The 72,089-nt window shown below is 36.9% G+C and overlaps 1 long non-coding RNA gene across 1 annotated transcript; it reads right to left on the reverse strand.

Moving 5' to 3' along the window:
* Positions 1-53,174: 53,174 nt before the first annotated feature.
* LOC139590019 (uncharacterized) lies at positions 53,175-55,945 on the reverse strand. Its single transcript, XR_011679202.1, has 2 exons — positions 54,557-55,945; positions 53,175-54,246 (listed from the first exon to the last, which is right to left on the reverse strand). It is a non-coding gene; the product is annotated as an uncharacterized lncRNA (long non-coding RNA).
* Between the last annotated feature and the right edge of the window lie 16,144 nt (positions 55,946-72,089).

Below are 72,089 nucleotides of genomic sequence, written 5' to 3' on the forward strand. Positions count from 1 at the left end.
TTCTAGGGATGCACTGGTCAAATCATCATATCTCCATGTTTAGTCTTAACATCTGTAACACAAAAGTGGTTTCAGTAACAACCCTGATAAAATGCTGTGGATCAAAATGCTTTGAGATAATTTTTTTTCCCAATGAAAGCAGTATGCAAGACCTATGTTTTCATCTTGGTTTTCATGCAAACAATTCAGTGCATCTTATGATAAAATTGTTCTTACAATCGTTCTCTGGTGAGGTTGCAATCTGCTTTTCCCACCAATCGTTTATCACAACTCTAGCAATTAATCCTGTGGACAGGTTTTATTAAGAAAGCACTAAACTTAGTTTTAGGTATTTTAAATCTAAAGATTTTAAATGAGAAACAAAAATAAAGAGCCATCGCTGTGTAACAGTGTCTCCCAGGCCATATAAACCAGTCATCTGGAAAAAATATTTCTTTTTTAAATTCTTGCTCTAGGTTTTGTCATGGCAGAAGATTCGGAAGCTCCACTATCACCGTGCAGTAACTGAAGGCTGCCTTGCTGATAGTGAGATCAGATAAGTCATTCTGATGCAAAGAACTCATTTGAAAATTATTATTTAAAGTGAAGGCCTGCAAAGGAAGCCAGTGTAGAGCCACTGCTTTGCATTGTTCCCTTTTATTTTCTGGAGTTATCCTCCACAGAGAGAGAAGGAATGGATGCATCAGAGGAAATAAATAATAATGATGGAGTAAAAAACCAATTTCTGTAAGTGAAATGACTTATTTGTAAAGAACAGTAGTAGTCTGCCCTTCCACAGGGGTTGAACTGAGGTCTTTGCCTCATCTGGTTATTTCATCATGAAGATGCCACCAACTGCATTTTCTTTGGTTCCTGCACACTTTATGCTATATATTGGACCTATATACTGCCACTGCTTCTGGAACCATCTTGTATAAGTGTCCAACTTAATTTACCCACAGTACCTCAGGTATCAGCAGTTGTGCAGCTGCAGCAGCACAGAAACCATTGTGACCTGCAAAAGTACAGAAACAAACCAGATAGATAAATACACAGAATTTTTTCCTTCAGAAGATGTGCATACTACTCAGCTTTCTCAGAATCAAGATAGGCAGCTTGAGTTTATATATGTTCTCAAATACAATGTTTAAATGGCCATAATATATCCTCAGTAGGAGTTGATGTGTTATATTCTTTTTGTCCACGAGATGTCGATGTACCCTAAGAATTCTAGGGTACATAGCTTTGTGTCTTTATAACATGAAGCCTGCCTGTGCCACAGCCAAGATTCTTATTGGGTCTAGCAATTCTCACTGCAAAACTAACAACAACAACAATAATAACAACTATGACAGAGATCGTTCTGTCCAACAGAAAGAATCCTTGGTAAGGGTGAATAACTTCATTAATTTCTTACACCACATAATCTCCTTCTTGTTCTGGGCAAACACCTGAGGAGGGTGGGCAAAATATATCAGGATGTAGTGGTGAGGAGAGCATACATGCCAGAGGGAGAAGCAAAGTCTGTTAACTTAGGCATTGTGCCTATTAGCTTCAACTCCCAAATGGGAGCTGCTCAACATCTGACTTGCTCAGAGTGTGGGTGGAATGAGTCTATATGTATCAACAGCTGCCCGTGTTTACTGATACATTAGAGTACTAAAAAGGATTAGAATTATGTTTATGGAAATTCACATTATTGCCTGTCTTTACTAAAGCTTTAAATTTTCTGTAATTTACATGAGCATATCATTGGAATAACATGAACTAACTCATTGAAGAAAATTAACTAGTTAAGGAATAGAAGCTGTTCCTCCTGGTTATAAAGAAATAATGAGCACTTCAGGTGACAGGCATTTGACACATGCTAGTTTTTAATGTGTTTTACTGCCTTGCACTTTTTAAATATGGGCTGCAAACATAGATGAAGAACAAAATGTACCTACCTGATACCTGAAGCCACAACCTAGATGAGCTAGTGTGGTCCTTACTTGCCCTGTTTCAGAGTAAGTTGGGGTGGCACAAAAGGCCTACTTTAGAATGAATTTTGAGGTATGTCAGCAAGACCTAAGAGTGGGGATTGATGTATCTGGGAAGGGAGACGCCAGGGTGGGTACTTCCCTGGCATTCTCCCAGGGAAGAGGCAGCCAGCATTTATGAATAGGTTTCAGTAATGCAACAACTGCTGCCAGTTTGCTAGAAGCCAGGTTTTGCCAAATGCCTGTTCATTTTTTCCATAGACCTATAATATTTTCTTTCAAAAGAGTAGGATGGAAAATTATTGACTGTCTTTTTTTTTTACAACAGAGAAGCTAAACTTGTTTTTTTCTTGCATATTTTAGAAAAGTGTATAGTTGTTTATGGTAAATTTTAAGTAGTGCAAATAACAATTCATGCACTGTTATTTTCTCATATTTTAAGAAGAAGACTGATTCCTTCTACCTGTATAAATATTTTCTGAAATAAAAAAAATTAAAACAACATAAAATAAGTTCATATCAGTTTTATGTAATCTTTTTAGATTTTAGGTGTCTAATACATGATGTCTTGATTCTGCTTTCACTGGCATAAATATGGCTTAAAATTCATTAATATTTCATTTTCTGCTAACCAGCAAAGAAAGATGGGGAGGGCCTTTTTTAGTCTGAAGTAAATTTAACCAACTGAATGGAAATACCAACAAAAGCTTAAAAATTATCTGTATTTTATTGTATAATTGCATTGTCAATTAAGGAGGAAGAGTTAATATTCTTTCCTACGAACATAAGTGAGAGAACTACAGCTGGATCTGATATGTGGTAAAATGCATCTCCTTTTCCTGATTTCAAAAAAATGGCATCTTCTAGGAAGAGTTCAACAAAAGGTATGTTCATGGGACCCAGTGTTCTTAATGCCAGGTTCCCACCTGTGGGACCTCAGACCCCTTCAGGGGTTTGAGTCAAACATTTAACTGTTCTCTAAAAGCTGGTAGCTGCAATCTGCAAGGTGTTATAAAGGATGAAAGCCCAAGTTGTATAAAGAATGATAATATTATCTTCCAACACTGCAATGTGTTATTATTGCTTTTATTTTCTCTCTGGTGCTTTTACCCATATGTGTAACAGATACAGCACTGCCTATGAACTCATGCCCAACTGCACCTTCCTGGCACTTCGTGGTTGTGCCAAAACCAAAAGGGCCTAAAAGTCCAGATGAGTTTCTTTGCTTTTGAGCTGAAATGGCAGAAGATCTGTCTAACAAAACATAACAGACAATGAGCAGAGTGAGAATTAGAAACCACGAAATAGGAATCAAAATTATTTTCTTTTGACTGTTTCATAGTCTTTAAATCAGCAGAACATTGACCTTTCCTAACTCAGATCCAGCTCTGGCAATCTCTCTGCTCTGTGTCATTCTCATCTCTTCCTCCTTCCCACTCTTGGTGTCCAGGAATATTTCTGACAAGTCACCACATTTTTAGAATATCACTTTTCTTTTTCTTCCTTTCATGGTTGATGTTATTCTTGCTTTTGTTACTTTGATAAGTAATGAAATAAAAATGTGCTGTCCTTCAAAAAACTTTTTTTTTCAGTATGAGGTAAGAGCAAATTAAAAAAGTTAACCTCTCAGAGCTGGGGTTCCAGGCTTTAAGCAAATACAAGCACTTCTGCATCTCTAATACTCCCTTCACAATTTGATGATCTTCATAAAGATCACAACTTTGGAGGATTATTTTCTTCTTTAAGTGAAAGCTGAATGTCTAAATAGCAGTTTTAAAAATGGTCTTTTTTCCTAATATCATAAAATTATTTTGTTCCTTGTGTCTCAGGTATGTTCCTTCCTCACACTTTTGCAAATAAAAAGGGAGGTGAGGTAGTAGTTTATGAGCTTCAAGTGGAAAAATTCTGTATTCTATGGGGAAGACATCTGAAAAGTCAGATGTCAGAAATAGCAACCCAATTAAATCCCTATTTCAAACAAAGTATAATACACCAAAATGAAAAGCATAGTAAACTTGCATTTGTGCACCCACTAGCCTACATATGGCCTCCTCTCAGTAGGAGAGTAATCTTTAAGGAAGTTTTAAAGGTGTTGTTTTAATAGGACAGTGAACAACAAGGATAGCTTCAAACTCTTTTTAGACTGCTCCATAGGGTAGAGGTATGCATGATTTCACTTCCTTCCTGCAATTAATCAGTAAGACATTTTTTATTTAACAAAAAGACCTTCTATATGCAACTTCTGAATTTGTGGCAATGATAATGGTTATTCATTTCCACCGGACTGGTAAGACAGATCAATAGAAAACATTTTGACCTGAGGCTTGTGAGAGGCAGACTTTCTGTCTGTTCTGTGTGAGACCTCAAACAAATCACTTTGACACAGATATCTTCAAAAATACCTAGGCATACCTACTGACTGTAGTTTATTTCAGGTGACTGACAACATCAGTGGATGTTGAAATAGCAGTTTTTATGATCAGATTAGGGCATGAGAATGTCTAAACAAATGTAGAGTTCTCTATCCCAAGAATTGTCTGGATTTTCTATGGCAAATGAAGAGAAATGGGCACTGAAGAGTGTGATACATCTGTTCTTCAAGCAAAATTGTCTATTACTCTTCATTGACTAGTAAGGAACTTCAGTCTTCAGTATGTAAAAAAGTACTTCTGTACTTTGATAAGAGGCTGTGGGCAGCCCATCTGAAAGTGTGGCTCCTAGAACACCTGGATAGTCACCTTAAAGTACACAGTGTGTCACATAACTGCTTTAATTCTTGGCTTGTAACAGTCAGCAAGGCTGTCAGCAGCTGCCTGAAGCTTCATAGCTTTACAAGTTAGCTCTGAAGATGTGAGAAAAGGGTGATTGTCATGTTCATAGCCATGCTTGAGACCATTCTTACAGAAGGTGGAGAATATAGCACTTCTGTATTTCATTAAAACATTGAGGAGAAATACCCAAAAGATTGTGAGAAGCTTAGCTACTATAAGGCCATATAAGGGTCAGCTGAGATAGATAAAGCCTCCTCTTTGGAATTAATGTGGTTTTGTACATCATGATCTTCTCATAGTATTGCCTGCCAATTGTACTACAAAAGCATTTGAAGTACTGGGGCATTAAGAAAGTCACTCTGGAAGCAGCTAAATTGTTGCTGATCAGATATAAATCCTGAGAATTAAATATTTTTATATTTTAGGGGTTTCTCTTGTTGGTTTTGTTGCATTGTTTTCCAACCTCCTCCCTAACATAGTCTTTTTCCACTAAAAATTTTTCAGATTAACAGAAAACTGTTCAGCATATAAATAGTGATCCAGAACCATTAGTAAACATCTGTTAAATCAGGCAAGAGCCAGGAAAAACTTCAGCTGGATTACAATTGTTCTTGAGAGAGTTTGCAAGGGAGTGAGAAAGCACACAGAGCCCAGGAGCCAGCCAGAGTCTGTTCACATTTGGTTTCTTTCTCCTCCCCCACTCCTGGAACATTGCTGATAGAAGGAAGCAAATGGCTGAGGCTCTCATATCCCAAAGGATGTAATGCCCTACGGCTTGGCTAAGACAACTAACTCACGTTCTATATAAAGTTCTTCCATACTTTCTGTTTTGTGTAGTGCACAGATATGAAGAGTGTTGTGGAGAACACCCCATAGTAGCTGATGTTTCTGCATGTTTTGACAAAGTGCCCCATTAGCATACTTCCTGCTCCAAAGGGGCAGCACTACATCGGCTATCCACTGACCTAGAAACTGCTCTTATCTCTATAGAAGGAAGCTATTAACATTTAGAATTTTGAGAATCAAGTTCTGGCAAATCCTTCCTCTGAAATTAAAGATGTTTCTACCTCCAGCTGTCCATCCCATTTCTCTGCCAGGAATTACCACAGAGTCAGTAGAGGGGAACATGTGTCGCACTTCCGCTGAAAACGCCCAGTGTCCTTGGATAAACCATCGTGGAGGACAGATGTCAGCTGGCACCATCTCGATGGAGTAGTTAACATTTAGATGTGTTATTTCTGCTAACTTTGATCCAGGAACAGTAACCTTTGGCTGGGGGGAGACAGATAGCAGTAATGTCTTAACTGTAATGCAGCTCAACTATTACAGCTCCAACCAACTTGAAATTTCAGTAACGGAAACTACCATGAAATCTCCATACACTCATGCACAGAGCTTTAAATGGTATTTGCTTTCATAATGGCACAGTGTCTATCCAAGTGTGAAATCTGAATGAAGCTATTGCAATATGAACTGGAAGCGCATAGCTGTTCATTCAGAGGAGCTGGGGCAGAATGCTATCAGTCTGCCTGAATCTGTTCACATGGAGTTGCCATCTGTTATCACAATGCCATGTTGCCCAATTAAAACAATATGACTGGATTACAGTATTTTGAGTAGTATTATTTGCTAGATTGTCTCTGATTCTAAAAAATCTATCATTCCATCTGACTGCCTCTGCACCTGCTAATTCAGACAGTGTAAAGAAATTGCAAGCTTCTCATTTATTAACTGCATGGTGGCTGTAAGCTACTTCTGAGCCTGAAAATATTTCTGCATTTTAAACTTCTTCTGACTTCGTCCAATAGTAATTTCTCCATTTTCTGAGGAAGTGTGTATATTTGGTATGGGGAAAACTACTGCATAGCTATGTGGCCAGTGGTTACTAAGGATGTAAGTTAATCAGGGTAGATGAAAATCTCGTTTTAAAAATGAATTATTTTTCCTTTTAAATAAGAGTTTTAGACATAATGTTCTTCAATTCTTTCCTGGTTTGGACTCCTAAACTGATAATAACGAATGTCTTTTCTTAATACTTTAAGTGATTATGGCAGAATTTCTGACTTTACAGAGCTCCACGTATATAACTTTCCTGTAGCATGCAGATGAACATGCATTTTGGGGTTAGTTGAGCTTCCATTTTTATGTTTTATTCTGTAAAAGACAAGTAATATCAAATGCAAAATGGATACTATTAACTGAAATCACTGTTTTTAGGAATAAAAACAACTATTGACAGGAGAATTAACATGATGAGTAAGAGAGTCAGGGAAGCCTATTAATCAAATACACTGTTATTTTAGATCTCTGAAGCACATTTGTTTTACTTAAATAAAATGTCCCGTTTGACCAAAACTTAAACCAGTGCTGGACAAAAAGCCTTTCAAAATGTGCTTTATAACTTTACATTTTTCCTTAAAAAACTTTTAATTTAAGGAAATTAGAACACTTAACAAGTTGGATTTCTAAGTGCTATCTAGTCCTGTATGGCACCATGAACAACATAAACTGACTTGAATTCTTACCCAGTTTAAGCACAATTGCTCATTTTAGTGTAGTCTGTGGTTACTGATGGGTCCCTAAAGTACTGCAATAGTCACTCTTGGGCAAAGCACAGGGATGGATTGCATACCCATAAAACACCCTCTTCTGTGATTCTGAAAATATATACCATGTCATACATAATGTGTCGATACTCCTAACATTGTAATTAATGGAGTTAGCCATGGCATTCACTTTCACAGAAATAAAGTATCATTGAATATCCTGAGTTGGAAGGGACCCTCAAGGATCATCAAGTTCAACCCTGCACAGTATCATCCCCAAGAGTCACACCATGTGTCTGAGAAAATTGTCCAAAAGCTTCTTGAGCTCTGTCAGGTTTGGGGCTGTGACCACTTACCTGGGGAGCCTGTTCCTGCACCCAAACACCCTCTGGGTGAAGAATGTTTTTCTAATATCCAAACAAAACCTCCCTTGACACAACTTCAGATCATTCCCTCAAATCCTGTCATTCATCACCACAGCGAAGAGATCAGTGCCTGCCCCTCTGCTTTCCCTCACAGGAAGTTGTAGACTGCAATGAGGTCTCCTCTTCTGTGGGCTATACAGACCAACTGACCTCAGCTTCTCCTCATACAGCTGCCCCTCAAGGCCCTTCACTATCTTTGTTTCTCTCCTTTGGGTACTATCTAACAGTTTAATATCTTTCTTATACTGTTGTGCCCAAAATTGCTCCCAGCACTGGAGGTGAGGCCGCCCCAGCTCAGAGCAGAGAGGACAGTCCCCTCCCTTGCCTGGCTGCGATGCTGTGCCTGATGCACCCCAGGACAAGGTTGGCCCTCCTGGCTGCCAGGGCACTGCTGACTCAAATTCAGCTTTCCATCAGCCAGGACCCTCAGCTTCCTTTCCATGTCAGTGTTTCCCAGCCTCTCATTCCCCAGTCTGTCCATACATACATTGCCCATCCCAGGTTCAGAATCCAGCAATTTCCCTTGTTGTATTTCATACCATTAGTGATTGCTGACTCACCTAATTTGTTGAGGTCTCTCTGTAGGGCCTCCAGGCCTTTGAGGGAGTCAACAGCTTCTCCCAGTTTTGTATTATCTGTGAATTTGCTTAGTATCACGTCTACACCTTCATCCAGGTCGTTAATGAAGATGTTGAAGAGCACAGGCCTAGGGTAGAACCCCACTAGTGACAGGTCACCAGTCTATTGTCACCCCCTTCACAATAACCCTTTGCACTTAGCATGTGAGCTAGTTGATCACCCATCACACCATGTGTTTATCTGGCTGTGGGCTGGACATTTTACCCAAAAGAATACACTGAGAGACAGTATCAAAAGCTTTACTTAAATCAAAAAAGATTACATCAGCTGCCTTCCCTTGATCAGTGAGGTGGGTTACCTTGTCATAAAAGGAAATGATAAGCAGGACTTTCTTCTCATGAAGCCATGCTGGCTGTGACTGATAACTGCTTTCAGGTGTTTTTCAGTACCTCCCAGAATAACCTTCTTCATAACCTCTTCAGGCACTGAAGTGAGACTGACAGGTCTGCAGTCTCTGGGCTTCTCATTCTTGCCCTTCTTGAAAATTAGGATGTTTGCCAGCTCCCAGTTAGCTGGGACCGCTCTGAATTCCCAAGGCTGCTGAAAAATCATTGAGAAAGGTTTTGCAATTACATCAGCTAGCTCTTTGAGTACTCTTGGATGAACCCCCTTAGGCCTCATTGATTTTTAGGGATCTAGTTGGAGCAGCAGATCTCACACAATTTCAGGGTTGACTGGGAGCTAATGATTCTTGCAGTCATGATCTTCCAGCTCTGAGAGCCCCTCGGTCCATCATTCATGTTGAAGACAAAGGCAAAGAATGTGTTAAACGCCTCTACCTTGTCCTAGTCCCTGTTTATGAGGTGACCATCCTCATCCTGTAAAGGGACAATGCTATTTTTACACTGCCTATTGCCATTAAAATACTTGAAAAAGTTATTCTTATTGTTCCCCACAGTTCTGACCAGCTTCAACATCAGTTAAGCTCTGGCCACATGAATTTTCTCCCCACAGTGTCAAGCAGTGAATCTACTCTGCATCCTGCTATACTTCTGGTTTTATCACATCCAGAGATTCCCAGTGTTACTCATGTGGTTTTATTATTATAGCACTGAGAGGGAAAGGAACCAAAGGTTTGTCATGCTCTATTTCACTTTCTCTGTCAATCACCACTCCTTTAGTGCTGCCACATATATGGGATATGTGAGTCTCAGATAAGGACTGAACAAGGAAGAGGGACTGGATAAAGTATTCCTCTGCTTACAGTGCCATGTAGCAGGCACTTTGCTCTGAAATCATCCCCAGACAGTTTTGAGCTCCAGCAAAGTACTAATATGCTCAGATTAGTAAGGCATGAGAAATATCCCCACTCATGGGTTTTTTTCTAAATCCTACTGACCTTTTACTCAAAACATTTAGGATTAAAATACTCAATGGCAATAAGAACTTTGTATTCTGAAAGGATTCGCATGGTGTCACCAACCACCAGTCCATGACAGTATTTAAGCCTTGTTTACCTATGCTCTATTTTTAGGATGCAACCTTTTTGTGGTTTCTTTCCACTAGTATTTTCCCAGTATCCCATCAGCACAGACCTGCAATTTGGTTTTGAGGATTCTAAACAAAAAATAAGTAATGAGTCTCTGAATGACAGGTCTGGAGTGAAAGCTGTGTCCTGAACTTCATGCCCACTTATAGATGCTTTGGTTAACTTTTGCCTCATGATTTTTTTTAAAGTTTTTTTTTGTATCCTAGCTTACAACTAGACCATTGCATCCTAGTGAAAACCAAAGGCCCACAGGGGCTTTTAAACCTGTGTGAAAAATAATTTAATATTTTGTAATTTCATTTCCCCTTTGTAGAAAACACACTGTATTTTGCTTTATAAAATCACTTCCAGTTCCAGGAAAGGTTTAACAAAAAGCTAATATCTAGATCCAGAAACAAACACAAAGAACAAAATCAATGGTGTGCTTTAATGCGGCTTTGTTTTAATGTTGGATCATGATTGTGTTTCATTCTTACAAAAGATATCAGGCATGAAAAGTAGGACTGGGAACACCATTTTCGTGGCCAACAGACCTCTGGCATCCTGGACACATCTTTAAGCACACTGTCTCTAAGCAAAAATCACTGAGATAAAGCTTTTCATCTGGTATCTCCTTTGTGGGTCCTGTTTTATTCACCAGTACTCCTAAATATTTTCTGAGACTCTCAATATTATTAACTTGAAATGGCTTGGTTGATGATGTTGATGATTGCAATATTAATCTTTGAAACATAAAAGTCTTTTTGAAGTCCATGATGGGCCATCCAGACAAAATTACCTCCTGACTTGTCAGTAAACATGGATTCAGAAGGCGTCAGTCCAGTCCTTTTTGTCAAAATGGTGAGGCTTTGAGTATTTCTTAAGGGCAAATTCAAGTTTGATTTCAGAACATACTTTCCATAACATATGAATAGCTGCTCATAGAGCTGCTAATAAGGGTTAATTATTTAAATAGTGAAAAACAGTGCAGCTCTTAATGACTTTCAGTACAGTAATCATGACATAAGAAGTCAAAGTTGAAGGACATTAAACTTGGTCAGTTTTGGGTTCTGGTCAGACTCTCCTACCCACACATGAGGTAATTTGCTCTGTCACCTACATAAGCTTCCTGGACATCCTGGCATTCTGTGAAACCCATAGTAATTGCCCTCTAACCACTTCTGCTCCACAGAGACTATCTACCTTTTATATGTCCCATTTACATTTTTTTAAATCTTATCTCAAATCTGCTTTCTTCCACCTAAGCAAAAATACAATGTACTTGGATTTTCCTCAGAAAATTATCTAGAGTACTCAGTCATCTCATGTCCATCATTTTGCTTCTTCATTAAAAAATTATTTATAGATTAACTGCAAATGCAAAAACACTGAAGAAAACTAGCAGTTGTATGATGAGGTAAATCTGAACTGCTTCATATACCTTTATCTACTTGACACCAGTTATGGTTTACAGCATTTTAGAGGTCTGTCTTCTCTATTCTCATCGTCAGAATTAAAAAATGTTTTAATTACAGTGCTATACAAGCATCTGAAATGTATTTGACCTCTTTCCTTATTGTCCCCACTAACCCTGAGGAGATATAATTGCTTATAATCCGCACTCTGATATATCAAATGCATTTCACTTGTAGTAAGTTAAGATAGCACAAGCTGTAAAGAAATAGATTTTCAATATCATACAAAAATGACAAGGATTTGGAAAGTGATTAGAGACTTCAGTAGCTCACTTTCTATGAATTAGACACTATTTTTAAAACATGTAAATGATGTCACTGACTCATCACTTTACTGTAAACTTACATAATATCTGGCACTTATACAAAACCCATACCTTGTGGATTTAAATGTCACCAGTGAGAATCTCAGTTTCCTGTTGAAAATAAGGATCTCTGAGCCTGCATGGCTACACAGAAAACTTTTAAACCAAATTACCATAGAAGTCAAATGACAAAAATCTATTCATTCATCTGCTTTGGAGTGCCATAATAATTAGGCTAACGTCAAGGAGTCTGTGAATGTCCATCTTGACTTTTTCAGTGAACTGTGACTTTTAAAGTTTCCTCTAGAGAAGGAATCTTCCAGTGCCCATGGTAGGCAACAGTGGACTTAATGTTCCTCCCTAATTCCCATGTTCACCAGTAATATGGGAATTAAATGTACTCTTTAGGCCTATCAGCAACATCCGAAACATGGTGTTAGCAAATGATTGGAAAAAACAGGAGTCATAAACCCCTATCTTAAATCCATAGATTAAAAGGAAGTGCATTGCATATATAGGAAAAAAATGTTTTCTTATTATTTCAATTTTCTTCCAAATTCGTAATTCTCTGACAAATTATTATGAGATTTTCTTTGTGAAAATCAATGTGGCTGGCTAACAAATCTCTCTTAAAACCAGGAAGAAAATTTGATGCATTGCTGCTGTAAATGGAAAACAGTAACAACAGTTTAAAATGGTTTAAAACTACTCAAATCTTGAAAGTGTACCAACAAGATCATCATGTCCTTGAGAATTTTAGGGAAAATCAGATAGCTTAAGAAAAATAAATTAAAACTGGTTTTGCTTATTTAAGCAGCTTTAAAGCCTCTGTGAACAATGTTTAGGCTTCTTGCTCTCTGTCAGGCAGTAGCACAACTTTTTTTTCCCAGGGCAAGAGCAAGCAGCAGAAAAAAAAGTTGTTTTGTCTATTTACATTTTGAAATCTAAGCTTAGCTGAAGAGCTATATAAGGGTAACACACAATAAGGAACAACAACAAAATCTCTTTTTTCTTTAAGAATAGTTTCATGACAGACTCAGTGGATTTCTACAGTAGCTCTCTGGCAAGCCAGTTGCTGCTGCCAGCCACTGAGCATGGTGTCAGCAGCACAAGATGAATCGTTAGGGGGCTGGAGGAGTGGAGGGAATGCACCTAGTGGTGCAGGTCCCTAGTTTGGCTGACCCTTGTGAAAGAAGAGCTTTCTAGATGTGTTAATTCCATGTTGGGCAGTTTGGAGTAGGTTTGTGAGGGGGAAGGAGGAAGGGAAGCTATAACTGAAACACTAAGACAAACATAATTTAACTGTACTAGTAAACAGGGCACTTACAGTTCCTATCATCATCCTTCCCCAATGTAGGAGGGAAAAGTAATTCTTTTAGGTGTTTATTTGCATCCCTCTGCAGACTCTCCTGAGCTATCCTCTACACTTCCTTACTGAAACAGCATCACAGGTCACTACTAAGCATAACTGCTCTATAATGGATGAAATTAACACCCCAAGACTAAACCAGAATCCAGTTTTGGGAGAGACAGAGAACAGAACAGACAAAGAGAGACAGAAACCAAGACTAAAACTACACTTTCACATGTAGGTACAGACCAACCTGAGCTTAGAGAAAATCATCAATGAGTTAGCTACTTGTCTAATGAGAAAGTTGGCTCATTCATTAAAGCAATATCTTCACCTGTGACAGCACAAAGTCAAAACAGAGCTGTGCAGCTCAGCAGGTAGGGAGAACTGATCAATATCAGCCTATTTCTGTACAGAATCAGGACAGAAGAGAAGGAAGGATGTGCTAAGTTGCAAAACAGGACTGAAAATGCACTTTTGAGCAACAGCACATTCTTCAAAACAGTAACCTCTTCTTCATATTGAAACTTTATCCACAAATGACCATTGCCACTGTCGTCACTTTCCTCACAATAAATTAACAGCAGTTGGAAACACAGCTTCAGAAAATTTCTTTGCAGACTCTAAGCATCTGTGAAACTAGGTTGGCCTTGAATTAGTCATGAATACAAAACTCAGCTGCCATTAGAAGAACCGTAAGGAAAATCATTGTGTAAGTTTTGAGCAAGTCTGGTCCTGTTTAGAGAGTTTTATCAAAACCACATGAAACCATGTGACACCCGATGTCTTTCTCAGTGTTTTGCTTGAATATTGAGTTCATTTAAACCCTGAGTTAAAAAGAGATCACAAGACTTGGAGTCTGCACAAAGTGACTTTTGCTGTAGTGAGCCTTGGAGTCAAAAATGGGTGAGTCCCATGCTCAACGAAGTTCAGTAATTATGCTGAGTCAGTTTGCACATGAACAATCAAAAGCCCCCATGCTACTTCACTGACAGGAATTGAAGACATGTTCATGTGTATTTTGCTAGATACAGCCAGACTTTTGGCACAAGAAACTAGAAAAAACTAGAAATACAAGGCATGAACTAGCCCAGCCTAGCTGGAGGCTGTCTGCATCAGCCTGGTGCCCCACCTAAGCTGGCAAACCTTGACCAGACCCAGCTGGGTAGTACAAAATAAATGTGTCTACTACCTTCAGGCATTTCTTCCTCTTTTCTTACTACATTTGCCCCTGGCAAAAGGAAATGAGCTTCTGTGTTTTCCTAGGCATGTCACAAAGACTCTCTTGGCCTCAACAATCTCTGTGAAATGAAAATAATTGTCTTTATCAAATTGCTTTGAGATATGGGAGAGAGCAGTGTTATATCACTGAAATGCATCATTGATGATTAGATTATAAAATAAATCTGCAGTCCTGCTAATTGAAACACTGTGTATAATTAGAAGGGCTTTTAAAAGTCTGTTTACCCTTCAAATGAATATAGAATTTCTGTAGTATGTCGTGTGTTCATAGCTAATAAAATATTTGCTATTTTATGTCTGGATGATGCTCTAAATTTACACTTTGACAAAAAACAATACTCTCACTAACTGCTCAGATTTTGCCCTCTTTCCAGATTTGTATTAACTTTTGTATGTAAGGTTTGTTGCCTTTCCTTTTCAGTTTAAGTCTCAGAAGCTTAGAAATTGAAACAGAAACTTTACAGCAATTGAAGCAATTACAGTTTTACTAAAACTCAGCACATAGCCATTTCCAGTGTCAGAAGCTGATTCTGGTGAAAGACTTTGGGTGAGGCTTTGGCCCAAGGTGCCCACCCAGCTGGTACAAGGACACTGCAAGGTCCCTTCGTAGAGCAATGCCACCATTTCACCTGAGGACAGCCTGCGGCCAAGAAAGCTCCACGTTCCAGAGAGCTGGCCAGAACACAAGTCCCAGGGAAGGCCCTGCTTCCTGTCCTTCTCCCTGTGGCCATCCAGCTTGGCTGCCCAGGGCCTGTGGAAGCTGCCCGGCAAGGAGGCCGCCCCTGCCCGCTCAGCCTCACTTGGACAGGCCTGGCCTGGGGCCCTCAGCCCTGGTGGGACCTGCACATCGGCTCAGCAGCGAATGGCAGTACATCCTTTGACCTCCTTCTGTTATTCTCAGCAGAAAAAACCCACAAACCAATGTTATCATTTTAGACTCCTCCTGCTTGCCCTTGGGCTAACAGCAGAGGTTCCCTCATGGCACCAGTGCATGCATCACCAGTGTGAGTCCACACCAATGCTGTGAGATGCCATTTCTGGCCCAGATCTGGGGAACGCTCAGGCACACGCTTCCCTTTGAGACTGGCTGCATGCAAGGCCTGGAGTATATGCCTGCTGCCCCAGGAACACAACAAGCAAATCAGTAAGGGAAAAATGTACATGAAAGTCAGAGCTCTGCAGTTCCCAGCACCAAGCTGGAGAGGCTGGGCTCTGTGGTTGGGTTTTACAAAAGCTAACAGAATAAATCTTCCTGAACATAAAGGACTCAGCACAGTAGTACAGTGTGAGCCCCTGGGGGCTCTGATGCAGCAGTGGGCCTTCACGAGGGGAAATCCAGCCCAGTAAGGGGACTGGCATGGATATCAGCGTGGGTCTAGGGAGAATACATTGAAATTCAGCACATCCCTCTGCTGCCCGGCTGTGTGACGCACTGGGGATATTTGGCAGATCCTCCTGTGTTAGCCCCTTTCTCTTCCTGTTGTGGTCTGAATGAATAGCCATTCTGCTTAATTTAACCTATTTTTTCTTAAGTTCATACTCTGACTATTTATCTAAAGCTAGATCTGAGTTGTATTTGTATAACTATAGTTTTTTGGTATGTTCAAGCAATGTTGATTCATTTGTGAATTTTTGGCAGGACTTTTATTCATAAAAAACCCCCAGTGTATTTATAGTTGTGCAACATTAATGTGTTTTTTGCCATCATCATAACTTATTTTGCTCTGCCTGGCAATATGAATGTGAAAAGTGATGTTTTGTTGTTATAAATTATATCTGCACCAAGACAAATTATTGCAATAGCTTCATTCATATAGATACAGGCAAGTATTAAAGATGAGAAAATTTTCTAAAAGACTCTCCTAACATAATACAACCTCTTCTATATACAAAATCAGTCTAGTAAACAGTTTAGGCTAGCATATCAGTAGAAATCTGTTGCTGAAACCTGTATTGCATATTTTTCCAGCATGGTAACAGATCAGTTCCCAATTACCCATGCTTTACATTGCAATCCTTAACACAGTACATTCCATAATGAACAGCGTAAGTACAATAGCTCAATGCCAGATTCCACTAGCAGGCACCACCTTAAGTAGAATTAAATACCACAAATTAAAAGAAACCTTGGAAGAATTTAACAGTAAATACTATTCCAGTAAGTGCATGTAAATATGTTACTTTTACAGTCTTTTCTTTAATTGAAACACAAGAATGTGGCAACATTCTGTGTGACAAATGGCTTCAATATATCACATAAATAGGAAATTCTGTCAGTATTTCTTTGAATTGAGTGCTTTTGTAAAATAGTTTAATATTGTCTTCCTCAATACAGGTGGGTCTCAAGCTCCATGTGTTATTTCATTGTTATCTAGCACTTCCAAACTCTGGTCAGGACACTCTGAATAAAACAGAGTTTTAATAAAATTAATGCCTTTCCCCATCTAAATCTGAACTGGCCTTTCTGTGGGTAAGCCTTATTAACTTAAGTGTTTCCATTTACACTAGATTTTCTGATTGTGATCAAAACTGAAAATGGAACCTTAGAAGAAATAAGATATTTCAGAAAAATGTCACTATGTCAAGGCTTTTTATGAATTAAATAACTCTTGTTAATTTTTTAGATATCAAAGTATTATTATTCTAATTATTGGACCTAAGATGTCCAGATTTCAAGAAAATTTTTTGCCTGCTTTTGAAACCTACATATATTCAGATACTCAACAGAAGATAAAGATCAATATATTAGATGCTTATTAAATTGGAAACTTGGGGGAAAATTATTTATTTTTTATTTTTGTATAAAAATTAACTTATGAAAAATTAGAGGATTGATATTGACAGAATATATATTACATTTATAATTATCAATGTGGTCTAGTGTAATTTTTATTTTCTTATCATCCAGACAACTTGGAATGCCATCCTCCACATACGAAGAATACACGAAAATACAGCTTTCTTTACTAAAGCTAGCAGTTATTTCTCTGAAAAACGTGCTTTTTCTGCACAGTTTTGCATCCAATTCATCAGTTCAAAAGCCTTCAAAATCTTATTTTTTTTGCTATGAGGAAAAACTTTTATTGAGGTAGTTATAAAATAAAATTATTATAAATTTAATAAGCATTTCACCAGATTTTTTTGCTGAACAATATTGGACTTCTTGTTGTATTTGGTGGACAAAATCTCACTCCTATCCCACCAGGAATCTGATGATGTAAAGTGCAAAATACTCTTGTTATGAAAAAAAATATTAATAATTACTAGAATTTTGTCTCCTTCATTAATGCAAAAATCTTTTTCCTAAGGACTGCAGTAATTCCATGAGTTATTGTCACTATGGTCACATTGTTGTCCTATGTAGAGTCATATTTTTCATGGGGTGGGGTGGTGTTCCTTGTATTGAGCAGTCTATTGAGTTAGTGTCTCTTGAGTTGTTTTTTAAGTAATATTTTTATTTTAAAAAAACTAAAACAACCAGCCAAACCCTCAAACAAAGAAACAAAAATCCCTGTGCTTCTTTTGGCTCTGATTGTCATTTCCTGCCAGTACAACACCAGAGGTTTAGAACGTTTCACGGCACTCTATGCTTTCTCCAGGGTTATCTGTGCAGGCAACGAAAAGGTTTTGTCACTAGGTGGAGCTTGAAGCTTCGGTCCTCAAGTGCTCCTCTGCCTCGTTTCCTGCCTTCAACAGGGGCTTCCTCAACCTTTCCAAGGCCGTAGCTAGGCAACTTCAAAACCATTGGAGGTAAATTTGGTTGTATAATCTGTTGTATGTTATAACTATTCCTATTAGTAGCACTTTTTTTTACATATTAGTCATGTTTGCTGAGACTGAAATTGGTTAGTAATCAAAGGGAAAAGAATAAAGACTTTCCACATGTGGGCCTGCAGTGTAACTTCTGCAGCAAATTGCTCCATGTTTGGCTCTTCTAAAGCTCTACCAGAAAAAGCAGACTGATTGCAAAGTAAATATGACAGTGCTGCTAACAGAATGCTATTTTATATTATTGTTGGGCTCTGGATGTTGATCACCAAAATCAGTACTCTCATATGCTGGTAGACTGGTAGATAAAATAGCTGTGCGTCAACACCCAGCAGCCCACAGCTGGGGACTCATCAAATCAATACCAACAGTCCTTATGTCCTAATATATTTCATCTGCAGTAAAGAAATACTTCCCTCATGCTACAAACTGGGCCAGCTGAGAAAGCTCTTGGAAATATGCAGCCTTATATATGGTAGAATGACATTTACTGTTCTGGGACCACATGGAGTGGAGGAGGAGCTGCCTCATGCTCGGGGGGTGCTGTGGTGTGACAATAGCCTGACCTCACTAGGGAATCAGGAAATCTCCCCTGATAAGACACCGAGATTATCTCCATTGATTAGAACTTGGTGTTAGTAGTGCCAAGGTCACAGGTTTGATCCGGGTATGGGCCTTTCACTTACTTAAGAGATGGACTCAATGATCCTCTGCGTCCCTTCCAACTCAGAATATTCTGTGATTACTGCTCTTGATTTGTGCTTCTTAGAGGTAGGCTGATTTTTCTGATATCTTACTATCACTAGAAAGATAACAAAACTTTTCAAAAAGAACAAATTATATTTAAAAACATGAATGCTTAACTATTTGTGTCAAAGTTGATACTTTAGCCTAACAAATAGATTGAACTATTCAGAAAATCTTGACAATAAGTAGGTGTGGAGATAGAAGCGCAAAAGCAGTGCCAGGAATTACACATGATTTATGTAAGCATTTGGGGTCATATTGTTGTACAACAAAAATATTGCAGCAGTCAAGCTTGTAAGTAAAAGGTTTTCGTCTAATAAAAACTGACCTGAAAGGGATGTGGCTTAAGTTACCAGGCGACAATTTGCAATGGATCAAGGAAAAACTAGATAGTACCTGTCTCTAGGGAGGAAGCTCTGCTGATCTGGCAACAGATAAATTATTCTCAGTGCTCTTTTATAATCTTTGACTCCTTCCTGGGTCCTGTAAACCATTATTTTAATTAAAGTAAGAAACACTTCTTGTAGTCAGAGTAAGGTGTATGTTCTCCAGAACTTTTAGGCTGTTCTTGAAACATCAGTGTTCGCATGCTCTTTTCTGTACGCGCATTTTTGAAACTTTAGAGAAGTTAGTGTAATTGCAGAGCAAAATTTCACCATGACTTATTTCTCTAATTTACTAGTTAAAATAATGTAAAATTTTGCATAATGAGGCCTGTACTGTGAGAGTTTGTTCCTTTGGCATATGGTGTACTTATATGCAGGTTCTCCTTTGACATCAGAGGCCCATGGATGACAGTGCTCTCAAGATTGTACTTATGACTTGGACTTTCATCTTTCTGTACTCTCTACTCTCAAATGATATCAATGACAGCCCTGGCCATAACTGGGCTGATATTAATTGTGACAACAACATTGCAAATAGAATCGTTAAGCAGTAATGTTCTCACATTTTAAAGAATAAATATTCTGGGTTTTAGGAAACATTTTTATTGCAAAAATCCAAAGGCATCGGTATAATTTGAGTGCCTAAAACTCTTCCATTTTGAAAAAGAACAATTACTTTTGAAATTAGTTTGAAGACTATTAATGTAGTTGGTCCCTTATAGAAGTCAAGAATAGTACATACAGCAAAATTCAGGCACATTAAATTATGTTTAGAGAGGGCAGATTTTCCAAAGGCTAGTTCTGACTTATAGACAAAGTCCAGAGCTTTTCGAACATTTCTTTATAACTCCATGGGTTTATACGCTTCTGCTTTCAGCATTTTTCCCATCTCTCTGTGGAAAGATTAGATTATCTTTGCATTTGACCACAGAAGGAGGTACATATAGGTGCTTAACATTAACTTAATACCTTCTCTTCTTTTATCACTTGACACTTGGCAGCTCAGGTTCTGTTGCTTCTTGAATCTGTTGAAAGAGTCTTAATGCCATTTACTGGTAAGTGTGTGCCTGAATTGCTTGAATATGTAGTACACTCATTTGAATCAGGTATGAATATAGCTGTTCTAGAACTGGTCACTGAATTTGGGAACACAATTTTCAGCACTTCACAGTTAAGTATGACATTTATTGTTCAGAGAGTAAATGGAAGTTGATGAATTTTTTTCATGTTGCTAATAAAGCCACTTATTAAATAGGCTGAAGAGATATATTAGCAAAGATATGAAAATATTGCTTTGAGAGAGACATAATTTGTTAACATAACAGTGTGTGTGTGTTTCAGATCCTGCTGGGAGGCTGATGGAGGCACCTTTTCACTCTAGTCTTGGTACTCATATTTTGACTGAGTTCTTTTTGCATAAACTTTGCACACTTCATGCAAAAACTAAGGTGAGACCTTCATTTCTTTTGTCCTTTGTAGTCTTTTCCGTATTCTGAGATTTTCTGTAAACTAACTCTTTAGAAGGAGTGGGAAGTTTTTAAGATTAGAAAATGACTTTCAGAATCTCCAGTCTGAAGCCCTAAAGTCTCTGCTTCCTCTCATTTCACAGTTATTTCATCTTTGCTAATTTTCCTTTGGAAAGGTTGACTACTTTTTCAGTTTAATTAATTGACAAATCTACAAGTTTGTCTCTAGTTCTTACATTTCCACTGATAATTTTAGTTTTCTCTATGTTACCTTTACAACCCCTCACATAAAAAATGAGAACAAGAACAAAATGCAAAATTACCTTTCTCCTTCTTTGGCCTAGCTTCTCACCACAGTCTTTGTACACTTTCATCTTTTTCTGTCTTGTGAAGAAATAGAAGTCTGATACCTGATTTTTTTCCAGTTCCTCCATGCAGCCCACTGCATGCATCCCATCTCCTTCCCATCCTTATTTCTCCCCTTCTCAGTTCCTCATACACAGTATAGCTATATGTATGTTTTCTTTCAAAAATCTGCTTTATTTCTAATTGCCTCTACAACTGCTTGCTGTCTTTCATCCCCTATTGCTAAGATCAACAAATATTCATGTTGTGTATCTAAACAATTGAAGCCTTGTACTTTTTCTTCCAGTTCTGTGCTAGATGTTCTCCAATTTCTTGCCATGTTCTGGTATAAGTGCATGCTTGCAAGGGATACTTCACATGATCTCTCCAACAGCCTTTTTAGAATTTCATTTCTTTTCTCACTTTGGACATTGACTAGTGGCAGTCTAATGCATAAGCACAAATTAGTTAATTTGTTTCACTGATGCTTTGTACTGATTATCTGCATTTAGTTAACTACAAATTTATTTCATATGCAAACTAAAATTTCTGTATCTGTAGAGAGTCAGCTCAAGCTCAACATGATCAGACCAGAGTTTATTAGTCCTTCCCCAAAGCCTTCTTCACTTCATAATGCATCCTGAGCAACATCACATCCTGCCTGTTCAAGCTGTCAGCCTGCATATTTTTTGCAATTCTTACCTCTTGTAAGTTTTCATATTAGTTCAGTGCTTAGGTTTTCTTCATTATTTCTGCGTAAATAAAATAATTCTGTCCATTTACACAGCAAATGCCTCTATTCCCATCTTATTGTATTCCTTTTTTGCTTTCAGCCAACTCTTTCCTATGCTGTTTTTTTCAGATGAGCACTTACAGAGAATATTTCTGCAAAATCATTTCCCTAGTGCTTGGACATGTCTAAGCTTCTGTACTAACTCAAATAATTTGCATGCAGTTTTCAAGCTCTTTATAAGTTCTCCCTCACTACCTGAGAATATGGAATCTTGCCCTTAAACTGGTCCACAACATTAGCTTCCATTTGACTGAGAACCGTTTATAACATTTTTACACTTTTACCTCATGCTGTTTCTCATACTTGAAAGGAAGTCCCCATGGCCATCCAAATATGGTCATATGTGCTAATATATCATCTTCTTTCAAAACTAGAAAATGTGGGATGTGATTCAGTGGCTGAAACTACCATCTGTCTTGCTGAAGAATATTGTCTCCTTATTGCACTTATGCTATCTCTTTTTCATCTTTTCATTCTAAGCTGGAGAAACTTATTGTTTTGAGTTTGTGTTTGAACAGCATCAAGTACAACTGGATATTTTCCTGAATCAGAACTCTTACACGTGACACCAATATAAATAAATAGTTGTGGTATTATATTTTTATGCCAGAAAGTAATCTCAAGCCTAATTCCTTGTCCTTGTGGGGAGCTATGTGCCATAAATAGACATGTGAAAACTGGAGAGTTTTAAAAAGAAATGGCTTAGGAAATAGATTTTGTCCTGAGAAATCAGAGGACAAAACATTGATTTTGTTTTGTTGTTATATCTGCATTCTGCGTGCTGGAAATTGCAAGGCTGCAGAGGAAGTCTAGCTTCCTTTATATTTCCTGTTATGCTGATATCTCAAAGTACATAGAGTAGCAGACCTGACCAAGCAAAATACAGTGAGACCAACCCTTTCTGGTGACAAACATTCCAAGCTTTATCCTTTCCAAGAGAAAAACTAATATTTAGATTGATTTATTGTCTTCTGAAGGGTTTTTTTTATATATCATGTTATTAATATTACTATGATTAATAAATCACACTGTTAAAAGTTAATTTCATACACCAAATTTTGTATTTATATTGGCAAATGCTAGTTACACAGATTTCATTCTAAAATGAATGAATACCGAGTAGCTCATATAGACTGACTATCCTATAATCCATAGAATCAATAATTTTTAAAAAATCACATCTTCAATGAGCTACATACAAATTACAGGTCACCAGCTATTCATAAAAATCCACAGTAAAATTTCAAGTGATGAACACTATCTGAAGTTGCAACTTATCTACAAACTAAGAAAGTCTGAGACTGAAGGCGTGCATATCATCTGTGTATGTTTTTATGGCGTACATAAATCCTTGCTTATCAGGTTGTATTTATGAGTAATAAAAATAATCTCAACAGTACTTTCCAGGTGTATCTAGGGATGTCATGTTATGTTATAACATGTTAAAGACTCCTAATATAATAGTTCTAAATATGGAAAATGAATATTTGATTCTTTTGTATGTATATAATTATCTGTGATTTTGGGGAAGTCTAAATTAATTTACTTTTTTCCAGAAAGGGGCAAAAATAAAAAGTGCTGATATCATTCTCTTGGCAATTTTCTCTGTCAGAGCTGCCCAAAATACATACTGCATTCACCATAATTTACACAGTTAGCATATTTATTTTGGAAACATTTTACACTTGCACATCTTGCACCAACAGGACAACCCTTGGCAAAGACATTTCTTGCAGATACTGTGGAACTCTCAAGGATCATGACAGAGAGGCATGGCTTATTATCAATTGCTTTTAATTGCTCCTCCAACTTCTTTATTCACTGTTTTCCCAAGAACTGAGTGCAGGAGTGAATGGAAAAGAAGATTGTAGCTTCCTTTTGTCTGTGACTCAGAAGTGCAGCTAGTGTTTAGCTGTTGAATTTCCATCATATTTCCCGCTTTCCTATAAAATATTTTCAAAGAGTAAATTTTGAAAACATATGAACAAGAGAAATCATGCCCAGAAATTACCAAGCTCCACAATTTTAGGCATAGCAACTTTTAATGATTGCCGGATAGACAACTTGGCAGAAAATAATATATGGTTTGGATGTTTCAGAAATAGAATGAGTTTGTAGGTCATTACACAATCAGAAGAGCTGAAGCTAGGACAGAGCCTGTGAAAATAAAGGACACATGTATTTATCATTTTTATGTTTTTGTTATGGTGAAAGAAGTTGGTGTAGTCATTTTTCCTGTATGAGAAGACAGTTTAGTTAAAATTTTAGAGGAAACCTTTTAAATCCACCAGAATTAATGTAAAGATTATATGAGATATTTCTAACAAGATTTTCAGTAACTTAGGTGTGTTATAGCAGGAAAAAAAAAAAGAATTGAACAATTGTGCAACTTGCTCCATATAGAAATCTGGAAAAAAATGTTCACCTTCCTATCACTTGGCATTCAAATTTATAAGATTCTTGAAAGTTTGAATAAAGTTAAATTTTTCTTTTCTGTCAATGAAAGACAAAATGCTTACTCATTAATCAGTATAAGAAATTTTCCCAAGATTGTCTCAAGTGCTTATCAAAATGTTAAGTTTTGTCAATGTTAACTAGTTCACATATGTTTTGTCTCTAGTCAGATAATTTCTAGAAACCATAATATGTTTATCAGAAATGTTTTTTCAGTTCTCCCATTCAGCCAAGTTTCACTGGCTGAAATACAAGAAGATCACATGTTCTAGTGTACATATGAGTTATTAACTTGGTGTTTCAACCAGAGAAGCTTCTGACTGCTAGACCTTTGCTTTTACCAGGAGATCATATGGCATATGATGCACATACAGTCTATTTAACAAGGAGCTCTCACACTACAGGAATCTCCTCATCTTAGGAACAACTGTAAAAAATAAACAGAGATTCTTTAGCCTAAATGCCATCTGAAAAATCATCTACACTTTTGGTTATCCCAGCAAATGAATTCAAGTCTCTTTTTAATCTTTGGAAAAAGATTTTAATCTTTGGAAAAAGATTTAAAAAGGATTAAAATTATAGTTAATAAATATTAGATTACATAAATAAAAATGAACCTTGTGGTGAAATGAAAAATATATCCAAATTGTATTAGATTAACTGCATTTGTTTTTGCCATTATATGAATTTATTATAGAAATACAGCGATGATGGGAGACATGTACCATATTCCCCATACAGTGATATTAGACCAGCCTATGACCATACTTTTTACTACACTAGTCTTGTAATACTTTCATATTTTTTCCTGCAAATATAACAATGGACTAGTCCCTTTTTTTCAGTATTACAAGTGCTCTAATCGAAAGGCAAACATAATAACACAGTATTTAAAGTATGACTGGCACACTTAACCTTCATTCAGTCTATAACCAGTACAGCTGTTAGAGGTGGAGGGGAGGGATTAGAATGAGGATCACTAATGTGTGTGTCCTTGACATCGAGTAAGGAAAATGGTTCCCTATTCAGGAGTGTTGGCAGGCACTAAAGATCTTGAATGAAAATTGATCTTTTCTTAAGCCAAATTGAAAGCTTTTCTTATGCAGGCAATGGAGGGTACAAAGATTATTGTAGAATTGTGGTGGAATGTGATCCTCTCCAAGTGTCTCTATATCTGAAGTAGATGCCAAAACAAAAAATAAGTAAGTGCTTAACAGTTTTAGAAGATCAGGTCTGAGCTGATCTGGTCTGACCTGATCTGACCACATCTGACAGCAACTCTTTGCTGGTAAGGTTCATGTTACATAACTTAAAATTGCATAGAGCGATGGGGAAGGTGGGCAATGTGTCATTAATGGTGGATGATTTGGATTTTCTTTGACAGCCATATAATATAACATAACAAGTCCTACATTTGGTTTTAGTGGTATATAGTTTTGATGCTGCCATTAGATCATCACATCTGAGTTCTTATAATCAAGACATCCTAATGCTTAATTTTATGCATGTGTTTTCACCCTAGTGGTTAAAATGTATAAGAAGTACATTTCTATTTTAATAGTCCATTTTAACCTAGAAGTTATTTCATTTTCTTCATCAGATTAAATAACCGTTTAAAGTTAATATAGTCTATCAAAGTATTTTTTTCACACCACAGCCATCTCTCCAACTCCTAAGTTAAATAGGTTTACAGATTAAATGTATTATTTTCAGTCATGTCTCTTACAACTCAGCTAATTTTTTAATGGATTTTTCTCTGTACTGTTTCCAATTTGAAGATATATATCCCACAATATACTGTGCATGGGCAAACAGAGCAATCAGATGTGGCCCAAAAAAGCTGTATGAGCAAGTAAGAGCTAGGTATAGAAGATAACAATAATGCAATGTAACACAAAAATTAGTGTACACTTTTGATTTCTCAAAAAAACTCAGCACAAAGGAAATATTAATTTATTTACTTTATTTATTTATTTACTTTATTTACTTTATTTATTTATTTAAATGGATCTTTTGGAAGAAAAATGCTGCAGTTAGCCATTGCGGACAGAGAAGAATGAACAGAGGTCCAACAGTGAAGCTTAAAGTTTGATTGCAGAAGACATAAATCCCTAGATACCACAGTCAAATTGGTATTGTAATATTTGCACTGCAAATAGTAGTCAAAAAGGGATTGTTAATTTGGAGTGGAATACAGGTTCCCCTCTGCTTATGGTAAAGGTGCAAGGGGTTTCAGCAGTCCGGGTTCCTAAGGAAATTATGTAGACCTCACAACATTCAAATCTGTCAAAACTGAACCAATATGAATACACTATACTCTGAATACACTATGATGAGAGGAGACAAGGTGCAAAAGTTGTTTTCTTTTTCTGTTCAGTTCATCCTGCATAACTGTATTCTGTTGGAAATTCATCACCTCATCACTTGCTTGATAAGTGGTGAATTAATTTCTTCCAAGACAGCGATTTTTTTATATATATACACCCACCTTTTCGGTGAAATTTGATAACCCAGCTAGTGTCACCAGTAAGTGGATCCTTTGCAGACTGCTTTAACCAAAAGTGAAGAGTTTTATCTAGGATTGTTCACTCTCATTTACACCTTCAATGTTTGACACATGTAAAAGTTGCTTTTGATGGATAATCTAAAATAGTTCTGTTGGTAACACTTGAGAAGAGAAACATTTTACTGGAATCTGAAAGACATTGCCTACTGTGCATTCAGTGTTCATGAAAGCAAGGACAAATTGACAAAGAAGGGTATCTCAGAGTCTATCAAGATATCAAAGTCTTATTGGTACAAAGGTGGCTTTACAGTTTTCATATGTCTACTATAAACTGCACCCTCCAAGCAAAAGAAGAGAAACAGATGGTCTATTCTGAAATGTAAAATTGCTACCGCATTGTAAGAATATTTGGAACAAACGTATAGGAAATAATATTTTATTCAAATATACAATTTTATACTTTAAGATAATCAGTAATGTTTAAAAAAAGTTAAGACACGTGATTAAGATAATTCAAGGCTAAAAGAGGTAGAGAGAGGATCCTACATCTCCATGTTTGACTTGAACAAGTCACTGCATCTTTGAAAGTACAGATGTTTATTCTATTTTATTTTGAGTACAAAGATCATGAAGCTAGAAAAATACACAGAATATTTGTGGCATCTCTGTTGGGAAACCAGCTGTGTGTGGTTATAAAGATGCAGAAAAAAAAAGTTGAAAGAAGAACAAAGAAATGGGAGACTATATCACTTTGCTACAAAGAAATGGGAGACTATATCTTTACTATGTAGTAAAGCAAAGAGTAAATGCCAAGTTAGGATAAGGACCACTAGCATACCAGGCACAAATAGAGGCCTATTATAATTACAGCCATCTATCCCTGTAATTAATGTGTTCTAACCAGTTTTTGAGTAATAGTAGGCCTTCTTGACCAAGCTCATTGTTATCAGGTGGTCTTCAAGATAAGAGTTTTAGCAAGATATAGTAGATTGGCTGAAAGATTGGCTGTGGCTCCTTTGTAAATGTGTTTTAATGACACTCTGCAAAAGATTCAGTGGTTTACACAAGAAGTCTGCCAAATTACAACTCGTCTTTCTACCTTATGGGTTCTGAATATTTGGATATTCATAGACAATCCAAAGAAAACATTCAGATTGGAAACATACACCATGCCACTGTCATGTGGCTACTCTTGGTTTAAGCAAATTGTCTGACATGATGGTAGAAAAGGGTCTGGATATCAAAGATGAAAAAAATAATGTGGATTTTCTCAGAGAAATTCAGCCCATGATATATTTCTAACATTACACTAACCAACAGAGAACCGTTATCATATACTATAATGCAGCCCCCATAAAAATCTCTGACCATCACCATTTGCTCTTAAAATCAGGCATTAATGGCTAATGGCTATAATTTCCATATAATGGTATTTTCATAATCCACACAAATTATGCTTACTGTGAACAATTCAAGGATAAAAATTAAACCAGACCAGATTATAAAATTGCATGTTTTAAGAGAAAAACATTTCATTTTTTTGACTTTTCACATGCAGCAGCCTTGTTAATATGGTGTGCAGCAGACCAAATTAAAGATGCAGATGAGTAAGGCCAAACTGTCTCACACAATGTTAATTACATTTATTAAGTTGAATATTCCACAAATGTTCCAAAATATTTTCTACATCTAATAACAGGAAACTGCCTGGCACTCTTCTCTCCTCTCCTGAAAGGAGTCAAACTCTTCTGTGCTTAGAGCAGTTACTAACTGAGCTTGGAATTGGCATCTACATTTGGCATAAATCTCATCCATTTATGTACATGTGTATGTAGACTTAGGCACAAACATATACGTATACACACATGAAAAAATGAAGGAATAGGACAGGTATTATAAATTATAATCTGTCTGGAGTGGGACTGTGGCAGTACAGTATTTTTAAGATTTTTCATAAATCTCCCATTTGACCCAAAAGGCCTTCCTTCATTTGATATCAAAATCTTGATTTAATTTGTTGCCTCAACATTGTTCCACATTAATAACTGGAACAGTCATCCTCAAAAGCACAAAATACTTATTAAAATAGGGTAATTTGGACTATTTCCAAATGTATTCCAACAAACATTATTGCTTTAATAGCTACAGTCTTTTTCTATAGGACTTTTTTATGTTATGAATTTACGAGACATATTCTCAAGGGGTAATGAATAAGATTCAGGAGGGCATTTTCTCAGTGTTAAATTGCTCTAATAATAACATCTATCCATTGCCAAATGTCAAATGTAAAACACTCTTCTTTCAAATCTGAAATCTTAATACCATGTGTTCCAAAACCATGAAAATGTAAAAGTTTGTTTTGTTTTTTGGCTTTTTATTTGCCACAGGTAGCTTTGGAATAATAACTAGTTACAGACTAGTCTCTAGGGTTTTTTGGTTCTGGAAATGCAACATGGTGTCACCAGACTTCTAGCATTCTGGTAGGGTATCAAGATCTTAGGCTGGCTGTAGCTGTTTCAATGAATGCTGAGAGGTCATTTATCATTTAGATAGCTCCGGTCCAAGCCACTGCAAGTATGTTTATAACAGAACTTTTACCTTGTGTATTAAATCTATTTGTGAACTGAAATACAAGGGCTCTCTTGAAGAACTGGTTGTTTTTTGTGCTGCCTAACAGGCTTTCACCGTCTTTTTACTCTGACACAGAGTTTAAGTGCAAGTTAGAGTGATTCACAGTGTCTTTCCGGATCCTGAATTACCTCTATGTAAAATGGTGATGATACTTCATTTCACCCACACATTACTTAAACTCCAGACTGTTCTAGGCAGGACAGTATTATCACAGTTTTCAACAAAATTGCACCACTTCTTTTTTCCAGTATAACTAATAGGTCATTCTTTTAAATAGATTAATTAAATAAATGAATGAAAGTAGAATGCATCCTATCTAATTTTAGAAATCTAAATTTAGACATTGAGTCTAAGCAAGTCATCTTCAGTTCTGTCATAAATGAAGAGAGGTATAGACTCCCAAAGGGTGATTCATCCTATCCTAAGTGTCTGGCATAGGTGGAATGAATCGCCATCTCTCCCTTTCCCTGTCCCTACCATGAGCAGAGGCATCTTGTTGACTGCATATGTACATCTGCACAGTTTAATGTAGTTGAAATAACTGCATTTTTTGAGTATAATTTTTTAAAATACCATGATTAATCCTTCTCAGAGTCATTTGTAGTAAATATAAACCCTAAGAAGAGATTCACCAGCTTCAAGTTTCAGATATTACATGGTTAACATTTAAGTATCAAGTGTTGACATGAGAAATGTGTACTGCTTTGTGGAAATGAAATAACATTTTTGGAGGGACAGTGTTAACTATAATGGATACCTGAGTTTAGACCCACTTAATCTTTACTTTTGTTTTTGGAGAACAGAGTTCAATACAGCCAAGTACATTTTAGACTTTTATTTCTTTTCAGATTCACTTAAAACTCGACCTAGTTGTAACTACTGACATTACTGAAAATCTTCACATACTATAATCACTGTGTTAGTCAGTAAATTAAGGTTATAAAAATTAGTTGATGCATCCACCTGATGTACAAAATTTGGAGCTGTGTTTTCAAGATATCTGCTGGCAGGATTTCTTAGTTGTAATAATCTTGGCTGAGTTGTTGCTCAGTGGTAATTTTGACATTAACAACAAGTCTCATGCTAAAAGTTTTTTTGTATTATAAGAAATAAAGAACAAAAATATTTTTATTGTTTAGCTGTATCAAAAACTATAAATACATAGCACCATATTATCCCATCATAATAGCATATTCAATACACTAGGGGACAGTTTACAGCAATCGGTGTGCTGAGTGTTTGAACATTTGCGTTTTCAGCACTGATAACACTGGTTAGCACAGTTTTAAGCTCATACTTTCTTCTATATCTCAGTCTGTTACCAAAACAGAGAAATGTATTTCTTTAAAAGGAATGGACAGAGTTGCACTTCTAAGCTTTAGGCTTCTGTTGGTACTGAAAATGTAGTCACCTACCACAATACTGAAATTCATTTTTGCTTCAGTTATCCATAACTTGTGTGCATCAGTTCAGATTGCCTCCAAATTCCTATTGGAGCTCTTGCATAAGTGCATAATGAAATAGAGTTTTTGCTTAGTGATACTTGTGTGGAATCAGCTTCATATATGCTGATAAGGGCTAATAAAAGTATACATTTAGTCAGTTTTCAGACCTCTACAGACATACTGAAATCATGACAATGCCTGCCATTTCTAGAAGAGATAAAATAGCTCCTATTGCTCAGACTCTAAAGTATGGACTCTACTCCCTTTGCATAAACATTTCTTTGTCCTACAAAAGATCTAAAAAATTTATAGTTCAAAACCTAAACAAAACTAAACAAAATTTCAAGAAGAAAACCCCCCTCCAGGAAAAACACCATACCAAAACATGAGGGCCGTACAGTCCAGTCAGTGCTCTCTGACTCCGAAGACATGCTACTGGTTTCTGTGTGTGAGCCTTGCCTCGTCCAACTCTTTCTCATAGACTGGGTAAGGTCTTTCATTTCCAAGAGAGCACACATGGATTACAGAATCACAGAATATTCTGAATTGGTATGGACTACAAGGATCATCAAGTCCAACTCTTAAGTGAATGGCCTGTACAGGGTTCAAACCCACAACTGTGGCAGTTATTAACACCATGCTCTAAGTGAGACTTACATTTAATTTCAAACACGGGAATATGTGCAGCAGTAGATAGCAAAAGCTTGTGCATGTGGATTTTGAATCCCTCAAAACTGTTTTTAGTTAGCTTAAAGCACGTTACATAGAAACTTACTTCCTGTGTATAAAACTGTCCTGTGTTCTGTGTTTATATTCTTTTTTCATTCTTTAAATAATTATTTGGTGAGGCTTCTCACCACTGCTGGGTTTTTTGATCTACTGCTACATTCCTGAAGCAAATCTGATGTGAGGTCTTGCATCTCTTTTTCCAGTAAATATCAAACACTGCCCAAGTTCCATGGCTTTCTGTACCTTTAAACAGTACTAAATGCCAAACAAATGTTTCATATTATCCAGATGTGTCATGAGCACTTTTCCCTCTCAGATCCAGACTCATTCCATTAAGAATACAAAAAACATGGGAGACTTTTAATGAAGTTGTTCTACTCTTTCTCTTCTTATGCTTGCTTTGGTTACCCTTTATATTAATTCATTTATTTCTTGCATCAAGTAGAGGATTGGTAGCGGGTACCAGTAATTCCCTAATGTCCAAGTCTGAACTTTGAAGAACAATTATCATGTTTTCAAGTGAATTGCTGTCTGCTTTGAATATGCTGTTTCCTTTTCTCACGTGAGATTGTTTGGCCATCTGTTGCTTTTGATTTATCTTTTTTCAACTCTGTCTTTAATGCTGTGAGAACATATTTATGGAAAGCTTATTCATTAACATGTTTTTCAGTGTATCTTTCAGTATGTGTTTCAGTTTGTGTTTCAGTAGGTGTTTCCCTTGCACCATCAACACTAAGTGCTCCTCCAAATTCAGATTTCAGCTTGCAGTAAACAATTTTTGTTCATAAATTTTATCTGTTGAGTTTTAGGGGCTAATTTATGTGCATGTTGTTTTTCTAAGAGTTAAATCAATACTATCACTTACAGATTATCAAAAAGGTTGACGGGGGAGGAGGGATGTTCTTCATGCGAGCAGTTGATGGTATACAGTACTGTCAGTCTATTGAGAATGTTTAATGTCTTCTCCCATGTTATTTTTGTTCTCTTCATCTTGGTGTAAAAAACCATAATATGGATCTAGCCATCAGTTTCTTTGGTGTGGCTTTTTGTACTTGTGCATTTCCACAGTGTACTGTGCTTAACTATCTCCCCGTGAGTCCTTCTTCTCTTCCTCCCAGAAAAAAAAAAAAAAAAAAAAAAAAAAAAAAAAAAAAAAAAAAAAAAAAAAAAACATTTAATCTCAATTGCTGTTGAACTGGCTGGAGCCTTTCTTTGTCTGTGTCTAGCTTGAAGTATGCTCCAAAGCTTGTGCAACAATCCTGGTCCTGCAGCTATTCAGATCAAAGGCTGGAATGTGATGAGGTTTCTAGCATATGCACCTGTATTTCTTTCCTATGGAAACCAAAGTATTGACAAAATGGAAAGAGGAAGGAAGGGTATTTGTTGTTGAACTCTTATTTGTGAACTGAGTAATGAATTTTACATCTTTTGTGATCATGAATCTACTAACCCCACCTTTGCTGTTCAGCTTAATAATCATGGCACAAATTACATATATTTAATGCTCTTTGAAATATAATGAGAGTACCATTAAGAGAATGAATACTAGGAAATTTATATTATGGGATCAAGTTACCATTTTGCACCTTGGAAAATTTATATACAGGCTTTACATATAAGAAGCCTTCCCTAAACTGTGCTATTAACGCTATCACTTTCAATATTACTAATTGCCTGCCCAGTTCCTGAACCATGTGAGATTTATAAGTTCAGTGCTCTAGTGTATTTTTCATCTGAATTTCACTTTTTAAAGGATGTTTGCTGATCAATGGAACAAAGGTAACATTTTCTTGTATGATAAAAGTGAATAGGCAGGTATTTATTAATTTTGAGTCACCGTTACATATTTCTAGATATAATTAAATGGCATAAATTTGTATCCTGAATTTAACGTTTGCATCCTTGTGAATTCTCCTTTACCAGGTATCCAATAAATATATGTATTCTTAATCTGTGAGGAGCAGCACCTTTACAAAACTCTGGCATGAGCCATAGAGAGTGGATTGTTATATTTTGCAGAGATTCAAATTATACAATGTATGCTAGCAAAAACTGAGTCAGTTAATGAAGCAAACATCCTGCAGTTCCTTTGTTCTTACCAATTTCTGAACAGCATGTCATAAAAAAAAGTGTTCTGAATGCCAAAGTAGACCAGTTAAAAGACCTAACATAACAAGGAATACAGATTTCTTGGGATGATGAAATGTGAAGCAGTAAGTTGTGCCTAATCAAAGTCACAAAACGAGCAACATGGGAGTATTAGAATACAAAAATATTCAATAGACATGGGGAGTTAGTTGTAGCAAAAATGCTGTCCTGAAGCACTCAAAGAGGCAAAAAGGTAATGCTAATGTACTGGTTTGTACAAAACTAAATTGTCAATGATTAACTTCAAATTCTACTACAAGGCCGTAGTATCTTCCTTTCTTCAGAAGTGGGGGCCAGTACTTTATGCTTGCAGGTATTCATAGTAATTAATTGTCAATGTACTCACAGAAGAAACCAATTACTTTGGCCTTAATCCCTGACATTGGAAAGTTTCTCTATTTATTATTACTATTCGTCTTTAATTTATAGAAGGAGGGTGTATTTATAGAAGAATGCTAATCAAACTTCCAAATTGTAAACTGTGTCCAAAAAAGATTCTTCTTTTGAACTGGAAAAAAAAAAAAAAAGTTGTGATTTTTAAATTTAATACAAGGATAGGAGAGATTTTATTATTCCGGGTAGCTGTCCCAGAGTATAAAAAAAAATCTGTTTTTAAAAAAGCCTATAAGGTTTGATGAAGCATGGACTGTGACCACCAGAGAGGCTATTAAGAAAAGGTTTCTGTAGTCAGTAGTTAAGATTATTCATACCTGGTAGTTGAGCAGTATATTTCTATCCCCTTCAGACAGTTTAAAAAGAATCTGAATACTGCGTGCTGTTCTTTAGATGTATCAGGTTATGGTTTCTTGAAACAATCAAACAAAAAACATCCAAATGTAGAAAGTACGGCACAGAAAATGGTATCTTGTTCACCATGGCTATGTACACATATAAAACAAAAAAAAAATCTAATGGTTTTTTGTGATCCCAAAGGCTGACCCTTACAGGAGGATGTATTATGTGTATTGGTTGGATGTTGTAATTACAAGCTGCAGCAGCATCCCAAGAGGCAGTGATAGGTTTCCACATGGCTGTTGCTTCAACATAACATGTTTTAAGATGTGTTCTCTTAAAATAGGAGACAGCTGGGGGGAGAAGCTCATAATTGCTTAAGTAGGATTTTAAGCAGGCAGCCTCCAAACCAGGCTGCAATAGCTGTAGATCAGGACATCACACTGTTAAAATTAATGACTTTACCAACATCTTGAAAATTATTCTTGGATGTGTAGTGCCCTTAAGATATGTTCTGTATTGCAACCTTCTGTGTTATTATAAATTTGACTATACAGGATATTTCTTGTAGTGAAGGAAGGGAGAGGCAAAAGAGAATTGTTTACTGTAGCCACTTTATACCAGGTTTTCCAAAACATTTCTTCTGAAATCTTTTCAAACATCACACCTGTCTTCTAGGAAACAGAGCAGAGATCCCTTTTTTCCCTTCACTATGAATTAGCACAATGGGAATTAAAAAAAAAAAAAAGTCATGATTTCTTGTTTTAGATTATGATTATTAAAAACAAATTTTCCTTTTTCTTGTGTCATAATTCCTTTGGAATCAACCAGCTGTGCAATGAAATTATTTTAGCTGAAAGACATGAGACATTCAGGGCTGTAATAACTTACTTCCAAGACTCAAGCCTTATGATCATAATGAATACTTTATGGTACTTCAAATTGTTCATAATTCCTCAAAGTATTTGAAAAGTCTTGTCATTGTAAACAATATGACAACTTTCCTCAGTTAAAGTTCACAGCAGCTAAACTCCTACTCAATCAAATTTTCCCTTAAGTTATTAAGCTGCAATTTTAAATGTACATTCAGCAAGAACTGCATTACATAATGTCTCTCTCAGTCTTACAAGAGCAATTATGAGACAACACCTATTCAAAATATGACACAGGAAATTCTGGGGTTTTTTCTCGGACAATATAGCAGACTGGAGAGAGAAGTCTTAAAGTTTGTCTGTTTAAGGGTGCAATCTGCATCCCTAGTTACAAATTTAGCATCAAGCGAGATGATGGTTTAATTAGAAGCAGCACATTGCCTTTGATAAGCAGATGTTCCTTTTATTTAACTGCTGCCCACAAAGTTAGCCCAAATATTTTTTTTTTCTTTGCTACAGAATGCTAATTTCTGGCCCTTGGTCATTGTGTTACTATAATCAAAACATTCCCAATTAATATGTATTGTCATAAATGTATTAATTCATCCCTGCTTGTCTCCATAATTTCCTTAGAGCACTGCAGCTAAGAAGCTGAGCTTCTCTGTCAAAGCTGTATGAGTAACAGTCCAATAAAGCCACACCTAGTTGTCAGTGGACCAGGATTTGGGTAAACATGGGCCAACCCAGCACTCATGTGTCTGGTGACTCGGTAAACAATGAAGCATTCAGAATTTTAGGGTCCTACCTACTGAGCGAATGTGACCCCACCTTGCTATTATTGCTGTAACAGCAAGGTAAACAAAAACTCAACACGCAATTCAAAAGAGCTGCCATTGGACCTACTTGAAAATAATTCTGTGCAGTTGCTCGATAGGTTGCTAAGCAAATAAAGGCTCGGCTTTGTTCTACTTTTCTAGCCTCTAGGTAAATAACAAGTGTGGAAAAGCACCCACAAGTTAATAAGCAAATAAAGCTTTTAACTTTTAAAAAATTATCTGTCTTAGATACTGTAGCAGATGTTATCTTGAATGTGTTACTGATTGCACCAGTTTAAGAAGAATGCTTTGTTTTATTCTATCGGGTTATATTTTATCTTTATGTATCTTTGAGAGCTACAAATGTTTAACTTTGAACTAAAGTTGAAAGAATGACTGGATGTACTCTTAAAAATGGATATTTATCATTTCTCTATTTTTTCATTTCAGTTCAACTGCTATCTGTGTATAGCCATAATATTTATGTAGCTCAGGATGTTAATACTTCCTAGGCATGGGTATGAACAAATGTCCTGAAACTGTAGTTGGTTGATCACCACCTCAGAGGATTTGGTTCAACATAACTTTTGTTATTGCTGTGTTGCAGATTTTCAAGGCTCAGCATCTAGCACAGCAGTTATGTTTGAATAAGATCTCTTTCCAATTATAGCTTTAAGCCTTCACAAAACCTCATTGGAAATGCTGCCATCCCTGGATCAAATTCTTCATTCATATTCACGGACAATGCTGATATCTAGTGGGCAGAAAAATTCCCTCTCAAGCACTCCCTCCACCCCTAAGTAAGAGCATTCATTTTAATAGTATTTCCTGAAGGTACATAATAGTATAGTTTTGGTTATTTTGTGCTCATGAATAATTAAATATTTATGACCTGATCTTTTCAGCAGCTGAGCATCTCCTTGAAGGTGATGAATGCCATTGCTTTGATCAACATGCTGCTTAAAGGTTGCAAAAATGAACTGCTCCTGCAGTCATGCTTGTTCTCATTAAATTCTTAGGCCATGCCAGGGAATATAAGATGTTCTTATTTTGCCTTTATTTCCCTGAAAAAACACACAGATGGAGCCTGAGAGTGAGCTGTTACAAACGAAGAGTTCTATCTGTCCTACATCCTGTATTTATTTACACCAGTGGAACTTCTTGTTTGAAAAAGGGCTGGTAACAGAAGCATTTCCAAAATCAAATTGTAAGATTTTCCACATGACTGTACGGGTTTTTCTTTCATGAGTTCTGTGAACTAACAGTATTAGAAAAGAAATCATACAGGCTGTAGGACCTACTGTGAGTCAAAAAACTACTGGGAGTCTTAGAACTTTAGAACTCATTAGAATCAAGCAAATCACAGCTCTATGGTAAGCCAACCAATGATCACAATAGCAAATAGCTCTGCTACTGCAAACAAACTGCCCTTTCATTTCATAAAATTGGATAGAAATGCAAATTAGGTAGTAGTAACATAGTCCAGTTGTAATATATGATACAGTTCCTACTTTACATCTGCTATACAGCTCTACTTTCTCTCAGAAGACTACCCTAGAGCCTTATTTTAAAGAATATAAGCAAGGTTTGTATGGAAGCAGACAATTAAGGAAAAAAACTCTCAGTGTTGCTTTTCTAAAATTAATTATGAAAACAGAGTAGAGAGTTCTCTATTAATAGGCTGATTCCCACTAGACAGTAGCCAAAGAAGGAGACTCCCTTCCTCTAGTTAGAAAAGATAATATGACATCCCATAGCTTGCTGGTAGTTTACCCCTGCATGGAAGAACTCAATTTGAAAATGGCCTTCTTAACAGATAGGGATTTTGGCTCAGATAAAGACTGAAAAAGGTGAGCAGGTCAAGGGCTGGACTATCTACCTTTACAAGCAGTACATACTAAAGAACCTGTTTAGCAAACAGATCAGTCCTGGGTGCATTGCAGTTGTACTGTTTTTAAGGGCTTAGGTGAATGTATGAATTTGGAGGTGGTTTTCAGCCACTGTATGACTTTTGTCTTTAATTTACCAGCAAGCCTTGGTTCTGTTTTGGAAGGTAACCAACCTATAAAATGTTCAACCTATAATATGCCCATCTAGGCCATATTTTAGCTTCACTTTATGAAATTTTTTTCACTTTTGGCTTCTTTGGCTTTTAGAGGCAGGAAAATATTGCTCGATAGGAAGGGTTACTTTTCAGTTGCCAGAATTCCTTTGCAGTTTTAATGGAAAGAAGCAGAACTTTTTGGGGGGAGCCAACATCTCATTTCCATTCCGCTCTCATACAGCCGCTGTTGTATCTGCAGGGCCTGCAGAATGTAACTGCTGCGGCAGGGCGAACAAAGGCGCCATTCAGCACGGAGAGCAGCTTCCCTTCCGCACCACTCTCTGGCCGTGGCGAGCTTGGCTGGAGCACGCTATCTGACCCACACAGGATTTGCTGCCTGAACAAAACTCCCCAAGGACACCCGTTTGGCATCCTGAATTAGTCCAGTGGGATGAAGACTTCCTTTTTAGCACTGGCGTGAGTGCTGAAAGACAGCTGTGGCTTGCTTTTGTTTCCCCACTCTTTGCATGCAGACGTATTCTTTGGGACCATACTTCACGAAACTATTGCTCATTGGATCTCAGGTGGCTGGTTCCCCTACCCCAACTGTGTTCTGGGCTGGTATGTTCCAGAGTTACAGAAGCTGTGAGAGGACATTGTCTGTAATCTGCCGCCTCTGGAATCCCATCGCAGGGGTCATTTCCTGACTTTTATGTCCCTTGAAAGTTCCCACCCCCTGTAACTTTGTAAACTAAGTAAATAAGTGACATGTTTTCCCATATTCCTATGTTATGCACATAAAAGAAATTAGCTTACCATTTTGCTTAAGAAAATTTATATAGATGCAGTTGCCAATTTAAATAATCCAACTAGGATTAAGTTATAAACTGAATGTCTAAAGAGAAAGGAACACCTTAGTGTTGGTTCATTTTTAGATATCAAACTGATGAAAAGTACAAAAAAATTGTTAAAGTTTCATAAAAAGCTTAACGCTTTTTAGCAAGAGTGCAGAACAATCTTCAGCACATCTGTTTTTTAAAGAGAAAAACCAGGTCACAACTTTCATTTTCAAGCCCTAAATTACACAGTACTCATACTAGATTTGCAAGGCAGGCTTTTCTTCATAGATAAACAACAGATATGGTTGAGAAAGGCTAAACCACTGTTACTATAAGCACCATTTCAACAGTCACCATTATGAACTGTGTCATTACAACATCAAAAAAAACAGTGATTAAAGGGAAAGATAACCAAGCTAGGATTAGTTGATCAACTTTATTCCTAATGAAATATCATTGAAGCAATGGAAGTTTATGTCCTGGATGATTAAGGCCCAGTATGTCTGCAGTTTCCTTCTACATTCCATGAACAGATATGGCAGAAATCTCCAGTGACTTCAGAGATGTACCCCTTATTTAAATCACTATGATCAGTACAATTGAATGTACAGTACAGTTCTAGTTTGAGGGTTTGCAGGCAAACCTCTCATTTGTGTGGTATCTTGTGTTTCCTTCTTTCTTTCTCAAAGTAAAACTATTTTATTTATACCCATCTCCATAAAATGTGGACTTCAGTAATGGATGAGTCACAAAGGATTGGTGGTTCAGTTCAGATATACATCCAGAAGTTTACCAGTTTCCAGAGTTTACCTGATCTCATCCAAACTTCTCCAGCTGGGAAATGAGATGGCAATTTCCTAAAAACACTCTGTACTATAACTTTGTAGTGCTTCCTTGTTTCATTCAGGACAGCTGTAGTTCAAGAACAGTATTTTGGTGTTTCCAATTTCAGTTCTGGCTGAAACAGAGAAGCGCCAAGACATAACTTTGCAATAGCTTTCCAAAACTTTTTAAGAGATTAAGGAGATATTAAGAGATGTGCCCCCTGTTGGTTTGAATTTCATTTTCATTTTATTCTAGATTGGCTGGTCTAACCCTTTCCACACAATAATGTCCCCAGATGTTTTACTGACCAAGTATATTTTGTCCGGCAGCATTTTTCAAAAATAAAGCAATTTGAATTGAGTGTGAAAACTATCTGGCATGTAACTGCACAGAAAGATTCCTGGACTGTTGGCAAGTGTTTTTCCCAGCACTTTTTAACCTAGCTCTAAGATGTTGTATACTTCTCCTTAGACTAAGTGACATGGATAGATTTATTAAGAGTGTTGTGACTAAGAGTCATTTACACTACAGTAAATGAGGCAGAATACTGTTACATTTTACCTGGCAATATTTTCCTATATTAGGAAGTTCTATAGTTGTGTGAATAAGGATTTTTGGAACAATTGCATCAGGATTCCATTCAAAAATTAGAGAATAATCTTGAGCAGTGATGTTGCCTAAAACTTCTGACTTTTGATTTCTTTTTATTGTATTTCTTGCATTCACTATAGGGAAATAAATGGTCCTCATCTGCAATTGAAATGGTTTGGTTATTTGCATAAACTTATTTGAGTAATCAGTTTTTAAACCCTTAAGAACCAGCTTCCAGAAGAATGAAGATAAATTGCAGAGAAAGCAGTTGAAGGAAACAACCCATGGATGTGTGACATACTTTGCATTATTTCCTTGTAATACTCCTGTTTCCTGTATTTTGACATAAACACATACATAAATGTATTTGGACTTTCATTCCTGAAATACAATTTTTTCAGCCTGCACTTTCAAGTCACACACCTACACCGCTCTTAAGCAGCAGTCTCTCACACAAGTATCCAAACAAAAATTATACATAAAACTTTCTGCTAAAAAAGCCCTGATGATACATACAGCAGCCTCACACTTGTAGGATGTCAGTGAATTTTAGTGGAATTTAATAGAGGCAGTGTTTTCCAGCTATACAAGCGTCTGCAAATTTTGTTGCCTGCAAAGCTGTCTGAGTGTTCTGACTTTTCTCCTTCTTCCCTCATACTTTTGAATGATGAATTTTTAGGTGTTTGTACTGAAGAGGTACAGAAAGGTGAATAGAGTTTGAATAAGAAAAAAAGTGAAATGAATTATAGATAGAATTAAAGAAACCAAATGATGCAACCAATATGATGCTACTGTAGTAAAGAATACTTAAATGGCCTAAGCAGCTGTAAATGGCAAGGAATTGGTCTTCCATATTTCACCAAGGTATAGAGCATAACCTAATGAGAAGTCCATCCATTCTGTTTTATTCTCTTCTGACCTTTCAGATTATCTATAAATATATTCAATGCTAGTTGTTTACAATATTTGGGGAAAAAGTTCTTTTGTTAGACATTGAATAAATGAAGGACAGCAGTAATCATGTAAATGTAAGCTTTTGCTGTGTTGTCTACTAATTACTTTTTAAAAATTACTCTAGGACCTTGTACCATCGAAAGGCCTCCAAGTCGGTGACTGATCATCTAACATTTCTTTTAAAAGTGCTAATTAGTTCCAGCTTTTCTATTTCTTCGTTTCATCAAAATTCTTGGCCATCAAAAGAAAGTTCCTGGCAAATGTCGTCTTGGTCACAAGGCAAGAAGCCATGAAATAAAACCAACTTGGCATCTTTGTTAGCCTGGTGAAAACTTTTAAAGAGCAATCAAGAAACAACTTCCTTTATGTTTTATTAATGATAGGTCTGGCCTGCAAAACTATCATGGAGCTTCATATACCTCAGTGGAATACTTTATATCAAAATGTTTTGGGCATTTTTTTAACCTTATAGAAAACAAAGTGTTGTTATATCCCCTTTTTTTTTTTTTTCCACAGGAGAAAAGGCTTTCTGTAGAATTCCTTCCCTTTCCCATTAGGAAAAACAAGAAAAAATATTCTTTCCAGTTGAGTGAATATGAAACCGTATATTCTGGTTTGCTGAACTAATCTGAAACGTTTCAATTGAAGTCAGCACATACTGAAATCAATATGCCTCTGCAGCTGCTTTGCTATACCTCTCATATGCATATTCCCTCTTGCAGGCTAGTATTTCTTGGTCAAACTCTTTTCCAATCAGATGGATGATACTTCATCAAAGACACATGACCTGTTTATTAAGTGAAAGACTTCAGTTTGGCCATATGAAAATATTTCATTGTGAAAATGCTGAAATTAAGTATTTCCTTATTTCTGCACTGGAGTTTTTCAAAATAACACAACACAATAAGTAGGAATTTCAGCTCTAGTTTTGCTCTGAGATGAAAGGATGTATTAACAATATTATTAGTCTCAACCATATGACAGTCTGATTTTCATTCAGATCAAGCATAATTAGAAAGAATTTCCCATCCTACTAATACAAACTAAATTACTTCATTCTGTGGACTTTAGTCCCAAGTTTGCTCAAGAATCCCATAGGTTTCCATGAGGTTTCCAGAATCAGAAGAAGACAGCATTTGATGTGTTTCTTGCATTAAGGCCTGAGTCTGATCCCATTGAATGGAGTGCATGTTTTGCCCCCAGCTTCAATGAGGGGCAAAAATGAATATTTATGGGTAGAAAAGCAAAGCCACTGGGCATGTGGTTATCTCTCAATAAGCCACATCCTGCTGTGATTTTTTGCATATACAAATTATAAATGGCCACTTTGTAATTGAATTAACTTATACAGATTCATGACAAAAGAACTTTTTAAAGTGGAAGTACTTTTACTCACTTGTGTTTGAAGTTGATTGCTAACATGGCTTTGATAGGGAGAAGGAGTAGATCACTAAAAACCTGTCTTGTTTTAGGGTCTAGTCCATGTTCTGATCAGAGAAACAGCATTCATTTAGCTATCTTGGATGAGGTGTTTAAAAGTAAAACAAAATATAGAATGTCCATCAACCACAAGCACTATCTACTGCACTATTGTTGAGTTGATTTTGGTTTTTTCATTCAGAACAGCTTCTGTGTAGAAAGCCAGTAACATCCCTAGCTTTAAATATTTGGGACCTAGTACATCTCACATATAGCTTTTTCCATTCCTTCCCTTCCCTTCCCTTCCCTTCCCTTCCCTTCCCTTCCCTTCCCTTCCCTTCCCTTCCCTTCCCTTCCCTTCCCTTCCCTTCCCTTCCCTTCCCTTCCCTTCCCTTGTTCTGCAATGATTACCAAAAAAACTATCATGACTTTTGTGAAGATTATCTACATAAATAGTACTAGCACTATTTTACTAGTATTGAAAACTGCTCTGAATGAAGTTCTGGGTATAGGATTGAAATTCTTTCACATGTGCCCCTACTTTCATGTATGAAAAAAAATTGCTTTCAAAGCACTGCCAGCTTCACTGAAAAGCACTTCATGTTTACCATTATTTGTTCTTGTCAGGTAATTTTCAAGTTCTCCTGAGGCAGAACTTACCCAAGAAGTGGGATTTGAGATTCCATTGTGCATATTATTACCATTCCACAGCAGCAAAATGCTATCTTTTCATTCTTGTTTAACACCAAAGAGCTGTATTTCTGACAAACCGAATTCCCAAGGCTAATGTAGTGATTGACTACACCAAGAACAGCAGCCTTATTTTATTCATGTTTGGCAGGATGTTTTTGGGTAGTTTACATTCTTAAAACAAACACTTCTGTTTTCTTCATGGAACCCTCAAAGTAAAAATGGAAAATCATAAGGTTTTCTTTATCTATTCTGTGATAAAGTGGTAACCATATAGATGAAGGATACTCACCCACATTAAAAATAAGATCAATGCAATAATGTCCTATATTCATTTTCTTGTAACATATTGCTGTAATTATGTCAAACCAAAACATCTCTTACTGAAGTCAACTTAAACCCCCACACACAGAGACACAAAATCCTTTGAATTTTCCTTTTTATGGAGCAAGATATTCAAAATTTTGAGCCCAGATTGATTTTAGCACTATGAGAATCCCTTTAAAAATTTAGATAATTGGTAAAGAAAGCAACCTATCAGTTTGTGACTGGTGGAGCTCTTTTGCAATCCATGCTAGACTATCCTTGTTTTCTTTTCTACTCCATCTTTTTTAGACTACATTGCACTGTTTGATTTCATCACTATGGAGCATCAAATAAAACCTGGATAATATTTTTACCAGCTATTTTCTCTTTCTTTTATAATTGTTCTCTGTCTCTTTTCTCTGTAAGAAAAACAATCAAAACAACCACAACCATAAGATAATTGCAAATCTGTTAAATTGCTGATTTCATTTTTTTTGGAGTCTGCAGAGACTTCCACACTCATTTCTATGAGTATTTATAAAGATAGGAGACATTTTTCTTGGTTTCAAAGTTACACATTTCAGTCTAAAACATCTTCTGCTAATTCATGAGAAGACAAAGTCTGAGTTTAATGAAATTGATTTCATGTTACCTAAAGCTTCTCAGTACAAGCCTGCTGAGTGCCCAGTTTCAGGGCAGAAACTATGGTTCCACAATTTTTGGCTAAATCATTCCCACAGAATATTTCCAGCAGAAGCCAATCCCTGCACCACTAAAATAAAGACTTGAGGAGACAAAAGAAAAGGTCTCACAGATGGTCATTTTGATTTTTGTCCCCATTTGATGAAGCAGAGCCCAGCTGCACTCATCCAGTGACAATTTCAGCTCAGCCGCGTTTTGCCTCCGCAGCATCGATGGCAGTGCACCTTCCCTGGTTGTGTCTGCTGGTTGGTGCTCAGCCAGTGTGTGCTGAGAGAAACCTTGGCTGGGAAGGTTCATGTCAGGCTGAGGCAAGCAAGGAGGCAACACAACAAGCAGAAACCACAAAAGGAGAACTCAGCCAGAGCCTGGTTTTCAGTTCTGCGTTCTTGATACCACATGTTGTTTGACCTTAACTCTAAAGCTGCCATGTCGATTGCTTTTGTCTTCTGGTCTTTGTTGGTGGTGATTACTGGATTATACAGGATGAATTATAGAAGCATCTGAAATCTAGTTAAAGATACACTTACTGAAGGGGAAAATGCTGGTGTGATTGCAGATCCTGTACTTTCTCAATATCATTAGCATTTATTTTGATAACAACAAGGGCTGCACTTGTCCAGTGCAAGTACCCATTTATTCCTTGCTATGAAAATATCAAATCAGAATTTTCTTTGGTTTAGTGTTTGTCTACAGTTTCCAAATTGATTTAGACTGTGAAATTCAGACTTTACAAGGAATTTAAGTATTTATGCATTTCAGTAGCTGCTTTTGGCAGCCATGTCTATACACCATTCAGGGTTTACCATAACTTCTGTGCAGAAAAAGTATTTAACAGTTGTTAAATACTTGTAAAGTTGTAAAAAAATTTCAAAACTAAAATATCTGTGACAGGTACCCTAACACAGTCTGAATTTTTAGTATCAACATTTAATTAAGGATAAATTTATGAGGCTCTTTTAACTGAACAACTAATTTAACAAGTTGCTGTTAAAAGTTGAAGTAATTTATACTTCCTTAATGTGACATTTCCTTACTACCTGCTCAATTTTTGTTTTTATTTTAAACATTTCCAGCTGTTGTAATTTTAATTTGCATATCCATGGTATGTAAAGTTCACAGTTATTCTTTATTCTGGTGCATCAATGTAGCAGATGTTTTCTCATTTAATAAAGCTTACATGTGTGACTAGATTTAGTTCTGCCGTTCTATAAAGCCAACTCCATTGAGTTGATTACTTATCTCATTGAAGCATGGCTTTAAAATAATCATAATCATGTTCTCCATGGTAACTTACTGAAAAAAAAATGGGCAATATTTTCACCTAATGGGGTTTAGAGAGTTTCTGTTACTTGTCTGACTAGCTTTTGCTTATATCTTTTACCTGTGAAGGACAGGTTACTTTGTAGAGTAGGAATAATGTCTACTTTTTTTTCCATATGATTTGTTTAGGGGCAGTTTTAAAAGACACACAAAAAGAAATTAAAATCCTCAGGTAACTTAAAGCAATGCAATATGTTTATATGACTATGGCATTTATAAAAATTGAAGCTACATGGAGAATGCTGTATCTTCTGTCTAACAAAAAAAAAAAAAAAAAAAAAAAAAAAAAAAAAAGAGGGTGTATTTTTCCTGTCTGTGTCTTATTAAAATTAAATCCAGCAGCAAATGGTAGCCATAGACTTAGATTCACCTCAAATTCCTTAAGCAGCTTTAGGACAAGTGAAACTCAATGGTTTTGCTATGAGAGATTTGTGAATATTTATTTCTTACCACATGCAGGAGATTTAAAATGAACTACAAATCTAAGTGTTCCAACTGCCATGTTCTCAATGTTTTTCCATGATATTGGCTCTGTTTCTCACACTTTCAGAAACCTTGTTTCTCTTTGGAATACGCAGTAAAACTGTGTGTCAAAATCCAGTCTCTGCCCATTAGCACTCCGGAAACATGAGCCTTTTATAAAAGAGATTATCCCATGCTTGTTCTTACACAGAAAACAGAAGCTGACTTGCTGTTGGTGGTGTTTGGGATAATGGTTAGTGACATTATTTAGGACATGGGAGATGGAGAGCTAATGTCATTCTCAGCCTGAGGGTTTTTTAATCTACCTCTCTCTCCTCTTTGTGGCAATTCTGTAATCATCCACTAACAAAGCAGGGTGGGTGAGATGTGGTGATACTGAATTACCACAGAACAACCAGACAGGAAGAAAAGGTTACTCTAGTCTCGCTGTGTAAAACTCAACCAAGTTATTTTACAGCACCGAATTGGCTGAATTTATAAGTAAACAGAGACATAAATAAGTCATTTTGTGACTGTTGTGAGAGTGTAATAAAACCAGTTTGCAATAATTACCTGTTCATATAATTCCCAGAAAATATTGATATTATTTAGACATCCAAAGCATCCAGCAGCTTTATACATTAGGCCTTCATCTACATAACATGACATGTTTAAACATGGCAATTGTTTAAGTATTTTGTTGCATTAAGAGCTGTATAGCATCTGTTTCCCATCAGACATGGTAGTTAGATGAAAAAAGTATTTCATAAAAACTTAAAAATTTGTTGTCTCTTTATGCTTGTGAAATTAGAACAGAATTGTCATCCATGTAAATGGAAAAGCTTAACAAATTATTTTTTCAAGTAGTTTATGCAGCTACAGTGGCAGTTTGAAGTTAGGCTCTTCTGACTGCTGAATTAGTGTGTCTTCCTTAGCAGCACAGAATGATCCTGCAGTTATTTTCATTTGTAGAGAGTTCTTGTATTCAAAATCTCACCCATTATTTTTTTTGTATTTAACATTCTAGAATACGCTTCTGCCTAATATTCTCTAGTTCTGCCTGTGCCATATGTGCAGGAGTATGAAATGATGGCAACACTCCAAACTTTAATACCCAAAGTGTATTACAATTCCTGCCATAAATTGGAGTATACATAGTCAGTTACCTGAAATTTGTACTGGAGTGGCCTGTGAAATATGATGCAGTGCTGCAAAGTTGTCTTAATTCTTCTTGTACCCTCATGGAGTCCAGCAAATGGAGCATCCAAAGGATTTTTTATCTTTTGAAGCAGTTATAGCATCCTTAATCTTAGGGATTACCAGCATCCATCTATTTAGAAGAGCAAGTAATCAAGGTGACTGTCTGTGGAGTACTCTGAATTCTGTAATAAAGTGAAATTACAAGTGAAAAACTGTAACAAATACATGGATGTAGAGAATACTGCTCCCTTTCAACTCAGGGTCACAAACAAATCAGATATCAGTCACAGGCATTATGGTTTTACTGAGTTTTGGACAGCTTCTATACACATTATCAAAAGAAATATCATCTTCATCTGTGTAAGATGCTGATGTTATTTGCTTCACATTCTTCAAAACTTACAAACACAGAAGTACAATAGTAAAAAAATCAAAACCTCACTAGCCAAAAAAAGCTGTCAAAAAAGTCATGGATAGCTATTTTTTATCAACCTTATCTGAATCATTGCAACACCCTCAGGCATCAGTTAAAGATCCATGCTCCTTTCTCCTCAGTATTGCATACACATTAACTTAAGACTGTACAAAGTTTCTTCCTGTTTTTCCATTTGATATTAATAATTTGAAGGGGATTTTTTTCTCTCTTTTTTAGATTCACGTAAACAGATCCCAACTTCCGTGAAGTTAATTTCTCTCATGTAGAAAGAATTAGATTCAAAGTTCAAGGCTTGTAAGAGCATCATCACCAATCTGTGGCACAGAGCACTGCTGCTGTATGCAGGGGACACAGTAAAATTAGTCCACTTGAGACAGGAAAATCCTGAGAACTCTTTTCTTTCCCCTCTAGTTTCAGCTTCTGTTACCTGATCACACACATATTAGATTTGGGGGGATTTATGTTGGTTGCATTCTTTTCCTTTGGGCTTATTATTGTGCCAGAAAGCCTGTCCCAGGCAAGATTTAGTCCAAGTCCTGCAAGTTAGATCCAGGTAATTACTTTGAGAACTAAACTTCAAATCCTGCTTTTTTCCCAGGTAACAGGTAGCAGGTAGGTCAGTTTAATTTGTATTTGATTGTTTCTCTGTCGTTAAAAGGATTCCTGATGGAAACTGGCTTTTAAAATAAATCTGGTCTCTGTAGCAGGCTACATCCCAGTCAGATCATTGTTGGGAAGGGGGAATGAAAGAATATCTGAAAACTCCAGGACATTTAAATGAGGAAAAAATTTTAATGGGCTCTGTAAGAAGTTCAGTATCATAATACACTTGTAAAAAGGCTGAAAATTGAGCAAATTTTCCTAATCCTGAGAATTTAATTAAATATGTTGTAGGCTTGAATAGGAAGATATTTCTTGACCTTTCTTCTCCTATGGTGTGAGAAAGAAAGAGCAATATTGACTGATCTCACAGGTTAGCATTCAAGATGAATAAATACATGTTTATACTAGGCTTTGACTATGTAAATTGATTTAGTAGAATGAGAATAAGCAAAAGCCATACACAATTTCTCGTTCTAGTAGCTTATGTGCATTTGAAGTTACTATTTGTTACATAAAGTATCAGAGTTATTGAAATCTCAGATCTTTAAAAAGATTTCAAGCTGGAGTATGACTCAGAACCCTGTCCTTAAGATCCTTTGTGCTGTCTGAAAGATCCACAAAGCAACAGGGGAAACAGACTTTATATGAGAAGCAACAAAAATGCTGTCAAAAGCTAACATAAACAAATATAAAATACAGAGAAAAATAAATGTGTTTTGCCATTCTGTATGACTCAGTGATGTATTATGTTTAGTAGTGTCAACCATATGTGTTTAAGGCAAAAATGTGATTGTATTTCAGCTGATACTTTTTCTTTGATTTTACAATATACCTGAATGCTGTACAGCTCCACATTATTCACTGAGACAAAGGATGACAGCAAATGAATTCAATACATCAATAAATTACAATTCAATAAAATTCTTCCAATATGTTTACTGCTAAAGACAGTAAGAACAAAATAATCAAGCTCCTTTCTGTTTTTCCTGTTTGTCTCTTTGGCCCTGTTTTAAACACTTCATTGTTTTTCTAATGAGGTTAAAGGAGAGCTAGCAGGCAGTGTAGAACCCTTTTTACTGTATTTCTCTGAGTCACTACGTATCCTCAGAGATGATGGTATCTGAATCTGTCAGCTTGGTCCCCTCCTTGCATCTGGCATAGTTTCAGTACCACAAACAAGAACAAAGACTTATTTAAAACAAAAAGAAGCAAGCAGCAGGGCCCAAAATTATATATGCATATTAAGAATGTGCACAGCTTGGGAAAATAGTCTGTTCTCTCCTACATTCTCCAGTTCATCCATTTCTTAGAAAATCACAACTATTCAAGTTTACAGTGATCTCTTCATAAGTTGGACATTCAGAGATTTATGGAAAGATGATAAATTTGACAAATAGCACTTATAGCAAGATGAGACCAGCTACTTTTACAGATTTTGACTTCCTAAAAAACAGTGCTGAAAGATGTTTCTCAGTATGCAATCATCTAAACATCTAATATGTTATTAGGGCAGAAGTAATAAAAGAGGAGTTATTATTTAATCCATTTGTGAATATTTTTGCTACTACAATGTTTCTGTATTGCCCCTCAGAGATGGCTGTACTGAAGTGATAGATGTAAGTGATAGATATGAAGTGTCTAAGCTCTTCCAAAAGAAGATATAAACATTACTGCAACAAATAAAGAAAATTCTCCAGAATGAATGCCATTTAGAAAAGTGGCTTTCATACATATTTGTTCAGAAAACAGAACAAAAACAAACTAAAAAACAATCAAAAGAAGACAATAAGTAAGCAACAAATAGTCAATAGATTTATTTTTATTCAAAAGTAGAATACTGTGCCCTAGAATGGTTCTTTACAAAATTTTGTGCTTTCTTGGTATTTGTAAAACTTTCTTTGATAATTGAAAAGTGAGTTCATAGGCTATTACTTCCTACTGATTACAAAAAAAAAATATTTTCTGGTACAAGGCCTTTACAGAAGGTTGCTTACAAAATATATTATTTACTGATTTAAATTCTATAAAGGAAAGAGTTATTCCCAATAAGGCTTTTGCAATAAAGCCTGATCACATAGTAGAAATCCTAAAATGAATATACAGACAAAGAGGGCAAGGGAATAACAATTAACTATAAAGCTTTAAATCTGAACTTTATGATTCAGTGTTTCTCATGCAGTAATTTACTATAACTGAAATGAGGACACCGTGCCCTTACATGACTGATGCTAATTTGGGTCTAAAACATAGGACACCCCTCATAATGAAGTATGGGTTTGGGTGTGTCAGATATGTGTGTGGCTTCATTTGAAATTAGCTCCACAGCTGAACACCACAGGAAAAGGATATGCTGAAGTTTCTTCCCATATCATAGCAGAGAATGTCACAAATGAGTGATTCATTGCCTGAGCTCTATTTTCAGTTTCTCTTGTGTTTGGTCATCTTTCTCCTGTGTGGGAAGATGGCATGTCTGGTGTCTCCTAAGCCCCACTTTATGTGCAGTAGCTGCGACATAGCCAGCTGCAAAGATGAAACAAATGTAAAATATATCTCTTCCCTTTATTTTTCCAGTGGACCCATGTCAGACAGCTGGAAAATGTACAGTGACATTTCATTGGCTGTCTGCTCTTCCACACATGGTCTGTAACACACAGAGTAGTTTCACCTCTACCATGCACTATCCTGTGCTTCCTATGTGGCTCTCAAGGCCCCTAATGTGGCGCTTTGGGATATGGTTTAGTGGTGAACAAGGCAGTGCTGGCTTACCAGTTGGACTTGATGATCTTAGAGGTCTTTTCCAACCATAATTTATGATTCTAGAGCTTGTAACAAGGCAGAGGGGTCACCATCCCTGGAAATGTTCAAAAGGCATGTAGATGTAGCACTTGGGGATGTGGTTTAATGGTGAATACAGCAGTGTTAGTTTAAGTTGGACTTGATGATCTTAGAGGTCTTGTCCAACCATAACAATTCCATGATTCTTATGAAAGGACCTCCATTATCCATGCACATCTGTGACAATCAATATCTCATCTTTTTTTGTTTCTGAAGATGGCACATTTATGTAATTTCAAACAGAAGTATCCTTGATTTAATATGAATAACTATATTCTTGCTTATAGAGAGGACAGCTGATGCTATTTCTGGGGAAAATAAAAGAAAATTAATATTTAGGACTTTTTCAGGACCCTTCACAGTAAATGGAAAACATCAAAATTTACATGATTGTACTGTGGATTTTACAGGCTACATTCTCTCTAGTATGTACTTTTGTCAGGGTACAAAAGTCACTGAATTTCATGGAATAAAACCTGAGGCAGAATTTCTGTCCAGACCTTTCAACAAATGTTACTTAACCAGCTTCAGTTTCTAACCAGAGCCCTCACTGTATGGAAGCTACATATAGCTCTTGTATTTCTGCAAGTCTTTATTTTCCGTTGATTATGTTTTATTATTTCAAAAGTCAGTTTCAACCAAGCCTGCCAAGCCAGAAGAGGCAAAGGTTGTCATGTCACCATGGATTCTCATGTACTGCACTACCCACAGTGTAGTATGCCAGGGTGTGGAGGACAAGCTCATTTATGTAGATAGTACTTGTTGATGATTAAATATTCCTCCTAAAATAGTAAAAGAAATAAGTGAACACACAGCAGCAATAGAAAGAAATCTGCAGATGATTTACATACAAAATTGTCATTTGTCATTTGCTTGACAGTCTCCTTACTCTGAATTAGCTCACTCATTTTATTCCTCTCTTTTACCTCTTTAAGTTGTCCTACAAGCTGGCTGAGCGTTTTACTGTGCTAAATTCTGATATTTATGCAAGTGGACTGAGTTCTTGTTATACTTCTTTGTGCACTAGGAGCTGAACTTCAACACCCCTGTTGACTGTTGAAAAGATGTACGGTGTGTATACATGGAGGAAGAACAATTATGGGGCTTCCTTGCTGTTTATACTTGTTTTCTCTTCCTTTTTCCAGTTTTATGCGTCTACTGATTGTTGTCACAATCATATTTCTTCTATGTAATAAAAAATATAATAGCACGCAAAAATGTATTTGACATCTCCTTCAGCACCTCATCTTACAGCCTTACATGTTTTACATCTGCCAAATACTTAAAACAAAGTGCACAGTTCTCATATCCTGTCCTCCCCACAGAGATTTGGTTGATCTCATATGTATACCCATTTCCACTGGACTTCACAAGCATCATGATAAATAGCAGGACAATTTGGAATGTAATGATCTTTCTGGCTTATTCCATTACTTTCTTTTCCTTGATGAACCTTTTAAGAAAGATGCATTTCTTCCTCTGTGCTCACAAAATTCATTATTTCTTTGTATGGAGAAGTTGCCTTGTGTGCTCAATCACTTCCTCTCTATGAGAAATTCATTAGACATAGATACAGTCACTCATGGCATTTCTTAAACTCTGTTGAACATGTATTTCTGACAAATGCTACGTGTTCACTCCAAGGCATGATGCAGTGTTAGTCATCTTTATGTATTCCTACTAAAAATAGTCAACCCCACAGCCAACTATCTCTGTGTTAGTGGAAGCCAGCTCTGTGACTGTGGAAGGGTGACTAACTCCTGGAGCAAACACTCTCCAGAATGCCTCCGCTTACTCAGTTCAGCTAGGACATTTCCTCCACTCTCTACATGATTAATGTTTTAACCATTGTCTTCAACATTAGCTTTGTATTGGCAATGGTAATGAGAAACATTTAGTCTGAAGCTTTGTTCCAAGTTTAAAAGATGCTCTTTAGCAAGTTAAAGGGGATATCTTTATTGTTTGTACTGCCTCATGTTCCATTTTTGCTAAAGCACATGAGATCAAAGTATGCTCTAAGGCATCTTACACCACTGCTACAGTTTAAAAACTGGTCAATAACTAACAACAATTGATTGCTGTCAGATTTCACCTGGCACCACAGAAGGGGTCAAAGTGATAGAAAATGTTAGTATTTTACAAGAGAATGTGAGAATCTTCTTGCTAGCAGAGAAGAAAATTGTTACAGACCTGGACTAGGCCAGGTCTCTGCAATAATGGTTACAGTTAGCTACAAAGTGTACATTGTCATGCCTCCTAAAGGTATATGCATGTTTGTATACATTTGTTTGTGTGTAAAATATTTCAATGTCAATATATACACATTATTGATAAATAAAAAGATGTATGGACAAAAACTGACACGTGTCATTTCCAGCTCTTATTTTGGCAAACTACATTGCAAGTCCTAGTCCTGAACTTAGCACTATAGGTCAGTCTTTAACTGAAAAAAATTTTCAGAAACCAGGCAAACATATGTCAAGCCAAAGTATTAACACCAGTTAGAAAGCAAACACCAGTTTGAACTTCCATCTGGAACCTGGAGCATTGCTGTGTCCACTTCTGGGCCTCTTGCTTCAAGGAAGACACTGAGGTGCTGGAGCATGTCCAGAGAAGGGCAATGAAGCTGGTGAAGGATCCAGAGAGTCAGTCCTATGAGGAGCAATTGGGAGAGCTGTGATTGTTTAGCCTGGAGAAAAGGAGGCTCAGGGGAGACCTTATTGCTGTCTCCAGCTCCCTGAAAGGAGGTTGTAGTGAAGTGGCAGTCAGCCTCTGCTGAGTGACAGGACAAGATGACACAGTCTCAAACTGTGCCAGGGGAGGTTCAGGATGAACACCAGGCAGGAAGAAATCCTCCATGAAGGTGGAGCCACCATCCCTGGAAGTGTTCAAGAAACAATTGGACATGGCATTTAGCACTGTGGTCTACTTGACAAGTTGGTGACAGGTCAAAGGTTGGACTCAGTGATCTTGGTCTTTTCCAACCTAAATGATTCTGTGATTCTGTAATATATAAAAATAATAAGCTCAGAGGAAAAATATCAGAAGTTATCCTACAAAGTTGTTTTGGTGACATGTGGTTAAAAAGATGAAAGGACTGAGATTTCAATCTTTATGGTTAAAGCTAAGTATTTGTTTTGCTATTATATTACTGTTTGAAGAAAGGTTGGACATAAACCAGCAGTGTGTGCTCACAGCCCAGAAGGCCAGCTACATCTCAGGCTGCCCCAAAAGCAGTGTGGCCAGCTGGCCAGGGCAAGGGAGGGGATTCTGAACCCCTACTCTGCCCTTGTAAGAGTGCAGAATGTCCTACCTGGAGTGCTGCATCCAGCTCTGGGGTCCTCAGCGTAAGAATGATGTGGACCTGTTGGAGACAGTCCAGATGAAGGCCACGAAGATGACCAAGGGCCTGGAGCACCTCTCCAGGCTCAGGGAGCTGGGGTTGCTCAGCCTGGAGAAGAGAAGACTTCAGGAGACTTTACAGCACCTTCTAGTACCTAAAGAGGGATTATAAAAAATGGAGAGACATTTTATACAGGCAAATAGTGACAGGGAAAGGGTTTTAAACTTAAAGAGGGCAAATTTAGATTAGATGTTAGGAAGAAATTCTTTACTCAGAGGATGGTGAGCACTAGAACAGGTTGCCTGGAGGAATTGTGGGTGCCCCATCCCTGGAAGTGTTTTGTGGCAAGCTGGATGGGGCTCTAAGCAACCAGAAATGGTGGGTGGCATCCTTGCCCATAGCAGGGGGCTTGTAATGAATAAGATGATTTTAAGGGCCCTTACAACCCAAACCATGATGTTGTTCAATGATTCTCTGACTCTGTTTGAAATGAAGGCTTGTCTGCTCCTTGAATTTTGGACACTTTCCTTCCAGAATTTAAACAGAAGTGACAAGAAACTGTGGTTAGTTAATTTTATTTCAATGCTAGTCATTCTAAAAACAGCCATCTCCACAAGGACCTCAGAAATTAACAATTAATGCTCTTACTGAGTGCTCAAAGTAATTATTTTTTATTGTTTCTAAATGTAATTTTTGTCAAGGACACACCACTCTCAACTAGTTTCCTGTCTGCTCTTGACACAGCAGAGATCTAGAACAATATTAGCATGACAAACAGAAATAACATCAAGGGGCATTATATACAAAGCAAATTACTTGCTTTTACCTCACTGACTGCCCAGACTGTCTTAATAAATAATACCCTGGCTCTGATTCAACTCTCTGCTTGCAGTCCTAAAAATTATGGCACAGACTGTGTTTCAATGTGTGTACTGAAAAAGAGAGATCCATGCTCAAGGAAAAAAAAGTAAAAAAAAAGAGAGAGATCAGTCTTTAGCTATCTAAACAGAAATAATCTCATTTCTAATCTGGCCTTGGAAAAGAGGTGCAAAAATATCTCTCATCTGGTGTGTGCAACAGTTTTAAAGTAGTATACTCTAGAGGATCAAATTATTCAGGCAGCAGAATGAGAGGCAAAACAAGAGCCAAGGATTTTGAATAAATACTACAGCTGTGGGAAATGAGTTGCAGAAATAAAAGGAGGAGGGACCAGCTAGTTTTGAGGGTAATAAGCATATGAAATCTCAAGGAAACAGAGCAAAACCGAGTCTGATTTATACCCTAAATAACTTCATTGAGTTCATTAGAGTTCCATAGGATACTGAATACATCATCTCAGAAATTGGTTGGTATATGATGGCTGTGAATAAGAGAGAGGGAATTCTGCACAAACACCAGTCCTTTTGTCTTAAGGCTTTTATATTATACTATTTCAGAAAACTTGGAAAGTGACAGACCCGGAGTGGTAGCTAGTGCCAACAGTATTGCAAGCAGGTGTTACACAACTCCCCAGCTCCCCCAGCTCCCCCAGCTCAAGTGCTCTGCCTTCATCCACAATTCCTCTGATGCTCTCAGTTTGGATCACTCTATGCTGTAAATTTTGTGATGAGCAGGGTAGTGCTTTTGTTACGCATACAGATGTGCAGCACTGACTAGAAACAGATCTCAAGATTGTTTCCACTCTAGGCATCTTGGCCTTTTGTCAGAGCTTTTCTGTTTTTCCATGCTTTTCAGTCCTCTGTGTTTGTAAGGTTAAAAATAAAATGGGCTGAGCCATCCAAAAGTGATTCTCCACTAGGGACTGTTTCTGCTTCTGCAATTCTGTTCTGTGCACCCTTCCTTCCTGTTGACTTTGCTGCCTTGGTTCTCCCAAGCTAAGTCTCTTACTGCCAGGGAAAAGACTTTGTTGCTCTCCCTCAGTCTTTCCTCCCCACCATCCCCATATGTGTTTGGGCATGACTAGGACATGAGTATTGCTTCATATGGAATCTTGCTTCCTGTCTGTCAGAAAAAGAACTCATTTCTGTCTGCAGCCAAAAGGTACAGAAACAAATAGTGAATCCTTATTCGCAAAGAAACTGTGCTTTATTCAAGATACATTGTGTCTGAAAATATACACGCAGCAGCAATGGTGACTTACTGTATCAGACCTAAGCTTCTGTATGCCTGAGCCATCCTTCTGAAGTGGCCCTTTGAAGTTTCACCTGTTTTAATTATTGCCTATGAGCTTTTACAATTTTTCCTAGCTTTACTGGAGATAGAAGACAGAAACCTGAGATTAAGCCACAGAAGCAGTTGAAAAGTAAGCTATTTAGGTGGAAAGATCTTTCCAAGAAGAACCAGGAATCCAAGATGTTTCTCATAAAGGGTAGAAAAACACATGAGGGAAGCAAACCAGTATTGGGTGCAGTATCCTTCCAAAGCATATCATTGCAGTTACCTGTTCTCATGAAATCAAGATTAAATCCATTGGAACAATTAATATACAGAGCTTTTATGTACTTTTACATGCTTAAATGCTGAAATACAGTTTTGAAAACTTCATATTTTTTTTACTATGGTTAATTGAAAAAAAATTGTGGATATACTTGGAAAGCCAAGAGATGGCTCCAAGCCACTGGATTCTTCCACACATCCTGTGACCCTGAACATCTTTAACTACAGGTGTCTTTATAAAGCTTTCTATCATGACTTTGGGAGAAGGCCAAATTATCAATTATTTCTTTTCTTCCTTCCAGGGGCTTCTCTCCCAAAGCTGGATGTGGTCAGTATTTTGGTAGACATTACTAGTTTCTGCAGGAAGGAAGGAGGAGCCTGTATCACATGTATGAAACATAATCATAAGAGCTTTATTTTTTTTTTTTTAGAGCAACAAATATAGGACTTCTTTTGTTATTCTTTCTTATGTTGTCATTTTCAAATATTTTCTATGGAATTGTTCTTAGAGTACATACACGTACATACACTGAAGAGGTTCACAGTCCACACATGAGAATTTGTTCATGAACCTCAAAAAAAAAAGGAAAATACTACTCTCACATCTGGCAGTCATTTGTTCATCATAGAACTGTGCATCTGAAAGCATTGCATAATAGATATGCAGGGCCAAAATCATGCTGGGCGTAACAGTACTGACGTCAATTCCCTTACACCACGAAAGAATTTTTTGTGTAGAATGCAAACTGTTTTCCTGAAAGAGAGAGAAACACTTCAGTATGGATTCTTATTGACTTTCTTTTCTTTAAACAGCTGGCGGTGGGTAGACATTGGCTTGCTGGCCAATTGCAATAAATGAGATGGACCACGAAAAAACCAAAAGGAAAATGGGTATGGAGACTCAATTGGTATTGAGGATTTGAAATGCTATGTGCTGTATGTAAGGGATGCTATTTCAGACTATCTCTAGAATGGTCACTTGATTTATGTACCTATTACAAGCTAGAAAACACAGAGTATGCTCCTGAAATGCCTAGGCTTCTTCATAACTAACATGCTTGGATCTCCTAGAAATGTGAATCATTTCCTACTAACAAAGGGTAAAATTTTTAGGTGTACCTATGTGACTTAAAAAGCAGAACTCTTCTGAAAAAGTGCAGGAGAAATTTGCAATTCTTGTACTGTCACTTAAATTTTAAATCTCCAAGTACTTTTCCTCTCTTGTTTTCAAGGTGTCTGGTCCTTGGAGCACTCCCTAACTCACAGCGTTAAAACCAGGCAGACTCCTTTAGCTGGCACTTGAATTTACCTCCTGGCTTCATCTAATGTGGATTAGGAACAATTCTATTAGCAGATAAGCAGGAAGGAAAATTGCAGAAAGGTCATGGAAAACGGGAAAATTAATGTCTAGAAGCACCGACTGATGGCTGTCAAATTAATATTTCTCTAAGTTTTGTGATGTCGAATTTTGGGTTTGAAATCCAGAGGAGTTTTTGGGTGATCCTTTGTGTCCTAAGAAAGGCACACATTGTACATCTTCCTACAAGCAACAATGCAGATTATCAAAAATGTTAGCATTGAACCATAAGACATTATAAAGATTCGGGCTCTGCATATTAAGACATTACAAAGATTTTGAGTCCACATATACAATAAAACTATATAAACATTTATTAATCACACATCTCTGGAAACCTTAGCTGCAAAATTTCAGGGTACCTTTGTGGCTTTGGTGCAATAAATGGAATCTTTGCTATAAACAGAACTTTACCCTTAGCCCAAAATTGTTCCAGACATTACCTATGCTTTTTGCAAGTAATGTCTGTGATTTACTACATGTATTTGTAATTTGCTAACTGTATTGTCCTGCACAGAGGAAACAGCATGACACAGCTTCCTCCCTTATTCCTCCATGTCTTTGGGCTCCTGACCCTGCTCAAAAGGAATTCCTGAACTTCTCTGAACAAAGTCTGCATTAAGTGCTGATACTTACAGTAGGCACAAAACTAAGTAGAGATTATGCCAGTCATAGCTTAACCTAAAATGCTAAATCAGATCTTTTCAGTTAGGAATATTACCACTTTAAAAAGTTGGTGGTTTGGTTTTTTAAGTTGTACAGATCTTTTTTAGAGAATTATAATATTAAATGTACCTGCTGAATAACTTCTGTGTGGTTTTTATAAACTTCTGTTCCTTTACAGTGTTTGCTCTTTGATTCTATTTAGTGGGAACAAGGTCAGGATACATGATCTGGGCATATACACATTTAAACATACACGTACAAATATTTAAAAAAAATATTATGGATATATCCCTTATAAATTTTACATTGACATTGGGTGTGAATTTATACTTTTCATCTTGTTCAGCTAGTTTGCTTCAAGAGAAATTTCACTGACTTAAATTGAACTACATATAAACTAGCTGCTAGAAAGAAAAAGGAAAAATCTGTGTGTGTGTGCATATGCACAGCTTTGAATTAAAACTATTATTATTTCTTCAATTGAGCAATTTAAGATGGAAAAAATCAACATTTGCAACTTCAAACACAAAACATAAAATAACATCCTTACTGTAGTTGCAGTTAACCACATAGTGACTAAATATAGTATCACCCTGTCTTCAGGATGTGTCCACAATAACAGATTACTCAAAATGTTCTGCTGCTATTCCCTACCTAATATTATGTCTACAGCAAAATGTGGAAGTTTAAAATATCTCTGTAATTATGGTAAACAGACAACAATCACTAAAATTGCAGAGTACTGTCCACTGCTCCTAACCTACAGGCTGTATATAGAAAACTAAATTAAACAATTCTGCCTACTGCTACTAGTCAAATGCAGACTGCATTCCAGGTGTTGGTGAAGCACAGTGGAATCATATTTTGAATGAGATATAAATTCCAATCCTGATTTTTGTTAAGATTTTTAGATGACTTCTAATTCTGAACAACTAATGTGTGTTTTCTTACTAACTCTGTTGAGAATTTTCACAGACATTTTAAAATGTAGAAGCCATTAGAAAAATGACACTATTTCCTCTTGCTTCCTTACTTAGAAATGGGGAAATTACTCAATGTGCCAAAACCTTTATTCAGGTTAACTCAATAATGCAAGCCAAATTCCTCTTGGAACTGAATGCAGAAAGAAGCAGGTATCCTAAAGTGTCTCTCCAGCCGTGTTTTGAGGAAAGCATTCCTTATTTCCAGGCATGGCTCCCACCCCTCCCTGCCTGCTCCCTGCCGGTGCCCTTCTGCTTACGTACAGCAGCCTTGGGGTGAGAACAGGAAGAGGAGAATCAAGGAAGCAGCTGTTCTCTGAATCACAATCCTCTTTGGATTTCTCTTACCAAAAAAAAAAAAAAAAAAAAAAAAAAAAACAACAAAAAGACACCAACAAAAAAAACCTAATAGAAACATAAAACCCAGAAGAAGCACAATATTCCTTGAAGCCACCTCTGCAGATGCTACCAAGAAGCTCAGCAGCACGTGATAAAGAGGGGTGCAAGTGCACACAATGTTTTTTCTTTACAGGTTGAGGTTCTCTTTCCATTTGGTTTGTACAGTCTGCAGGGCTGGATAGCCACAAATTCAGACTCATTTGTACAAATGGTCTGTTAGAAGCTGCCTTAGTTTGGCTCCAGAAGCTTCCCTTCCATCACCCTGAGTAAAGTCTTCCTAAGTCCGCTTTTAGTATTCTCAAAGTTTGTATTTAAAAATCAGCTCTGTCTTTGCTATTTAAATATATATCCATTTTTAATCTACTTGCTTCCTGCCCTAAATGAGCATGTAGAGGCCAAAATCTTATATCAACACCCTGTAAGCAGATTTCTATCAAGACACTTACAAAAAATTTATAGATTGGAATAAAGGTTGTTTTGCAAATTCAAGAAAATATTTCCTTTTTTCATTTTAGAAACACCAATTTGCATTGTATATTTCTGAATTCTGATTATCTGTTTCTAAATTACTTCAGATGCTTTTTCAATGAATAGAGCTGTAAGATGTCCTGAATTTTAAAATAAACTTTCTTTTGTTTTTCATATAACAGATGAATTAGAAAGTTTCTGTACAAGATACTCTCAAAATACTTGTAGAATAGCCTAAAATCAGAGTAATTTGTTCTGAAATGCTTAGAAACATGACTGAAAACATAATCTATAAATATGGTTTTCTGGCCAGAAACCTGACCTTCCGTTCAGGTTTTGCTTGGAATTTAATCAACAATTAGACATTACTAGCAAGAGCTAAGATCACAAAATCATAGAATATCCTGACTTGGAAGAGACCCACCAGGGTCATTGAGTCCAGCTCCTGGCCCTGCACCGAATGCCCCAAGAGTCACACCCTGTGCCTGAGAGCATTGTACGGACACTGCTTGAACTCTGACAGATTTGATTCTGTGACCACTGCCCTGGGGAGCCTGTTCCAGTGCCCAAACACCCTCTGGGTAAAGGACTTTTTCATGATATCCAATCTAAGTCTCTCCTGAGACAGCTTCATGTCATCCCTTGGGTCCTGTCACTGGTCACCAGTGAGAAGAAATCAGTGTCTGCCTCCCCACTTTTCCTCATGAGGAAGTTGTAGACAGCCATGAAGTCTCCCAGAGCCTTTTTTCTCCAGGATGAACAAGCCAAGTTGTCCAGATGCTCCACATATGCCTTCCTCTCTAGACCCTTCAGCAGCTTCACAGCCCTCCTCTGGACACTCTCTAATAGCTCCACGTCCTTACACAGCAAAATAAATGTAAGCATTCCTATATTATTAGAATCATAAATGAGTGTCCTTTTACCTCTTCCTCCATTAAATTGTACCCAAAACTGAGAAGTACATTCATTCACAACTGATCAATTTCCATGCCAATTCCTGAAAGCTTCTAAGACTTAATTCCCTCAGCTGCTATTTCCCTTGTGCTATTTAGAGAAACAAAAAAACAAAAAAAACAATACCAAACCAAAACAAAACAAACAACCCCCCTCCCAAAACCCAAGTAAAAAAAACCCACCGAACACCCTTCTCCAATAAAAACCACCATTGATGACTCTCCTTCCTTGCTTATAGTTCCTTCCTTTCTTTCTGCCTTTACTGAGGTTGTATTCTGTGTGATCCTCTTGAAAACCAGATACTCGGTCATTCCATAATTTATGTATCAAATCAGGTGCAGACTTAGGTTAACAGATATTAATATTCCCTAGACTGCCACTTGTTATACTCTTCCACAGTACAGCCACATGGTTCTGAAATTTTACCTACATTCTTCCATTTTCCCATTCAAATCTAGATTTTTTAATAGTCTCATACCTTTTTGTGACAGGAACCCAAACCATTGTATGATTTTATGATTGTGCCTCCTTGTAAAACCTTTACATTCCTTCAATGGAATAATACATGCATATGACTGATGGAAGTGGCTACATTGCAGAATACTTGCATTTTGAAGATATGGAACAGGTTTTCATGTATTGAGGACAAAGTTCGCCGCTCACATATTAGATTTCCAGTGTCTGACATGAAACCATAAAAATGTGGCCACAGCTTACTTGCAACATGTTTGTGGACAACATGAAAAATGCATAGACCTCATTGGATAAGGGAACTGCCACATTCCACCATGACTCAGTTTAAGATGAAACCATGATATGCGGTGAGTGCTGAAATTGGACATTTGCTATCTTGTTGCTATGGAGTCATTAAAAGTCACCATGGACCTTCAGAAACATTTTCTCACATTCACTGTGTTTTTAAGCATAGATGCTAATAAATTTCATAATGTACATGTAAGATGGTAAAAAAACTAGTCTCTCTGTTCTGACATTATTAAAATTGTGTTTTAAATTCCCATTCTGGTAATTTCTGTAGACCTTTTCCCATATATTTTGCATGTGGTACTAATATGGGTAGAAAAAAGAACTTTCCAAGAAGTTTAGTTGGTGACCTTGGATGACACTTTACATTTCATAAAGTGTGAAAACAGACCTAGTTAATCACTTAAAATATTTGTTTTCTTGATTAAACATTTGATGAATACATGACTTTAATTTTCATTGCAGCTTGGGCTTCTGAATGGAAAAGTCACTATTGAAAAAGATCTTAGATGCCTGACTTGAATATTTTTGATCATCCTTTGTTAGCTTTAGCATTATAAAAAAAAAAAAAAAAGAAGCACACATTCCTGTAATATTTCATCAAGTTCTGACTAACAGAGAATCAGAAATGTTCTAAAATGTACAATTACAAACAGGCATAAACTCTGAGACATTTTTGTGGTTTCAGAGAAAACTGACTTAAGTACATACGTCTGGAAAGTCCCACCAAGAAGCCACTTCTGTATTTTCAGGAAATTAAGCAAAAAGGACTACTGCAATTTTTCTATTGTCATTTGTTTATTTATTTTAAGCCACATAATAAGCAGAAATTTGTGATCGTAGGTGCAGTATTTGGAGCAAAAAGAAATGTTTTGAAGATAAAAGAGTTGTTTATATAAACAACCGTACTGAAACATTTTGAGACCAATTCTAATGGTCTGATATTCTGTGAGACTGTGAATAGTGGGAGAGTTCAAAGCTCTGTAGCTGTGGAACCAAGTCATGATCACAGTCATTCTCTTAAGTGCTTTGTTTTTACTTCCTTTTTCTGGAATGACCCCCAGAGACTACTGGACAGATAAAAAGTAGTAGCATATGCCAGAAGATGCTTCTGAAAAGTCTTGATAAAAAGGTTGACTGGAAGAGTAGTATCCTGAGTTATACCCTGAATTGCTACTCTTGAGCATAGGAAGGGCTGTACTAGATCTGAAGGACCCTGAAGCCCCACACCCTGGCTCCAGCACTGGTCAAGAGCAGGGACCTGCAGAAGAGTAAAGAACAGGAAGACTTAGTTGTCAACATTCCCTGGTATTTGGATGATCCTGATAACCAGCAGTTTGGAATTTAGAAATTTCTTTATATAAGAGCCTTGCATTTGTCTAGCCCCATATTCTAGCACCAAAAATATCTGTGAGCAGATGCATAAAACCCAGTAAAAGTGGATTAAACATACACTTTTCCAGTCTCTTGATTCTTTCAGATTTGAGGACTTCCTAATCCTGATACCATTTGTGCAGTAATCCACCAACAGTTCTCTCTCCCAGTTAGACAACCTTTCCCTGAAATACTGTAAATTGCCATAATCCACAATGTCCTCTGGTAGCAAGTTTCACAAGGCTCCTACACCTTCTGCTTTGAATTTAACTGCCAATAGCTTAATTTGATGGTCATTACTTGCAGCTGACAGAGACTGCAAGAAGTTGGTCCATGTTATTAAATGTTAGAAGGATTAAAATTACAGCCAGGGGGATTCTGATGTAGCTCAGAATCACATTTCCCCTTTTCAAAAAGCAAATGTCTTCATCATGCTTACTCTCTGCATTGACAAAAAGGAATTTCTTTTTCTTTTTTTAGGAAAGCTTACCAGATCAAAGGCTTTTCCGAATCTCTGAGTTTCTGGATTTCAGCAGTACTTTCTGTCTAAATCCCCTGGCAATCCAGAACCCAGGCAAAAGGTACTTGAAAGTTTTCAAGCATGAGTAAAGAATCCTCTTCTAATCCTGAGAAAACAGATAAGGAAACCTGGAAACCAGACTTTTTGTAATAATACAGACAATTAAAGACTCACAGCTGCCAAACTGAAGCCTGATCATTCAGGATACTTTGGCTCTGCAAAGCTGTGGGACTCAGAGTGAGCCCTAAGCTGCACAATTAGTGATCATGATGGAGGGATCCAAAGTTGAAGCCTAAATAGAAAGCATCTGTTTCATATAATTGTTGTGCAATCTTTGCACCTTTGTGCTGAGAAAAAGGGTAAGTTCTGTAGCACTAACAGAAAATGTAAGGAAGCAAGAATATTTTTTTCACACTGGCATAGTAAGCACTGTAATTCTGTCATATTTTTGCCACTGAAAGAGTGATGAGCTCACATAGTTTGTACAATCACAGCACATGCATACTGGGGGATGTCCAGCAGCAGTTAAAGACACTGTTCCTTTGTTCAGCTGCCTCTTTGGTGTTGTGAAGCATCTGTCTTCTGATAATGCAGCCTTTTCATATTACTACCTTACACTTTGTTTCTGTTTTCTATTTTTAGGACAAGGTCCCCAAATGTCTTACCTTACTAAAGGCAGAACCTCATATAGAGTAGGCATTTCTGTAAGGGTTTAGTTCTGAGAACTGTAAGCAGTGGTGTGAATTTACAGAAGAACCATCCTGCCATTCTGTATCCTGCCACTCCCCCACACAGCACAGAGCTGTGGGCAGTGTCACAGCCTCACCTCACATAAGCCTCCAAGCAGACAAGACATGGCAGCCAAGCCTGCACACACCACCATGCCTCAGTGGAACACTAAGGCTTCCTATGCACAGTGACATACTGATAAACTCTTAATTAGCTGCTGTTTATGAGTGTCTGCTTCTACTGCAGATCCTAATTCATTTGCCTCTACCTAAACTATGTCTCTATGTGCCAAATATGGATTATATTGCAACTGGTATCCTCCTGTGTATGCCTATACAAAGGATGATTAGCTGTAAAGCCTTCTGAGAGACATTTTATATGGAAAACTACTTACAGAATATATCGTGTTGCACCAGACAGCTGCCTAACTGCTGGAATTAATATCTTGGCATTTATATGCCAAGATTGCCATCCAAAGTTACTTGTAACTGTATCTACTACAGCAAATAAACTATTTGACAAGTAACATTTTTCTGACTCCCAGTTGCCCTGGTACTCAACATTATACCAGCCCAGCACGAGGGTGTCATTATGCTTTTTCTCATGTTACCACTCTCTGTGGTCTACTGTGTTGTCACTCAAAATTTCAGATGTCTGTTTCTAATTGAATGCTTCCTTCTGTGATAATAAAGGTGATTCATATAGTGATAAAATGTCCTAAATATTATATGGTGTTTTTCAGAACACACCAGACACTTCTGCTTTAATGCAAATCAGTACTATTCTTTCATTATATGCATTTTTATCAAAAGGGGATTAAAAAAGACAGTTAGGACTGCAAATAATATGACCTCTAAAGAGTTCTATGCAGAAAAGGTATAAAGATATAAACTTTTTTTCCTTGCACTGGAATCAGTGAATGCATTTCTGACACAACTCCTTTTGTGACAGTATGTATATTCTAGGGTGTCTTCCCTCTTTCAGACACATGACATTCTTTCAGAACATGTTCTTCTGTAAAGATGCTGAACAATATATGCTGTCTTTGAGTAGCACTGAGCACAGTTGAAATCTATGCTTCTGTTGGAGTCCCTTGTCACTCCCACAAAAAAACAACATGACTGTACTGAGTAGAAGTGACCTCGACTTTTATTTATACTGCTTTTTCTTTTATTATTTGCACCTGCATTTAGATTTCACTCTATGTTAAACTGCTCTGTCATAGGTCATAATTTATATTTCCCCACCCTGTCTTTTAATTGGCATCCCAATCATAGTAAAGCTTGCAAAAAAGAGAACTCTGTAGAGCGAAATAGGGAGAAATTGTGCAGGCTGTTTCACTAGAACAAAAGAATTTTTCCCTCTTCAGATACCAAGAGGCTTTATCTGTGAACCTAATGGGTCACCTTATCTCTAAAAATTCACAAACATGCTGAAGGCCTGATTTCCTGCCACTTTAGGTTTAGCAAAGTAAAACATGTTACAAAATTATCCCTGTGGCTTGCTACTTAATTTATCTACCCAGTATTCTCAGAACATGAAAGGATGGGTTAAAAATAATATTCATCCCACCTTCCCACCCACCTACATTGCCCTTTTGTACCTCTCTGCGCCTTTCCTTTTCTGATGGACATGGGAGTGACAGCAGAACTTCTTAGTTTGGCTGCCAAATCCTCTTTTCTTGTGGGAGTTGGGACACCTGCTAGTAAAGGTACCTGCTGCATATTCAAATTTGAAGGTCATTGTCTGGCTTTGTGCTACTACTTAGGTAGTAAGCTCAGTGCTGATAATACAGGATCCCTTCCTTGGAGCTTTAACCCTAAAAGACATCATTTCCATTTGGCAGTAGTTTCTGATTCACATGTTCACTGAAGTCAGGCTTCCTCTTTTGAGAACTGGAGGAAACTGGATTTGTCATTTGAAATGTCAGCAGTTTTCACATAGCAAGAAAAAAAAAAAAAACAAAAAAGGACAGGAAGTAAAGCCAGTGATTTGTATTTCTATCATAACACTGGCAAGACCTCTGAAACCTCTGAAAACAGGAACAAGAACAGGTCCAGGAATATTTTAAGTGTGGTGCCAAGTTAGTTCTAACCTGTATCTATTAAAAAGTAGAAGTCAGAAAGAACATAAAACACTGCTGATTTATGTTCCTTAATCTCCTCCCAATGTCATATTACTCTCATTGTACAGTTGGCTTTACAAGCTCCAGCAAAGGACTGGCATCACCAAGGGCTATGGAAAGCCCTGTGTACACATGTAGAGAAAAGGATTGTCTACTCCTTAAATAACAATCTTATTTCTCTCAGTGTGAGATTGGAAATGGTAACATACCACTGTCAAAATACACCCTAAAAATAAAAAAAAAAAAATCAACTCAGAACTGTCTTTTATAAACTATTTTACAAGCAACCTAAGGGCATTATTGTCACATGGACAGAAAATCAGTTTTTGTCAGAACAAAGTTAATTACAAAATCTAACCAATATTTACATGTTCAAAAGCACAGCTACATAACAGCAATGCAAAGAGCCTCTGTGCAGGAGTTTCTGATCTATTGTCCATTAAAATGGGATTATTTGGCCTATTTTCAGAAAATCTACCTTGAATCAGGTCAGCAGTCTGGTGACTTTACCCATTACAATCACATTTCAGTGCATTCACCACAAGAGAGATTGAACACAAGACAACAGACATGAAACTGAAGAATCAATAAAAATAAAATCTGTGGAAAATGTAGTCTGAGAGCATCACTCAAAAACTCAAGGTGAATGAAATGTTTGTAGATACAGGAGTGCCACGTTTTTGACACAGGATGACAGGTGGGTAAAGGTGTGATTCAAAAGCGTTTACTGAACAGAGAATTAATCTCAATATTATAAGCAAATTTGTGCCACAAAGGAAAGTCTGAGAGAGACCATATGGCTTTAAGTCAGGAAAATAACAGGTTTGCTGCCTGTAAAAAAAAAAACAACTGTCTTACTGAGTTATGTGGTTTTGATGGCAGATTTAGCAAATGATTGGCACAATATAATAGAGTGCAATTTTAAGAACCACAGAATTATCCTACATTGGTAGTACATGCCTTTATTGTATGCACTGAAGTCTCAGCCTGGCTCTAAATGTTTGTGTGTATCTCTTTTTTAATATTCATTATTCATTTTTTTCACAAAAGATAGTTTGCTTGAAGCAACATGCAATATATTATTCAATCTATCCACTGAATTTGGCTTTACTTATTTGGGGGAGAGACTCTAAAAACAATTTATTTCTATTTGGAAATGTGAAAAGTTAACAGGAAAATTCTGTTAGCTTTTGATAATTTCTTTTTATGGATGCATAAGTCAAAATAGAAAAAATTCACGTTTGACAAATATTGTCCTGTTTTGCAGATGAGGTTACATTCCTCCACAACACTTTAAAAAAAAAAAAAACAAAAACACACAGGCTGAGGGAAATCACTTCGGTGTTTAGTCTAAATATTTTTGGTGTATACAGAAGAAAAAATATCTGATATCCTGTTAAATATTCCTGGAAACTGGTGGTGACCTCTTACAGACAGGAAACTCATGGCAGGGGACAGAACACGATGCAGTGGCTTCCAGATGTCACACCTCAGCTGCACAGAAATGAATTTATGCTGTGTTTTGACTAGAGAACTAGTAGACAACAAGTGCACTAATTCCTTTCCATGGAGAACATCCACACTGCTCCCTTCTCCAGTAAGAGTTCCCAAAAGCCCATGGGGCCCATTGGCAAGGCTGGTCCTGTGTCAGCTGGCTAAAGGAAGCAGTGTGGGGGGCAGAGGGGAGGAAGGGGAGCAGCCAGTGGGCAGAGCCCCACTCCAGCAGCACTCTGTCCCCCTGCTGCCATGCTTCCTGCCCAGCCAGCAGCCCCTCCCTCCCAGCCAACCCTGCTCTGGCAACAGACCTGAGCAAATTACATGCGTGAAGTCCACTTTAATCACAGCCCTTGCAGCCACAGAGACAGAACTTGTGATGCCTCTTCTCAGTAATTCACCCGAAGGCAGACCGACCAGCTGAGGAAATGAGCAACAGCAATTCCCCTCAGAACATTTGCACCCTCTTCCCAGTACTTCCTCATGTTCCTCATTGTGTCTTTTCTTTCTCAATATAGAACTTTAAATATATGTATGCATAATTCAATTCTGTACTACACAGCTTCTTTTGTGATTTTTCCTATCCTTTTTCAGTTTTAGCATGATTCTTTCCATATTTCTCAAATGTGGGACTAGAAAACATTAACAAAAAAACAAATCTGAAGTGCTTCCTAGCAGTTTTTGCATTTCCATGATGATCTTCAGTCTTCTGTGTAGCTGTGAAGAACTTTTGTCTAGTTTATCAAAATCTCTTTTGACCACTTTTATAAATCTAGTCAGGGTACCAACTCAAGCGCATAACAGCAGTCCTAAGTGCCCCTAAATTACCTTCAGAAAATACCTGAGATGCCTCTCTTCCGTTTACATGCCTGATTAAGTGCTTATTTGCTATGCAGAGCAAAGCTCTTGCTTTGAAAGTTCTGTTTACTTAACAATTATCTTTTTGAACTAGAGTAATGCCAGAGGTTTCTACTCTGGTATTTCCAAATCCCTTCTTGGCATGGTTAATCAATCTAAAAGCCTTTTTCTTATTTAAACAGAAGACTGGATTTATGAAGGCCACAAATCAAGTTTCTTTACTTGATGTTATAGTTTGAGTAGTCTCTGAATTTCTCATCTGTAATATGAGGACACTGACCTACAGGCCAGCTTAGCAGCTCTGCACTACTCCAGTGAGACAAAACAGTTTTAACTGCTGATAGGCTTTATAGAAAGATAATTCTTTTCACTTTCCTTCTGCAGCTTCAGTGGCTACTGGATGATTGGATTTTCCTTTTCCAAAGACTTGGCATGAACAGCTCTCTGGGAGAAAGCAGGTGTGCTCCTCTCAGATTCATCTCTGCCTGAAATGTGGAGCTTAGACAGTGGTCCTTTAACTTCTCTGAATGAAAAGTTTTTCTTTGTTCACTCTTTGTTCTTTTTCAGAATCAGTTCACTTAAAGGAGAACACCTTCTGGTGGGACTGGATGTTATTTTAGCCCCCAAATTCAGTAAACAGAAAGAATTTCTTTAGCTATGTTCACAACCCTCTTAAAAGAGGCTATCTTTGTGATTTCAAGCATGCTTCAGTATTTGCCAATATATAAGGAAAAATATGTATATTTTAATTGTTTCAAGAATAGCCTAGTATTAAATAACCATAAATCAGTTGCAGACTGGTTCCAGCTGAGATCACAACTCAAAATTCCAAAACTCGGAACAGAGCCCATTGTTTGAATCTCTTCTATCTAAAATTATATGAATCCTGCATGAATGTGGCCAAAGTACAACAATATAGACAGTATCAATTGTTTTCTGTCTCTACTTAGCTGTTTTCAGGGCCTCAGTCTTGTCACTTTATCTTTCTCACACTCAATTTCTCCTGCTATAAAATGGTGTTAAAACTGTACTTCTTTGTAAAGAATTATAAGATAAACTGGGGAAATGTTTCTGTAGTCCTGTAGTTTTATTATAGGAATTGTGATCAGAACCCTAAAGATTGCACTGAATATAAGCAAAAGATTTCTATGCCATTCATCACAGATACAAAACCAAAATATTTTTCTGGATATCAAAAGTGACTGGACTGCAGTTGCTGCCCTCCAAGTAATTATCCATTTGTGAGTGACAGACATAGTTACTAGGTGATGTATAGCACAGAGTATTGACCTGAGGACTTCCAGTAAAATGGATACCCTTGTTCACCTTCAGTCTGTGATCTGGCAAATAAATGGAAAGTCAGAGGATTTAAAAGGTTTCCACATTTGGTGTGCATGGTGGTAATAGTAAGACTGGCATTTTTTAGGGAAAGCATTATTTAACCAAAAAATACCACCACTTTTAAAAGACAACATGCATTTCTGGCAAGCACTTCTCAGTACAGCACAGCAATGAATCTTTTACTGCTTTGCACATGCAGGTCATTGCCAATTATGTAAATAGTTTCTAGATAAGAAACTAGAGAATCTCAGATTGGGCAGTGCTCTTTACTAGGATAAATAATTCAACAAATATAGAAATAATCAACCTTGGAAAGTTAGGTTTATTTTAAAAAAACATAGCACTTTTGCCGTAAATTTAGTTAGCCAGTCCTTGCATCATCTTGCCTTACAAATTGGCCACATACTCATGCTGACCTAAATTACTGGTTTGTAATTGGACACAACCTTTGAAAAGTTTCTCATTTGGGACTGAACTTTTTATGACCTGCATAGAAAACTGCTATTTGAGGAAAAAAAAAAAGAAGAAAAAGAAGATCGTAATTTGAGCTGATGAGTTTTGCTCATAGGGAGACAACAATTGATTTGAGAATTTAATTTACATAGAGATCATTCCAAAAAGCATTTTACAAATACAAACATAGAATGCTTTTCTGCAAATAAAGAGTTAAATCTGACCCGTTAAAAAGCATTTAAAGCAATTTTAGGACATTTTCTTTTGGCTTTCCCGTCCTTTCATGCTTCCATGGATGAGATGCAAAACAAGTCCTTCAGCTGGGATTTCTATGCAAAGGTTAGGTCACCAACCTAACTGCTGAAATTGGTTGGTTGTCCCAATGACATATTAGTGATTTGCTAAATAAAATCATTCTGTGCTGCAGATTTATTTGCCACTGCTGGGCTTATATATGTGGACAACAAATATGAAAGTATGGCTTTTGCTGTAGCCAAACAAACCTGAATTTGAACATGCCCAGTTTAGAAACTGCCAGCTAGATCCAGACAAGCTGACTACAGATAATATGTGGATTTTGCCTACAA

Source organism: Agelaius tricolor, unplaced genomic scaffold (genome assembly GCF_023055355.1).
Source record: "Agelaius tricolor isolate 1412-34295 unplaced genomic scaffold, bAgeTri1.0.p SCAF_5, whole genome shotgun sequence".
NCBI classification, from domain to species: Eukaryota; Metazoa; Chordata; class Aves; order Passeriformes; family Icteridae; genus Agelaius; species Agelaius tricolor.